The sequence below is a fragment of the Lissotriton vulgaris genome, chromosome 10 (assembly GCF_964263255.1).
Source record: "Lissotriton vulgaris chromosome 10, aLisVul1.2, whole genome shotgun sequence".
NCBI classification, from domain to species: Eukaryota; Metazoa; Chordata; class Amphibia; order Caudata; family Salamandridae; genus Lissotriton; species Lissotriton vulgaris.
In genome coordinates this window covers 848,474,942-848,547,030 of record NC_141698.1, presented here as the reverse complement: position 1 = coordinate 848,547,030, position 72,089 = coordinate 848,474,942, and positions in this window count along the sequence as shown.

Genomic DNA, 72,089 nt, shown 5'->3' with positions numbered 1-72,089 from the left:
CGGCCTGTTTCACCTATAAATGCCAAACTGCAAGGACAGCACAGAAAATAGATTACATTTTTACTGCAGCAATTGTTGAGGGTATGAACTTTTACTGTTCTGCCATTATGGGTTATTTCTTTGGCTACCAAACACTGTCTGCATATCTGACAATTACTGCACCGCACATTGACCATAGCGGTCGTGTACTCAAGTGTTCTTTGTCTCAATTTCTGTTAGTCTCTATAGGTATGGACTAGCTGGCTACGTAGATTCATGTTTTTCTTAAAAGCAAACAACGGCTTTTCCAGTTACAGCTATTCTTGGGGTTCAAAATGTTCCAATGCTCCAATGTTAACCACATTTTTAATCTTATTGCTAAGATGATTAAATTGGCTGAAAAACACTACTCTTGTTTGAACCTTCTTCTTTTTTGATTCATTCAATATGGCCTCACGATCAAAAAATGTAACTCTTTTAAAGGCATAGGATATAAGTTTCCTCAGATAACCTCTGTCCTTCAATTTGTTTTTTAGTACATCTGAATGGGCAAAAAAGTCCTCTAAATCTGTACGATTCCTCCTCAACCAGAGAAATTGACTAAAGGGAATATTATCTTTTTGAGATTTGGGGTGGAAGCTGGAATAGTGGAGCAATGTGTTTTTTGCCATATGTTTAGTAAATAATTCCACCGCCAATCTTCCCCCTACTGCTTTTATAGTAATATCGAGATAATTAACCCTTTCAGGGCTATAATGGGCAGTGAATTTCAAGTTTTTATCGGCCAAGACAACCGAGAAACTATGACAACAGTTCCATAGGACCGTCCAATATAAAAAATATGTCATCTATGAAACGATGCCACTCTACAACGTTTTCATAGAAAGGTGCCAAATCGTTGTATATATGGCGTTCCTCAAATTCCCCCACATACAGACAGGCCAGACTTGGGGCACAGGTTGCCCCCATGCTGGTCCCCTTCTTCTGGCAATACAATTGGTCCTCAAACAGAAAGATGTTATTAAATAGGGCCAATTTTGTGCATTGGACTATAAATTCCTTACTTTCTCCCTCAAGTATGATGTCATCAAGGATTCTCTCTATAACCTCAACTGTCACCTTCTGGGGTATGTTTGTGTAGAGAGACTCAATGTCCAGAGTGACTAGACACTGAGTTTCCCCCACAAACGGTTATTCTCCACCATAACTATAATATGCGAAGAATCCCTCACATAAGACTTAAGTTTTCTCACTAATGGCTTCAAAAAGAAGTCAATATACTTGCTAAATGGTTCAAGCAAGGAACCCAAACAACTAACGATAGGTCTCATGGGGGGGGGGGGGTCTACACTACTCTTGTGAATTTTGGGCAGCAAGTATAGGGCCGGGATCTTTGGGTTTTGATTATTCAAAAATCTGAACTCTTCCTCCAAGATCCAATTTTGTTCTTTGGCCTCTTGTAAAAAATCAACACATTTTTTAGTAAGTTTGACAAGCTCAGACTCACTGAATTTTTCATAATGTTCACTAACATTCAATAATTTGTAAATCTTATTGTCATAATCAGACTAATCAAAAACCACAACCCCACCGCCTTTATTGGCGAGTTTATTGGTAATAGAGGTATCAACTTAAGAGTACTGATGGTTATTCTTTCCTTTTCATTAAAGTTTTGGTTCTGATGATGATCATGTTTAATAATGTCATGGATCCCTATTTCCACTGCCTTTTCAAATATCTCTATATTACCACCCACCTGAGTTAGTGAGGGAGTAAAGTTGGATTTAGGTTTAAGTCCCGTCCTATTGTTGGATTCCCTAAGTGGTCTATTTTCAAAGAACCTTTTCAGTCTTATTTTTCTAAAAAAACATTCTCAAGTCTTTTTCTAACTGGAATTTATTCATCTTAGCAGTTGGTACAAAGCTAAACCCTTTTCCTAAAACCTCTATTTCTTTTGGGCTCAAATTCCTACTGGATAAATTAATAATGGGTATTTTATCTAGCGCCAGTACCTCTGACTCCTGGTCCTTATATATTCCTGAGGAGGTTGACCGCGAGTTGGTTGGGACCTCCATTTCATAAGTACACTCACACAGTGGTGCCTGCAGCATATGTACCATATAGGACACAGGAGATTCCGCTTTCTGCTTGGCAGCATCAAGTTTGGTTCAATGGTGCCTTCCCCCATACCGTATCTATGGTTCAGTTGGGTCCCTTGTTGATTTTGGAGTATTGCCTGTGTGGGGCAGAGTAATATATATATATAGCTGGTGATAGTTGGGTAAAGTTGCCGCCAAGTATCCCTTAAACCAAATATCTGCCCTATTTTTAATATTGCAGATCTGACTTTCCCCATTCTTGTGGTAGCTGCTCTGTTCATTGAGTAAATGGAGCAGTCCATGACACAAATAAAGTCCCCCATACCCAAGCAATCCCCTTGCCAATCCAGCAGTTCTATATTTAAGAAATCAAAAATCGTGGGATCGTCAACGTTGGGGCCATTTACTAAACCGAAAATATATTTCCTTCCCTTTACCTCTAATTGCACCAATGCCCATCTCCCCCGTTGATCAGCTAGAGTCTTTATGGTTCTTTACTCAAGCTTCTTATCCACTAAAATAGCTGTGCCCCTTATAGAGGTACTCTGTGTTGTACATACAGTTGTCTGATACCCCAAGTGTTTGAGAAGGCCATAGTCCCTATAAGTTAAGTGTATATTTGTTAGTAACACAATGTGAGGTCTGTACATTTTCAATTCTTTCCTAACAAGCTGTCTCTTAGTTCCATTATTCGGCCTGCCACGTTCCAGGCTATGTATATAATCTGCAGCATAATAGGTATAATTCATGCCTCCAAAGTTTTTATATATCAAAATCTTTCTGCCCCCCAATTGTTATGTCTATTCACTCTATTTTAATTTACTGCATTCCCTACTCCCATCTGATGCCTCCTTTCACAATGTTTCAATACACTCCTGCTGACATTTTTTTTACCCGCTCCCTCTATCCATCCACCCCTCTCTGCACATTCCCCCACCCTGTATCGTACAGGAGGAATCTACCCCTTTATACGCTGCTGATAAATAGACAGCTGCGGGTACACAGCACACCCCCATTAGCGCCCACACAACACTATAACCCTGTGCATTGATTAGCTAAGGAAAAGGAAGAAGGGTAAGAATGGAGAAAATAAACAATGAAAATGATGAAACATTCAAAAAGTTCATAGCGGTATTTGCTCTGAATATATAGATAACACAGTGCATTTGAAAGTCCAATCTACTAAATCTTCGTGGCTGCTGCCTCTGCCTGCCATTTATGTAATGCCTGCTTGGCCTCATGCTCAGTAAGAAAAAAGGGAGATTGTCCTCGTTGATGCCTTTTAAACGTGTAGGCTCTTATAAAAAGACTTGTGCAACTTCAGCTTTAAGCAGGTCTATAAGCTGCCTTAGTTTCCAGTGCCTATCCATAGTGGCTCTGCATAAATCAGATCTCACAAAAATAGATAAGGAATCCACACTTACAGGAGAGCTAGGGCGGGCTTTCAGATGTATAGCTTGCTTCAGTAAGAAATTACCAAATAAGATCAGCAGTGGTCGGGGTATCGTGACCCCTGCTTGTGCACACCCATTGGTAGTCTAGGCACATGTTGCAGCTGGCAATCCGAGTCCCAATCTGCAAGGTCAGGGCAGGCCTTTTGAAATAGCTGAACTATGAATGCATGGGGATCTGAGCACTCTTTACCCTCCAGAACACCGAATAATCTTAGATTATTATGGCACTGCTGATTCTTCATGTCTTCTATCTTTGACTGCAGGGCGCTTATGTGGACATTGTGATTCTGCACGGAGCTGACAATAAAAGTAGCTACTTCTTCAGTTTTTGGTACTCTTTGCTGTAGTTGCTATATGTCATTTGTTATTGTCCTTATCTTGATTGTCACATTGCTAAGTGCTTACTGTATACTAACATTATTCGCTCTGGCCTGTGCGTAGTGCTCTTGTGCTTCCAGTCTTTGATCTTGTAAGGCCTGCAGAATTACAGAAAGTGCTGGTTCACTGCTATCCTTTGTGTCTAGAGGATTTTGTTTGTCCACCGCCTCTTTGTTCCCAGTTATAGAAGCATCTATACCTGATGAGCTCTGTAATCCAGGGCTAGGTGTCTGGGCAGTGGGCATTATAGGCTCCAGGCTGGTCGTAGCTATGTATCTTATTCCGGTGTTACCTGTGAGTCCTGCACCTGAGATCCGCAATATTATTGACTTGACTTCCCCCATTCTCTTGCACCCACTTCTGGAAGGGGCTACCCTCTGAGCTGGCTTTACTACGCTCCATGCTGGCATTGTGTTGTTGTATTCCATAGATTTCTGAGGTTTTCTTCAAGACCCTTGTTGTTTTAGAACTTCCTTTCTTTTTTGCTGAGGATGAGTTCAGCAACTTCTTGGTCTGGCTCATCTGTCGATTTGTTATTTGCAGCTGGCGAGACCTGTGTAGATTGTTTCTTCATAGCCGTTATATAGTTATTAATCCCTTGAGCTACATATCTCTCCTTAGGCAATTCTTCCCTGCTCAGGGACAGCTGCGCAGAAGAATCAGCTCTAGGAATAAGTGTTCATTCGTACAGATCCACTGCCTGGTTATCTAGTTTACTAACTGCTGAGCTTTGCGCCTCCGGGTTAGTAACTCTCTCTGTTTGCCTGTCCCTGACAGTTAAATTAGTTCTGTTTGCTATAATGTTTCCGTTCTTAGTTGTTAAATCCGGCAGATTCATTGAATCCTCAGCATGTTGCATCCTGTAAACACGGTTTGTGTCTCCTTGACAAGCCAAGTCCTGTTCAAGTCTGCCTAACTCTGCCTTCTGGGACTCATTCTGACTCTCCCTCCCGTTTGCTTGAATGGATGGCATTGCCTCCAAAATTGCATCTGCTAATATATCCCCTGCAGATGGCTCCGATAATCTAAAAGCTGAAAGTGAATCTGCAGCCTTGCCCGAGTGTAATAGCTTCAACATGGGCTTACCCACTTTCGAGATCCCTAGGAGAGTGGCCGCCCCTCGGACTGCAGTTGATAGTTCCTCAGTACTGGTACCAGCCACAGAGCCCCCTCCTGTGTTTACCGGTGTGAGAGTTGCTCGCGGGCCTCTCACAACCGTCTTCGGAGGGGCCATGTCTCTGTCCAATGAGAAAACCCCCACATGGGTCAGTCTTAACCAGCCAATAGCCGATCCACACAACCTAGCGAACCAGCAGGCGGTCCAGGAGATGTGCAGCAGCTGTCAAGCTCTGGTCACTAACACAGTTGACATTTGTCCTCAGGTAGCGTAAAAGAAATTTTTCTGTTTTGCTGTTTCACCTTTTCTCTGTTTCTTTTAATTTCTTTTCCTCCGTCCTCCATCCCCTTGAGTCACAGCCAGCATCCTGTCTTCTGATCTCCCATTATCTGGTGTGCGGGAACCTTCCGTGTGCCTGCTCTCCACTGCGGTGTCAATCTGCCATCTAGGAATATCTGAATTCTTAAGACTTTTTCTTACTTAAAGGGCCTGATTATGAGTTGTTTGGTGCAGGACATCCAGAATTACCAAGGTTGGGATTGCTATTTCCTGCTAGTCATTCCTCACATTTACCTGTCTTTTGCTTGTTCTCGCTTTGAAAATGCATGTTCACAAAATATTTCTCCCCCAGCGCGCAAACAGCGTTGCGAACAGGCGAACGCGCAATTCCGTGTGTTCACTGAACTTTTGTGTGCTCATGGAGATTTTTTACTGTAACAGACACATATTTGCTTCCATTCACTATCTGCTTTGTGCAGATGGTAAATAAAGTTGGGTATCACTATGGCCCAGAGAGCCACAGAGGCAAGCAGGGCATAAGAGTGCTAGAGACTGATGTCAGGCAAGTGGAAACCTTCCATACTTTGTGTGTCACAGGAAAGCTTTGGGTGGGGGCTGAGCTGCGATTGTGTCTTCAGCACACTCTTGATTGGTCTTCATTTTACTAGCTGCCTTCTCAGGATGGTCAAATTAGACTGATGTTCCCATACATGGATTTACCTGAACTGATGAATCACTGTACCACTTCTGATCATGTAGAGTAGTATCCCACCTGGCAGGACTGGCTTCAGCTCTGGTGGCTCGCTGTACATTTTTTTTTTGGCGCAGCTCAAATGACCACCTGCCCCACGGATTCCCTCACTACCACACTTTAACAGTGATCCTCAAGTCTCCATAGCCACTATCTCACTCAGATGCATTTTATTAAGTTTATAGTGCCACTCATACCAGTGTGGGGTGTCAACACATGTTACATCACGCACATTACACAGAGACAATCAATAATATGTGTGTAAATCAGTGTATAGGAATGCTACATAAGATAAGGACTGCAATGAGAAGGAGGCACATGTCTTCCATACTGATAGACTGTATAGTTTAAGAGCGCTTGGTCTGGAGAAGCGCAAACTCAGAATTTAAAACATAACAGCATGGTTCGGGGTTACATTTAAAAAGATAAATTAATTTCTTTTGTTACCGAAATAAACCCTCTTTGCAATATTTGAATAATGAAAGACTGGGGAAAAAGCCATAAAGCTCTAATGTCAACCTTGCAGTTTGCATGCAGCTCTTTGAGGACAGTTAATAGCTCACTGGTCTATATTAGGACTTTACCTTATACACTGAAACAAAAGGATCTCTCTGAAAAAGAACTGACCTATTTGCATTTTATGCACTTTGTGATCCGCATGGTACATGTCTTTTTGCATCAGGCATAGTAACCCTCTGCGTTACTTTATGATGAGTGAAAACTTCCACTAGACAAAACTCTGATCTCACTCCAGGAAGAACATTATTACCAGAGTTATCTAGACATTTTTTATTGTTGTATGAAGCTTGCTGGTGGCGAGGAATGGTGCAGCAGGTGCTTTTCAAACTATAATATACTTGTAAACAAGCCGCCCCCCGAAGTCAACAACCGGTGAAGTGGCACCAGTCGCACACCCTTAGAGCCATCCCTGCCACTGGGGGATACCTCCAGGAGCTGTTCGTGTCTCAGCAGAGTGGTTATCTGGGGGGAGGGTGGACAGTGGACAAATAAAGGAGGCACAAAAAGAATAAAGAACTTACCTGTTGCATCCCCGTATCTCCGGTCCTCTCATGCGTCCTCACCAGCACAGGTTCTCAAAATCCCCTGCAGCCAATTCTAACACTACTTTTATGTTGCTGAAAGCATCATCAAGATTGGTCTGAGCACCAGGATTTGCACTCCAAGTACAACTGGGAGCCTGTGCTTGCTCTCTCCAACCCGGCAATGCAGCTGGGTTGGAGAGACTTCAGTGTGCATGACAATTTGGCAGGCCAGAGACGGCCTGCCAAACTGTCATGTGCACTGACAACAGTGGCCTGCTCACCACTCGTCCTCCATGGCCAGACCACCCCCAAGTCTCAGCTATTGTAAAAAAAAAAGATACACTTTTATTAGAATTTTATTTTTTAAGTTTTGATGCTGATGAGGGAGCGACGGTCCTCCACCATATAGGAGGAGCTGCCGCTGGATCCCTTGGCTATGATACATTTTAGAATAACAATGTTTTAAATCTGTTCCGGCTAAAATATCCCTATTTATTTATTCTTGTGATGCATGTAATTAATGTTTAGTCAATGTGCTATGTGTAATTAACATCTTGTTTTCCCAAAATTCAAACTTTTTGGCTGCAGGTCTCCACATTCCTCACCCTTGTAATTAATCAAAGTAATATAGTGTCATCTTATCCTAGGACAAAGGAAGTCGAATTTTGTACATTACCTTTGCTGCAGCCTTAAGGATCTCTGCCAAAGCCTGGTTTGATGTCCAAACTCCACATTTCAACATGTTATGCAATAAATTTTTCGTATTAATTTTAATCTAGTAGTGCTTCTACATAGCTCATGAGAGACTCCATATGGGCCTCATTAAATGTGGTACTGTATTCAATGGTTGGCCCATTCCTTTTCTCACTGCTTTATATATGTTTTAAGGTTTGCACTACTCGACTACAAATTCTCTGGATACTAAAATAAAAATATATAATTGGCCTCCATGCGATGGCAGTCGGACAAGGGTCCGACTGACATCAATTTGGGCTTGAGACCATCCAACAAGGAGTCGGCGCTCCCAAACGCCCAATTATGATACAACTGCCATGCAGGCGGTCATGAACATCTCTTTTTTCACTGAAGCTTGTGTTGTGGCCCAAAAAAAGGGACGCAGCACAAGCCGCAATGGAAAAAGGGATGTTTTTGAACATCCATGCACCGTGTACCTGGTGTGAGTGGTTGTTTGGGGGACATCACATGTACACCCCGGGCAACATAGCGGAGGCCCACAGAGGCCCTGCTAGGGACTAAGCATGAGCGAATTTTGCGGATCTCGCGTTCGCGAATTTTGCGGATTTGCGGATTCGCAATCCGCAAAATCCGCGAATTCCCGCGAATTTGCGGATTTTTTTTTTTTTTGTGTTCGCCCGTGTTTCTGCCAGTTCGCGAGGGTTTTGTACACTTTCGCAAATTGCGAACTTACCTGTCGGGTCGCAAGTTTCGCGAACTTGTTGTTTCTACGTGTCCAGCCTGTTTGGGACACTCTTCTTCATCACTGCCACTCTCTGTCACCACTGCCACTCTCTGACTACTCATGCCACCCTCTGGCCCACCCATGCCACCCTCTGTTTCATCACCACACCCTCTGGTTGTCCAGTGTACATTATTTTCGGCAAAGCAAAGCACACCTTCCCTGCCTCAAGTGACCTGAATTAATTTGGGGCTGATTAATGTGTCACAGAATATTTTTTTAGCTGGCACCTGCTTCCTTAGTGCGCCCTGATTAGTGATCTTTTGCACTTGCTAAGTGCTTTCATTGTTGCAAAATTAGTTACAACACCTGCCCTGCCCCAACTGACAATAATGAATTAGGGGCTGATTAATGGATTTTAACTTCCAGCCTGGCTCCTGCTTGTCTCCCTTAGCTGTAATTCAGGACCTTTGTGGCATATGTGTAACTATTCTGAGGTTCAGAGCAGGGTCACATAATAGTTTCAACTGGCAACTGAACTCTGGAGGGGCCCCTCAGGAAGCACTACAGGAAATGGCTACTAATGATGAGCCTGAACTTTTGAACCTGGTAAGTAGTTACTTTCAGTTTTGCTAAAATCGTATTTCTGCAATTTTGCACTTATTCGCGGGGCGCGAACTCACGCGAACTCACGCGAACAGTGCGAGCAGTGCGAGCAAAATCCGCTGCTCGCGGATTTGCGGATTTTGCGGGAGATTCGCACATCTCGCGGATTGCGGATTTCCCGAAAATCCGCAAAATCCGCGAGCGGAACGGATTTTCCGCCCATGCCTGCTAGGGACCTCCAAAGTCCCTTTCTGTCTGCCTTTACATGGCGGTCATCCCACCATGTAAAAGCGGAAGGGAAAGGGACATTGTAATCCCTACGGAGGAGCCTTCAGAGCCACCGCCCCCATTGTGGGGATTATGGTTTGACTCCCACCCAAAAGGCTCCTTGAGCCTGTCAGACGTGGCAGTCTTTCCCCCGCCCAAATTGCTCCAACCACCCGGGATTGTAACCCAGCAGTCAGACCAATACTCAGGATGTCGGGCGGACAACCACTGATGGCCTGTTGAATGGCAGTCTGGCCGACGTTGTAATTGGGCCCAAAGTCTTCTAGAAGAAATAGTGAGGAAGTAAACATGTGCAGCATCATTGAAGAACATAGTGCGACAACCAATATTGCTGTCACATATGTCATATATTATCAGTCAAGAAATTCCAAGTCAAGAATGCCTTTCCATAAATATTAATGTATATGTGTATAGCGCTTTATCATAACTATAAAGTAATACAGCGGTACAAAAGGGGGTGGTGAAAAAGGGGGTGGTGATGGACGGAGCATCTGAATCAATCAAACACTCATACCCAGTCAAAAGATCTGGGTTTAATCCATCACCGTTCTTTAGCCCACTCTGCCACCCCAGTTCAGACATGGCTATATGCAAATCAGTCTGACCCTGTGCCTCATGGGAACAGTCCAGCCCGAACTGCCAAGCCATGTCTTCCCTGGACCGGAAACAAGCTTCCGAGGACCGGTTTCTGGCATTCCAGCCGTCTTCAGCCCGGCTTGCTTGAATCCAGTGGCAAAGTGAGCAAGGGACTCACGTCTGAGCATACCCTGCCACACTTATGGCGGCCAAAAGCGGTACAAAAGGGGGTGGTGATGGATGGAGCATCTGAATCAATCAAACACTCACACCCAGTCAAAAGATCTGAGTTTAATCCATCACCGTTCTTTAGCCCACTCTGCCACCCCAGTTCAGACATGGCTATATGCAAATCAGTCTGACCCTGTGCCTCATGGGAACAGTCCAGCCCGAACTGCCAAGCCATGTCTTCCCTGGCCCGGAAACAAGCTTCCAAGGACCGGTTTCTGGCATTCCAGCCGTCTTCAGCCCGGCTTGCTTGAATCCAGTGGCAAAGTGAGCAAGGGACTCACGTCTGAGCATACCCTGCCACACTTGTGGCGTCCAAAAGTGGTACAAAAGGGGGTGGTGATGGACGGAGCATCTGAATCAATCAAACACTCACACCCAGTCAAAAGATCTGGGTTTAATCCATCACCGTTCTTTAACCCACTCTGCCACCCCAGTTCAGACATGGCTATATGGAAATCAGTCTGACCCTGTGCCCCAGAAACTGGTCCTCAGAAGCTTGTTTCCGGTCCAGGGAAGACATGGCTTGGCAGTTCGGGCTGGACTGTTCCCATGAGGCACAGGGTCAGACTGATTTGCATATAGTCATGTCTGAACTGGGGTGGCAGAGTGGGCTAAAGAACGGTGATGGATTTAACCCAGATCTTTTGACTGGGTGTGAGTGTTTGATTGATTCAGAGGCTCCGTCCATCACCACCCCCTTTTGTACTATAAAGTAATACAGAGCATGTCCCGCTGTTTTGTATGCTAGTCATATATTAACTTTGATACTTCTGGCATAACCCTTCATGCCACTTTAGTTCATTTCAAATATACTGAATACCAAACGCAGAATCCTAATCAAACAACATATTGACATGCCTTTTACAAGGCTGCTATTTTATTTTTTTCTCCAAATTTAAAATAACATCTGTGCCTACAAGCAATCTGCCTGACCCTTCTGTTTCACATCTAAAGTATTTTAAACAGCTTTACACAGCTGATTACTTATAAAAATGAACACGATTTCATAAACCATAACCATATAAATGCAAGTCTTTGCCTTGCCCGGTAGTAAAGTTTTCCAAGGCTGCTCAAATGTTCAAGGGTTTTTACAAGGTGACAGGGACGCATGTAATTTCTTCCTTTGCTGTGCACCTTCTTTTCCCGTATATAAAGCCCGAACGGATAAATAGGCTGTCCAGAAACCCTGTTTATTGGATGTTATTGCCATCTCTTGTCATACTGCCCTGACACACACACATGCACACACACACTCACGCACACACGGCCCTAGGAGATGAATGTGCCAGGATAAGTTATCTGGGGCTCATAAAATCTTTTTCAGAAGATTGAAATAAAGTCAGTGCTTGCAGAAGACAAATCAATTGTGACATTTCTGAATAGAGTGCGATGCATTTAATTAGCACAAGACATACTAGCAAATACTGAATTACCCAATAAATCACAGACTGTTGGAACCCATACAGAGTTGTCTCTGGAGATGTACAGCAAGTGATAATAGGAAGATCTGGGCATTTGTAGAGCCAATCCCCCCCAGTTTTAGCTCAACTTCGAAGCTAGAATTTGTGTACATGGCTCACTTTTCATAATTTGCAGAGACCACTGACTGCAGTTTGCTAAGAAATCTGCATAACCAAAATCATGGTCACTGTGAACTTAAGGCGAACTGTTGCAGTAAACTAGATTGACAGCTACAACCAGCTCGCCCTAAGCTCCACCACTCACTGTGAAGTCCAGCAGGGTACAGTGGCAGGATAAAGTATCAAAATGAAGGAAATCAACCGAGAGGTTAAATTCGTAGGCAGGTAGATCTGTGGTTTGGATTAGGTGACGGCTTACTGTAGTGGATAAGGTGACTGCTTCCTTAATTCAGTGCTGGATATGTAGGTCAGATACCTGGGAATTTCTGCACAGCGAGTGAATTATTTTCTCATGAAAGGAAATGGAAAGGGGCGACCACTCGGTCCCCCCGAACGTATGGTTGGGTGCCCCGATCCTCCCGGGAAACCATTTTGGGCGGGGGGCGTGTCTCGGCTGGTATGCCCGAAGCGGCATAGCCGGGGCGCGCCTTTTTCCCGCCCAAGAGGGGTTGTCCTAGACACCTACACCGATGACCATGCCCAGTAGGCGTCCCGGAGGAGGGTACACGCCCTCCCGCAGAAGAATAAATTGAGCAGGAATCCGAAGAAGCGCCCTCTTGTTCCTGTGCTCTGAAGGCTGCACCCACTCGTTGCTCGTGAGCCCTCGACGGAACAAGCAGCAATTTTGGGAACTTGTAATTCTTGTGTTTCTCTTTCAGTGACGTTGAAGCGAAGGATCCAGGACCGTGTGGATCGACTCGGAGCGGATAATCGAAACCATGTCCGGCAAGAAGGCAGGAAAGGGTTCCGAGACAGACAAAGTGCTATGCATGTTGGTGAACAGAATTGCGAGAATGGAACGGAACATCGGACAAGTCCCAGCGCTTGGTCGTGATTTGGCAGGCGTCAAGAAGCAACTGGCCACGATGAACAAGCCTGGTAACCCGAAGAAGGTAATAGGCCCGGCATTGCCGGGGGTCGTCCCCGAGGGTAGAGGGAAACGGGTCAAGAGGAGGGCGGTTGCAGGGGAGGTTCCGGTCCCTGAGGTGCCCCCGGTCATCCCTGCCATACCAGCTGATGACCCAGTACCAACCCCGGACGCGGGTCAACCGATTCCGGTTGTGATTACGCCCGCTAACGATGATGATATGCCTCCTGAATTGGCCACCCAGTTGGCCGCATGTCTAAATAAGAAGGCAGGGGGTGCTACGGCGCCCGGAGACACGGTCGAAGAGGCCAAATTACTAATCCAGCAGTTGCGGCAGTCGCGAGATGCCGCGAAGGCGAATCTCCCTCTTATTCCCCCACAGGTGACACCGGAAGGACCTTCAGCTGGTCTCGAGAAAACGGCGGGAACAAGGACCGTACCGGGTAAGCTCGCTTTGCCAGTGGCGGGGGAGGGCTCATTACCCTCAAGGCGAGAGAGGGTGGTTCAAAATATCCCGTTGGCCACGAAAGAATTGATATGGGCAGACAAGTATGTCAATATGTTTTCATTGTTGACTGACCATCGCGAGATGGAATATGCTAAAACACAGAAAGAATTGTGGCACCCGAGCGTGTGGCGCGCCAAGATGGCGGAGTTCAGGGTAGAGGAGACGATAACGAATTGGGCGAAGGCCTTTGCAATGTTTACTGCGATTATTGGTGAACGTAAGCCCGAGGTTTTGACCGAGCTGTCTTGTTATCAGGCACGTATAATGGATTTTTATGAAATGTATGAGGGGGACGAATGGAAAGGTTACGACATGAAATTTCGTAAAGTGAAAGAGTATGATTCCTCTCTGACATGGGATTGCCTCGACTCAATTTCTTGGCATAAGCAGCTCCTGCCTGGGACGGCAGGGACATCCTCGCCAGGTGGGAATGGGTCGGGAGTTTCCCGCCAAAAGCCTGCGGTGCCCTTTCGAGCGGGCACCGGTGGTGATCACCAGCTGAAAACCGGCGGGAATGGTGGAAAGCGGGGGGTCTGTTGGGGCTTCAATAGAGGCAACTGTAACAGACCGCAAGGTACATGTAGGTTCAAGCATGTGTGTGCGGGTTGTGGGAATTCCTCACACCCGGAGAGTTCATGCAGATCGAAAAATAGCGGGTCGGGAGGTAAAGGAGGGTCCAAGCAAGACTGAGGTGGATCATTGTGTACAATTGCCTACTCCCGTTGATCTTATGGCTATGACTCCTTGGTTAAACAAATACCCTGATTGTGTCTCTGCTGGGGTGTTGAGGAAGGGATTCTTATATGGCTTCCACATCCCGGCGGGGGATTTTCGAGGGGAACCTTTTTGTAAAAACCAGCTTTCGGCACAGCATAATACAGGTGTGGTGGAGAGAAAAATCGCTAGAGAAGTGAGCCTAGGCCGAGTGGCGGGGCCTTTTCAGCGCCCGCCAGTGGCGGGTTTCATCTGTTCCCCATTAGGGGTGGTCCCCAAGAAGGACCCGGGTGAGTTTAGGCTGATCCATAATCTGTCTGCTCCAAGGGGTTTCTCGGTAAATGATGCTATCGACCCAGAAGTTTGTTCGGTGCGGTACGCATCATTCGATGATGCCGTCACCATGTTAAATCGTCTGGGCCCCGGGGCGCTGATGGCGAAATCAGATATCGAATCAGTGTTCCGGTTGCTCCCGGTACACCCACAGGATCAGCGCTTGCTAGGTTTTGCGTTCCAGGGGAGTTATTACATGGACAAATGCATGCCGATGGGTTGCTCCATTTCTTGTGCCTATTTTGAAAAATTCAGCTGTTTTTTAGAGTGGGCATTCACCGAGGCCACAGGGCATGGGCATGTTATGCATTATCTAGATGACTTTCTGTTCTTGGGGGCAGCCGGCGACACGAAATGTGCGCAGGCGCTACAGGACTTTTGCATCCTCATGAGGGAGTTTGGAGTGCCATTGGCACCAGGTAAGACGGTTGGACCATCTACTTCACTGGAGTTTCTGGGAATTGAGCTCGATTCTGTGGAGGGATGTTTCCGTTTGCCAGTGGGAAAGGTAGCTAAATTTAGGGCTTCCCTGGAACTTTGCCTTAGTAAAGAGAAAGTGACCCTGCACCAGTTACAGCAAACGGTGGGTCAGCTTAACTTTGCCCTAAGAGTGATACCAATGGCCCGCCCCTTTTCACGCTCTATTGCACAAGCTATGGTTGGTCTCAAGGAAGGACACCACCGCACGAGACTGTCTGCAGAGGTTCGCCAGGATATGCGCATTTGGTTGGCATTTCTGGTGGACTTCAACGGTCGAGTGATGTGGAACAAGCCGCCAGCGTCTTCGGACGAGCTGGGTTTGTGGACTGACTCAGCGGGGAGCGTGGGATTTGGCGCCATCTTTGGTAACCGATGGTCGGCGCAAGCATGGCCGGCATGGTGGCATTACTGCGGTCTCACAGGTAACATAGGGTTCCTTGAGCTATTCCCTATTTTGGTTGCTCTGATGGCATGGCCGGACGAGTTCCGAGACCACTCTGTGATATTTTGGTCTGATAACATGACTGTTGTCGAATGCATTAACAATCAGGCAGCACGCTGCAAGTGGATCTTGAGATTGTTGAAGGAAGTTGTGCTGCTTTGCATGAGACTGAATGTACAGTTCAGGGCGAAACACGTGCCGGGTGTACTGAATCATGCGGCTGATGCACTCTCTCGTTCACATATGCAGGCGTTCAGGGGTTATCTACCTACAGCGGACCTAGCGGCGGCACCATTCCCCGAAGCACTCTGGCTAATCGGTGCCCCGGATTACCAGACCTCGTGGCAGCAAGCTTAGCCCCCAGGACGAGGAAGGCATACGAAGGAGCCTTTCGTTCCTATTGTGCATTTTTGGGTCCGACAGGGATTCAGAACTGGGGTCAGGAGGATTCCTTTTTAGGGTTCCTGGTAGCACTGCACAGAGAAGGCCGATCAGCGGCAACGGCCAATAGACACAGGGCGGCCATCTCATTCATGGCGCAAGCGCATGGCATCAAAGACCCAACAGGTTCCTTTTTGGCGGAAAAAGCCCTTCGCGGCTGGCAGCGCCTCGAGGGTCGCAAGCAAGACAAGAGGCGCCCGATTGGCTTAGAAAGATTGTCCCTACTCATGGAGAAACTAGTCACGACATGCTCCTCCCAATTTGAAGCAGTTCTGTTCCGGGCAGCTTTCGCATTAGCATTCAATGGGGCTATGCGGGCGAGCGAACTGGTCGCAAGGAATAAGAAAGATGTGAAGGGAGGCTTGTGCAGGGATCACATCCTAATGAGGGGTGATTCGATGGTAGTCACGATAGCTAGGTCCAAGACTGACCAGGGAGCTATGGGAAACAGTGTTGTTGTCCAGCGCGTGCGAGGGTCCCCCACGTGCCCGATAACGTGTATAGAGCAATACTTGGCACTGAGGGCGGATACATGGGGGGGGAGTTTGCTGAGGCACATCGATGGCACCCCACTGACGAGGTTTCAGTTCCAGAGGGTGCTAGCACTGACAATCGCTGCGGCGGGCATGGACCCGTGCGATTTTGGGACCCACTCCTTTAGGATAGGGGCTGCTAGTGAGGCTACAGCCAGGGGTCAGAGTGCAGAGGAAGTGAAACAGTTAGGACGATGGTCCTCGAATTGCTTCAAGAGGTATGTGCGATTGCACATGTTTTGAAGTCAAGTGACAGGCACTCACGCTTCTTGTCTTCTGTTTTGATTTACAGTTTCGCAAGCATGTCATGCGGGGCGGAATTTGCAGTCGACCCAGTACCAGGGGACCAGCGGTCATGGATCACCGTCTGAGGAGAGAGTGGTTTGGGTCGTGGGCCACTCATACGTGAGGCGGGCCGGCGACGTATTCAAAGCAGGTGAGGCGACTCGCGCAGCTGGGGAATACGGGTACAGAGTGGCCTTCCACGGAAGGGGCGGGCTCTGTATTGACCAATTCGAATCTTTTGTTGAGGGCCTCTTAGGGCGGCAGAGGTCACCGCCATCTGTAGTCATAGTACACCTGGGGGGCAATGACTTGGTGACACTGGGGAGACGAGTATTGCTCGAGCAAGTTTTGTCTTCCGTTAGCTGGTTGGCAAAAAGAATCCCGGGGTGCACGATTGCCTGGTCCCACATGATTCCCAGGAAGGTATGGCGGGGGGGCCTTTCAGTGTCAGCACTGAACCATTCGGTGAAGAAGGTTAATAACAAAATTGGTAGATTGTTTCGCTCTGCGCAGTTGCATAGCATTCCTCATGGATGTATTCGGGGTGATCACATGTATCTGAATGATGGGGTTCACCTGTCCCGGGAGGGGAATGTTTTACTCATAGGAGACTTCATAGCATGGCTAAGGGGTTTGAGGAAGCATGACCTTTAGGAGGAGTTGGGGGGGCCGGATAGCCGGTCAACTATCCGGCCTGTGGCGGTAAGGTCATGATCGGTGAGCAGTAATTTCAAGGTCCCTAGAGGGGGGCGCCACCCATATGGATGGGAGCGCCCGGGGGGAGGCGGCCATTGGCCCCTCCCACTGGGAGGCGGCACCCACTAAGGATGGGTCGCCTAAGGGGAGACGGCCATAGGCCCCTTCCAGGGGAGGAGGCGGCTATATGCCCCCCTACGAATTTCCCGGGGCCCGGTTTTCCGCGACGGCGGATATGATAAAGAGTGTGGTGATGGGGGGGGGGAGTCCACGCTGTCCTTCCTACAGATACCTCACACGGGAGCTCGGACGACCTTTAAGATGGCGTCGAGCGGAAAGGGGGGCCCCCACAAGACAAGGGAAATTAGAGTTGGCAAGGAGGGTACAGTCCTCTGCGCGGCCGCCACTCACACCGTGAGGGCGAGAGTTTTTGGTAGTAGGGATCTGACACCGGTTAAGACCTTGCCGTTGGCCCTTAATGCTAGGATGTACAATTTTAATTTAGAATGTATGCATTTGCAGGATGTGAGACTCGGCTAGGAAACCTTTGTATTAGAGATTTGTTAAGGTTAGCCAAAGAACATGTCTTCATCGAAATGTAATAAATGAAAATTGTACATGATTATGAAACTTTTATTTAATGTTTTAAATTTTGTTTCATATTTTAATAAATACGGCCGGGAGGGTGACTCCCTCCCGTCTTCCAAAAGTTCAGAACTGTGTCCGACTTCCCATCCTTGGGGATTGTGTTGGGAGGGGGTGATGGGCACGCCGGCCATATGGAAAGGGGCGACCACTCGGTCCCCCCGAACGTATGGTTGGGTGCCCCGATCCTCCCGGGAAACCATTTTGGGCGGGGGGCGTGTCTCGGCTGGTATGCCCGAAGCGGCGTAGCCGGGGCGCGCCTTTTTCCCGCCCAAGAGGGGTTGTCCTAGACACCTACACCGATGACCACGCCCAGTAGGCGTCCCGGGGGAGGGTACACGCCCTCCCGCAGAAGAATAAATTGAGCAGGAATCCGAAGAAGCGCCCTCTTGTTCCTGTGCTCTGAAGGCTGCACCCACTCGTTGCTCGTGAGCCCTCGACGGAACAAGCAGCAATTTTGACCCACCCACCAGCCCCTGATGGCAATGTTTGTTGTGTAATAAAGATTTGCTGAGTTAACCCCCCTTTTTCCTTTGTAGAAAAGTAAAGGAATGTTTTAGTTGAGGATATGACTTCTGTCTGTAGAATACCGTTTTTTCTTTTAGGAGTAAACAGTCTTGATGCAATTGAGTATGCGGAATGTCTTCCTTCCTTAGTAGGTAAACAACTGTCATATTTATTTTTGGTCGGGCGGTAAGGTCATGATCGGTGAGCAGTAATTTCAAGGTCCCTAGAGGGGGGCGCCACCCACTATGGATGGGAGCGCCTGGGGGGAGGCGGCCATTGGCCCCTCCCACTGGGAGGCGGCACCCACTAAGGATGGGTTGCCTAAGGGGAGACAGCCATAGGCCCCTTCCAGGGGAGGAGGCGGCTATATGCCCCCCCTACGAATTTCCCGGGGCCCGGTTATCCGCGACGGCGGATATGATAAAGAGTGTGGGGATGGGGGGGAGTCCACGCTGTCCTTCCTACAGATACCTCACACGGGAGCTCGGACGACCTTTAAGATGGCATCGAGCGGAAAGGGGGGCCCCCAACAAGACAAGGGAAATTAGAGTTGGCAAGGAGGGTACAGTCCTCTGCGCGGCCGCCACTCACACCATGAGGGCGAGAGTTTTTGGTAGTAGGGATCTGACACCGGTTAAGACCTTGCCGTTGGCCCTTAATGCTAGGATGTACAATTTTAATTTAGAATGTATGCATTTGCAGGATGTGAGACTCGGCTAGGAAACCTTTGTATTAGAGATTTGTTAAGGTTAGCAAAAGAACATGTCTTCATCGAAATGTAATAAATGAAAATTGTACATGATTATGAAACTTTTATTTAATGTTTTAAATTTTGTTTCATATTTTAATAAATACGGCCGGGAGGGTGACTCCCTCCCGCCTTCCAAAAGTTCAGAACTGTGTCCGACTTCCCATCCTTGGGGATTGTGTTGGAAGGGGGTGACGGGCATCCCGGCCATATGAGTGAGTGTTGTTTAAAGCTCTTGCGCCGAAGTATTACTCATTCCTTCAAATGTAGGCCCTGATTATAAGTGGAAAGTAGGCCATTCTGATATCTGTCCATTGGTACATCCCTGAAATTTTCCTCTGAACATACGGCAAATTCTGAAATATTCGTCATTCGCTATGGAAAACATCAAGTTCTGCATTTTCCTGGGGTATAAGGAATTTCCCACAAGTGGTACATTTCTGACCCAATTGAATTGGTATTTACCAGATGTATTAAATACTTCACGCTTCATAGCCCACTTTCAATCATCCCCTAAGCGTGTGTTACTCACAAGATTAGGCATAGGCATTTTCTGCATACCCCAGACACCTTGAACTTTGAAGTGTCCCTCGACTGCTGAGCTAATAACAGTTCCTGTCCCAGGATTTTGATGGTTTCCTTCACCAATGAGTTGGGCCGTGGTGTGTTAGTCGACTGTCCGGTGGCCGAACAGAGGACTGTGCACCACTGACGCCTCTGCTCATTAGTGTAACAACAGTTACAGGAACCTGTCCTGTCCTGCAACTTTGTATGTGCTTTCAAGATTAATGCTGACGTGGCCTGCAGGTACTTTAAGCATGCAATCTGATCAACATACCTCTCTGAGAGGGGTCCTATTGCTGTTCCAGGGTTGACCAGTAGTGCTTCCAATCTCTTGAGCCTGCCGAAGCAGCATAAAAGTAGCACACCACTCACGGTGCCCATTGGCGCTTGGTGACAGTGACCCCAGGACTGGGCGCTTACCTTTTGTTTCCCTTTGTCTGATCGAATTGGCAAACGAAATCAGAATCTATGCAAAGGGAGTAACTTATCATGTGTATTTTGTATTCTTGTAAGGAACCACCATAAATACAAGCCAGAATGGTAGGGGCGTTATTCATAATGTTTACATTAACATTCTGAGATGCACTGAGACACATACTATAAATCAAGATGTACAATCATGGTCATCAGGGGAGACTGTGTAAACACAAGAAGGTACTTGGAGAGATCCCAATACCTAGAGGGTTTCAGAGGAGTGTTACCAAGGTATATCCTCCCTAAGTAGTATATGAATCACAAAAAATACTCCGATTGGCCACATAGTGGTCAGTGGTGCTAGTTAACTAGCTGTGCCCGAAGTAGGGGAACAAAGAAAAGGGGGAGAAGACCTCTCTAGTGAAAGGTTGTACCTAACTCAACCATGAATGTGGGGGAAATCTTTTTTTTTGTTTTAATTACACTCACACACCCGAGTGGTGTCAAGCTTCATCATCGGGTTACCCCGACCCCTAAAAGTACGGGTGGGCTCAACCACAGTGTTGGGAGCTCTTTAAATAGATGAAACACAAGGGGGTTTAAAGATAAAATACCTCAGGCAGATCCCCGGTTACCCTTTATTCTTTGGTCTGTCTGGGTAATTAAACAATATATAAAAACAGGTCTTTTTTTGAGTGTTATGGTCCTAAGACCCTAGTGTCGACATGTTTCAGTCCGAAGCGGCCATAAAGGTCCTGGACTTTCTTCAGGGCAAGGCTGACCCCCCTATGTGTGGGAACTAAAGGGATGGGAGGTCCCTATCCTAGCAGTAAAGTGAGGGCGGAGTAGCTGCTCCTTGTGTTATGTTAAAAGTGTGTGTATGTCATCTGCCAGACTCCATCTGAAAAGAAAAACAGGGACAGACACCATATACCATAAACATCACAAACAAAATTGGTGTCTTGCTTTTAGCCCCAGTGGGGCATCGTGGATACCGCCTAGGTGAGCATGCCGGCAAACTTATGCATGCTTCTGTGTAGAGGTATCATCCCTTCACTGTGCCACTCAGACCATAACACTGACACATAATGGTATTACATGTGACAGGGATTCTGTGTAAGTGGTGAGTTTTCGCATACTAGCGTTATCAGCGTGAAAGTCTGATTAAGTAAAAAGAACATGCGCCACGTGAAAGAAATCTCGATTGCACCAGCTAGCGTATAGTCTTCAAATTATTTAAAAAATTCAGTGATCATAAACACACGGACACACACATCTCATGCATACTCCCTCTCATATCAGTAATACTTTACCCTATTTGGGGAAGTTGACTTCATCACACAGGACAGGGTTAACTATGCGGGTGGTCCTGGGGATGGTGTTAAAAAATGGTTGGACAAAACGATTTCTATTTTGTGAGCCAAATGTACTCGGGCCATCGTTAAGGTGACCCAAGATAGGTGAAAGGCACCGCTGTCAAAAACAGGGGGGTGCCGAGCGTCAGCGCGGAGTAACAAAACTTACTTCAGTTGAGCAGTCACCCAGCAGTCTACTATTAAGGTTCCGGTCCTCAGCTTGAGCTGCCAGAGTCGCCAGTCTCTGGCATAAATGTTGTGTTTGCGCGGTTAACAAACGTGACCGAAGGGTCCCGCTCCGACCTTCGACCTGCGGGGGAAGTGACGTACGGCGTCACTGCATGAGCATCGTCACTGGGAAATGTGCCTGGGGATTGATTTCAACATTTAAGCCTGGGACCGGCGACTCTGGCAGCTCAAAACCAAAGATAACATGCTTTATCTTTACACATCAGTTGGGACCCCCATACATCCCCCAACCATACTATCTTTATTTTAGCCCTGGGATAGAATGTAATCACCGTGTCCAATCACTTTGAACGGGACCTCCGTGGGGTAGGCATTCACACATCCATGTTACTTGCGCTCTCTGGGCATCAATATCCATAGTTCATATTCATATATTAATGCCCGTAACTTGTTGCTGGTCTAATACACATGCGCTACCATTTCAGTCTGAGTGCGACACTGTCACACGCGCCAGCTCACTTATGAGGTATCCTCCCATAAGGGAACTACCAATTAATTAATGCAAACTACAATCCCCAGGCACATTTCCCAGTGACGACGCTCATGCATTTACGTCGTACGTCACTTCCCCACAGGTCGGAGGTCGGGGCAGGACCCTATGGTCACGTCTGTTAACCACGCAAGCACAACATTTAAGCCCGGGACCTGCGACTCTGGCAGCTCAAGCCGAGGACCGGAACCTTAATAGGTAGACTGCTGGTTGACTGCTCAATTGAAGTAAGTTTTGTTACTCCGCGCTGACGCTCGGCGCCCCCCTGTATTTGACAGCGGTGCCGTTCACCTATCTTGGGTCACCTTATCGATGGCCCGAATACATTTGGCTCACGAAATAGAAATCGTTTTGTCCAACCATTTTTTAACACCAACCCCAGGACCACCCGCATAGTTAACCCGGTCCTGTGTGATGAAGTCAACTTCCCCAAATCGGGTTAAGTATTACTGATATGAGAGGGAGTATGCATGAGTTGTGTGCGTCCGTGTGTTTATGATCACGGAATTTTAAAAATAATTTGAAGACTATACTCTAGCTGGTGCAATCGAGATTTCTTTCACATGGCGCATGTTGTTTTTACTTAATCAGACTTTCACGCTGATAACGCTAGTATGAAAGAACTTGCCACTTACACAGAATGCCTGTCACATATAATACCAATATATTTCAGTACTATGGTCTGAGTGGCAGAGTGAAGGGGTGATACCTCTACACAGAAGCATGCATAAGTTTTCACGCATGCTCACCTAGGTGGTATCCACGACGCCCGACTGGGGCTAAAAGCACGTCAGCAATTTTGTTTGTCATGTTTATGTTATATGGTGTCTGTCCCTGTTTTTCTATTCATATGGAGTCTGGCAGATGACATACACACACTTTTAACATAACACAAGGAGCAGCTACTCCGCCCTCACTGTACTGCTAGAATAGGGACCTCCCTTCCCTTTGGTTCCCACACATAGGGGGTCAGCCTTGCCCTTTATGTCCACTTCGGACTGAAACATGTCGACACTAGGGTTTTGGGACCATAACACTCCAACAAAGACCCATATTTATATATTTTTTAATTACCCAGACAGACCCAAGAATAAAGGGAAACCGGGCTTCTGCCTGAGGTATTTTATCTTTAAACCACCCTGTCTTTCATCTATTTAAAGAGCTCCCAACACTGTGGTTGAGCCCACCCTGACTTTTAGGGTCTGGGTGACCAGATGATGAAGCATGACACCACTAGGGTGTGTGAGGGTAATTAAAACAAAAGTAGTTTTTCCCCACATTCATGGTTGGGTTAGGTACAACCTTTCACTAGAGAGTTCTTCCTCTCCTTTTCTTTGTTCCCCTACTTCGAGCACAGTTAGTTAACTAGCACCACTGACCACTACTTGGTCAATTTGTGTATTTTTTGTGATTTACATCAGGGAAGACTGTCAGAGACCAGGATGGCTGACCAGACCATTCACTTTGGGGTGTACTTGATCCAGGCCTCCCAGTGGAGGGATAGAGAGTGCCAAGTGACAATATCATATTCTCGAAACTTACACTCTTAGATTACCATTGAGCTGTTTTGAGTTTTTGTTGGGATAGATAGAAGATGTCTTGCATTGAATGATCCTTTCTTTTCCACCATGCAATTAAGGAGCTTGATGTCTAGTTATATTTACCTAAGTTTTCCGTATATTTATTTTCGCTTGTTTTTTCACTGAACATATTTGTAAATAAACCTTTAGTTTATACGTTTCATTTTTCTTTTGCTTTAGAAGTCTACCATTTTCTATTGTATGATTTTTGAATTCTACTACAGATCCCGGCAAGTTCTTAGATAGTGGTAGTCAGTTGAAGGTTTTAAACTCTCATTTTCAGGTGGTTGTCCTGGTGTCTAGGTTGTCATTGCATTGATTAGCCTTGAAACATCTCTCATGTTCCTAGAGTGTGCGGAAGGACCAATGGACTAACAAACATGGCGCTAATGCAGTGAAATCCCAGGCACTGGACATTTTGCTTTGTCGTCCTCAAAGATTCAGTTTTGGTCCATAGCAAAAGATCCAGCTTTAAATGGTTTCTGAGATTCCTCTGGGTTTGAAACTACAAAAATTACATTTTAGCTACCTAAATTAGCACTCCAGTAGTACTACTTTACCTAATCACAAACGCTACTCACAAACCTCTATTCTTACTTGAGGAGTTGTTTGCCATGAGTGTAGAGAACGTAGCAAGTGGAGTTCAACATTTTAGGTGGAAATGTGGGAGGGGGCAAGGGAGAGTGGGAAATAAAAGGGGACTATCTTCTATTGTATTGGACATAAAATAAATTTTAAGGAGGGGCTTAGGGAAGCATGTGCAAATACTAAAAGGGTAAGACAGTTGCTATTCACCAGTTGCACTTACATCTACTCCAACAGGCTCAAATCTTGCCTAGCTAAGTCTTTAAGGTAGTGAAGCATCACATGATGCAAATAACAGGTACAGCAACCCACTCTCATATAAATCAGCAGAAACAGAGTTTAACACTAACACAACATAGGGAAAATAGGAGCATAATAAAAAAACATTTTAATTATACATATATTTAACAATTAATATTTTTATTTGTACATTCAAAAACACAATATTAGATTTAGCTACCAGTAATAGAGAACACTTAGTTTAACAATGCTTTAATCACATTTACCATACATGCAAGCACAAGGAAGAGAGGAAGTCAATAGTCTGCATTCTACCACACCAGTGAATTAGTTAAAAGACAACATTAACCTATCATATAGATGCTGTCTACATATGAATGCAAGACACTGACCAACAAAATTAATTTTGCCATGTTGGTAAATATATTTTTTGCCTTATCCTTCATTTTGAGGAAAAATTATTTTAGGACAAGAGAGAGAATTTACAGGATCAGCATTTTCAAGATGCCCAGTGAAGCAGTTATTCCACAGTTTTCACCTGATCTGTGACCTAGTTGTAGACTGAAAACGGGAGCTCCATTCACCTACATCCTGCTTCCAGACGATCCCTGCACATATCAAAATATGGTATCACACCATTTGTTGGCCACAAGATCATTCCAGAGGGTACGTGAGGACACCATTGGTGTCTCACAAGCAATCTAATCATGCTGCTTGCAACGTGTAGTGAGATACATCACAGAGCCAAGTACACCAGTTGTCTCCATGTCTACTCATTGGGGAAAAGCTACAGTTGGCAAGGCAAAATCAGTAATTTCATCAGTGATGTCACTGACATGTCATCAGAGATGTAATATGTGAGGTCATAAGCAATACATTGCAGGTACATGAGTTACAGTTAGCTCAGCTAACTATAACTGCTGAATTTCTCTTGTTGTGTATGAGTGAAATGTCAGCCTAACTACCACGTCCTTGTAACCTTTGTTTTTTTTCAGTGATTTTCTAAGGTTTTCTAAATAGCAATGGTGTTTTAAGAGTGGTGGGTAAAGGGGCGGGGCCTCTGACCAGCTCTCAGCAAACCCGCTGTGTAGGGACAACAGAAAGTTGTCCCTACGAAGACTTCTTGGACCCCAGGGTCCCTTAGCATCCAAGAGAATGCCATTCCCCAACCAGCATTTGCAGAGTAGTGGAAAAAGGGGGCATGGTTTCTGAAGACCTCTTAGCAAACTCACTGTGTGGGTTAGTAGAGAGAACAGGAGGGTTAGTTGGCCCCCAACGACCCTCAATAGCCAAGGTGACATCATACGCCAACTAGTAGTGTGCCAGGAGGAGTGTTTGCATGGTGGTGGAGAAAGTACGTCCTTGATGATTGCACAGCTTGATTCTATGAGCGTAATTGCCCCGGACAAACCGCGAATAACAGGTGTTTTTGACAAAGTGTAAAACACGTATATAGACATATTTTACATACAGTTTCAGTGTAGCTATTTAGTAAGATACTAATTTACCTTTCCTTTTTATTCATGTGTCGAAATAAATACATCAAAACTGCATGTTCCTTCTTCACAGCAACACAAGAGATCGCAATGACATCAGTAGTCACAAATGCAAATGACAAAATGTAAAACAGATATATAGACATATTTTACACAATGTTTGAGTCTAGTTGTTTAGTAACATATTGGTTTAGCTTTATTTTATCAACATATTTCCAAAAAAACAACAGTTTCAAAAAATAACGTTCAACGTCTGAATTCATGAACACAACAAACAATCAAACATCAAACTATCCATTGGTACCCAAAATCATGGGGAATCACAAACTACTGAAAAACTAGTGCAATGCAAAATGAGTGACAAGACCCTCTCTAGAGGGATGAACTAAAAATAATCATTTGGGACGACGTCCAACTTAAATTATCTTAAAAGATATAATAGGAAACGTCTCCATCTGGAGATCTACTAGAGGGAATCTGGAGGACCATCTACATCAGTGGCAGCAGCAACAATACCCCGCCAGAAAGTTCCTTCAGAGGTGCAGACTACTATAACAGATATGGCTCCAGTTTTGTCAAGAATGGTGATGTATTGCATTGACTACTATCATTATGAGTGCTGGTGAGCAGAGAGTTACAGCTCTTCGCAATACTGCAAAATATCATACATGCTAATGTATTCTCCCCTTTTATATTTTTTGCACATTTCTCAGTGCACATTTTTCGAATTCCTCCTGTTCCCAGTTGCCATTATTGTATTTCGGGCGTTCGTCCACCCTTAATCTCTGGCTTGGCTTCACAGGAGATGAGGCAGCAATGAATGATGTCACACTTGCGATGTCTTTTTATATACCGCCCTGATAGGCGTTTACCAACAGTGCATTATGGTCTTTAGAGTTCACATAATTTGAATGACATGCTGAGTAGGTGCTACAATGTTCTCCATAGTTCAATTTACATACCCAGCGAGTTGCTGTGAACGTGTGAGGTCGTTGCTCTGTAGATCTTGTAGATGTGTGTAGATCTTGGAATTACTGAGTAGGTGTGTTGTAACTGGTATTGGTATCTCCATTGTTTTGAAAATGTTAGTTTCTATTTTTGAGTGTGTGTACCAAGTGTTATATTAGGGTGAGAGGCGGTCTGCCACTTTATCACAAGGATGATGTCATCAGTGATGTCATTTGAGATGTCATCAGTGATGTCACTGACCATGTCATGAGTGATGTAATATGTGACGTCATCAGCAGTGCATTGCGGGCACGCAAGTTATAGTTAGCTGAACTAACTATACCGGGGGAATTTCAATGGTTTTGTACGAGTGAAATGTCCAACTAACTATAACGCCCCTGAAACCTATGGTTTTTTTCAGTGAATTTCTAAGGTTTTTTAAATGCTAATTCCTAACTATAACGTGCCTGAAAACGATGTTTTTTGTAGTGAATTTCAAAGGTTTTTTAAATGCTATTTTGTAACTATAACATGCCTGAAACTTATGGTTTTTTCTATGAATTTCTAAGGTTTTTTTAATGCTAGTTTCTACCAATGCCTACAGAGGTACGACATGTGAAGAAAGAAGAAAAACCCCACAGAAAGAAGCAAAAGAAATGCAGAAAGAAGCAACAGAAGTCCTCAAAGACGAAAAAAAGTACAGGAAGAGTGAAGATGTGCAAAAAGAACAAACAGAGGAGCAGAAAGAGGCCTTGTTGTAAAATCATCCTGTACCTTCAACTTTTTCAGATGGGTACTGGTGGTAACTGACTGTGACTAACCAGTCCTAGAGCCAGTGCTATGCTAAAAGACACTTAGAATACAGTTAAAACACCAACATACACTAGGGAACACAATGCGTTGGGGTACCCCTATAATTAGCATGACCTCCTCTGTAAGCCCCTAGTATGTAATAGGGTAGGGGGATTAAGACTACCACTTAAAACGCAACATGGGGCACGTTTGCACACTGTTGAAGGAAGGGGGTGGGACTGAGGTGACATGTGTGCAAACATGCCCTGTGGCATGTTTTAAGCCCTTCGCTGCTAGGCCTTTTCCTCTCCTGCGCTAAGCCTTTTTTTGGCTATTTGGGGTAGTGTGCGCTTAGGCCCCTGTAACTTTTTGACCACATAAGGTATCCACGCCAATTTTGCGCCCTATTCTTCCAACATAATGAGGATTCTAAAGGTATCCAGGGTTTGTAGATTCCCTTGGAGGGGTCCCAATAATTAGTCAAAATACAGTAAAATGTTTTTTTTTCAGAAAAATGGGAAAAACGAGCTACAAATGAAAGCCTGTGGGGTTTTCCCTGCAAACGTTTTCAAAAAAGGGTTTGTGGGGCTGAAATCCACATTTTCCAAACTTTTAGGGAATGACAGTCTTTTGTCAGAGAACCAACATTTTTTACACAGTTTTGGCATTTTTTTGGGACATAGCCTATTTTTGCTATTTTTAGTGCTTTTAATCTCCTTCCAGTTAATGGTAAAAATGAGTATGAAAGCAATAATGGATCCTGAAAAGCTATACATTTAAAAAAGTAGACATAATTCTGAATTCAGAAAGGGGTCATTTGTGTAGATCCATCAAGGTTTTTTTTATAGAAACTAACAGTTAAATATTAGAAAATTGAAAATTAGTTGAAAAAAACAGCCTTTTATGTCAACGTTTTCACCTGTAACTTCTTGTAATTACGACAGCTCTTTGAAAGCAATATACCGTTACATCCGCTGGACCTACCTAGTTGTGGGGATATATAGGACTTGTAGGTTCACCAAGAAGCAGACGAACCCAGAGTTAAAATCTGAGTAGCTATTTGCAATGGCTTTTTATTATGTACCGGGTATACAGCAATTATTGTGCGAAAATGGATACATGGAAAAATCAGTATGACAGACACCTATGTATTTCTGAAATGGGTACAAATTATAGAGTACATATTTGCACGTTTTCAAAATTGGGAATACTCATACTAGCATGAGAATTATTGGTCATTTCTCAAAATGACTTCTTTTTTACACAATGTCTTTCATTTGGAAGGCAAAAATGCATCAAACCTCAATAGGTAATAACAGTTGCTTTACAAATCTGAATTACCCTAAGTCTTCTGAGAAAAATAGTACCTCACTTGTCTTGGTCGGCCTAGTGCCCACAACAGGATACGGCGCAAAACCCAACGTGAACACACCACATTTTCACAATGAAAATTTACCCTTTTTTTACGAAGTGTGTAGCTGTCGTTTTTGAAACCTAGCTCTGCCGGCACCTAGGGAAACCTAGCAAACCCATACATTTTTGATAACTGGACACCCAGGAGGGGTGATACGACTGCCTGCCACCATGTTCTGTTACCCAGAATCCCTTGCAAACCTAAAAAAATATCAAGAAAGCCACATTTTCCCCACATTTCTGTGGTGGACAGTTTTGAAATCTGTGTGGATCCACACATTTCTACTCACCCTGTGTTCCCCAAAGTCTTACGAGAAAAACTGTACCTCACTTGTGTGGGTTGGCCTAGTGCCCACGACAGGAAACAGCGCAAAACGCAACGTGGTCACACCTCAATTTCGCAGTGAAAAATGACCCTTTTTTTGGCAAAGTGCATAGCTGTAGATTTTGAACCCTAGCTCTGCCGGCACCTAGAATTATGTAGTAAATCAATAGGATGACGCAGGTCCAGATAACCAGGTGTTTTCCGATGAAGTACAGCTTAACATCTACAAGAGAGCAACCAGGTAACACAACCAGTCAGCTCCCAACCGTCGCTAACATTCCCCATGACCTAACACAATTCTCATATAAACATTCTATATTCTAGAATACTACAATACTACACACCTCCCCCTTTTGAAAAACAAAAACAACAACAAAAATGATAATAAACAAGCAAAAGAAATTAAAAACAGACAAAATCCTTGAGCTTGATAGGAGCATGCTTAGTATGTGAACTTTTACTAGTAACGTCCATTTCTTGATCAATATTGGCATCATCAACATTACCAAAATTTGTATTGTGACTAACAGGAACAATTTCACTATCAACATTCTTTTGAGGTTCCAAGTAATCAAAAGCTTCATGAAAACCTGAGAAACCAGAGGTATTATCAACATACTTATCAGAAGAAAATCTTGAAATATTGACTTTAATAGGTTGTAACTTAGAGTTAGTTAAAGTAGAATCATTAGATGCCTGTAAATTACAAACAGCTATTCGTCTAAAATTCCAAATTTTACCACCCTCCACTCTGACTGCTTTACTAAAAATCTCTGTAATTCTTACAGGATCAGACCATTTGGCTTGTCTTTTGTTGACCTGTCCACCAAACTTCACACAAACAAAATCACCTACTCTTAATCTAGACACATTGGACTCTCTTTTACTGTTATCTTGTATCATTTTCTCTTGATATTTGTTAACCCTCACTCATACTTCATCAAAGTCTATTTTAGAATCATAAGCATTCTTGGTTTTCAACCACCATGGCATAAGTTTGGATCCGGGTCTCCTGCCACGTAACATTTCAAAAGGAGAAAGACCAGTTACAGAATTGGGAGAGGTACAATATGTTAATAAAGTAGCTTGCAAAACCTTCCTCCACTTAAGTCCACTCCTCATAGCCAATTGGCAAGACTCTTTCACTACTCTATTGAACCTCTCAGTTTGACCATTAGCTTGTGGAAAATAATTAGAAACTCTTTTATGTACAATATTGCAATCCAAAATAAAAGATTCAAACTCCTTACTCACAAATTGTGGCCCATTGTCGGAGATGATTTCTTCAGGTAAACCCTCTCTAGCACACACTTCCTCCAAAAATTCAATTACATTTCCAGCACAGACTTTTTCCACAATCTTTAATTTGGGCCATTTCGAAAAATAGTCAATCAATACTAACACAAATATTCCTTGCCTGATAGATAATTAAATGGTCCAATAATGTCAATGCCTAATTTCCTCCAAGGCCCTTGAGCAAATTCAATAATTCAATAGGAGTAACTCCAACAGATAGTGCTTTTGCAGATTTATCACTTAGGGAACAAGGAGAACAATTCCTGACCCATCTATCCACCATACCATATATCCCTGGCCACCAAAAAAACTCCCTAATTCTTCTCTTCGTGGTAGACATTTCCAAGTGACCTTTGTGGGACAACTTGCAAATAAGTTCTCTAAGATTCCTAGGAGGAATAATCTTGTCAGATCTCATTACCATACTCTGGTTTAACATAAGTTCACCCTTCACCTTCCAAAAAGAGGCCAATTCATCACTCAATTTCCTTTCTTCAGGCCATCCTTTTTTTTTAAATACTTGGACTTCTTTCAAAATGTCATCATGTTCCATCGCTTCAGACCATTTGGACTCAGAAATATGATTTGAGAATTCTTCTCCACAAATTAGATTGACATCTTCCATAGTAAACGCAACATCGCATTCTTCATTGACAGAAGAATCAACAACTTCTTTAACAGGCAAACGTGACATGCAATCAGCATGAACATTGGACCGACCAGGAACATAAATTACATGACACCTAAATTCCTGCAATTTGGCCGCGAGCCATGCTAAACGAGCTGTAAGCGTCCTGCCCCCTCCGGCTGACAACATATAACCAAGGGGTTTATGTTCTGTTCTCAATCAAAATGTTGTACCCCATAGAAATTGGCGAAATTGTTGAGCCGCCCAAGTACATGCAAGTAATTATTTTTCGATAGTGGAATAATTACATTCAGAGTCACGGAGAGACCTAGAGGGATAGGACAAAACATACTCACCTTCTTTGTCTTTTTGCATTAACAAAGCACCAAGGCCGACATTGCTAGCATCAACACAAACTATGCATTCATTACCCACATTGAATGGTCTTAAAAATGGAGCATCTGAAATTTTGTTCTTTAAAAAATCAAAAGAGTCTTGTTGGTCTTTACCCCACACAAATGTCACATTTTTATTTAACATAATACATAATGGGTGAAAAATAGTAGAATAATCTTAACAAACTTTCCATAAATTCCGTTAAACCTAAAAAGGACTAGAGCTGTTCTTTAGAAGTAGGAATGGGTGCCATAGTAATACTCTTTATGTGATTGACTTTAGGTTTGATTCCCTCAGATGAAATTTCATGGCCTAAATATTCTACTTTGAGCTGTCTAAATTTGCATTTAGCAAATTTCAGCGTTAAACCTTTCATCTGGATTTTCTGTAGAACAGACTCTAAGTTCTTATCATGTTCCATGCAATCCTTCCCAAATATTAAAATGTCGTCTTGAAAGGCGATCGCTCCTTTGAAATCTTCTAACAACTCTTTCATAAGACGTTGAAACACAGAAGCTGCACTTGCTAATCCGAAAGGCATTCGTGATAACTGTAACATACCCTCAGGAGTAACAATAGCAGTGAGTTTTTTAGACTCTTCATGCAATTCAACCTGATGATAAGCACTTGCTAAATCAACAGTGGAAAAAACAGAAGTATTGGCTAAGGTGGAAATTAGCTCATGAATATTTGGAAGAGGATGCCTGTCTACCCAAATTTCCGTATTTAAACTGCGAAGATCCACACATAAGCGAAGCTCACCAGTGCTCTTAAGCGAAAAAACAATGGGAGAAACCCAATGGGATGATTCAATAGGTTCAATAATTTGTTTTGAAACCAAATCCTTTAGCATTTCTTTTAGTTTGGATCTATACTTTAATGGGACATTTCTAACTTTGTGCCTGTTGGGAATAGCATTATCATTTAAAATAATGTTATGTTGAAAACCAACATACTTTCCTAGAGTATGGGGTATTTACTTTTTATATTCGTGACATATAGTTAATTGCTAATTTTTTGTTCGCTTTGGAAACAAACAGTATTTATGTCCTCCAAATTTCGATATGGACTACAAATGGGCCCTATACTGACAGGAGAAGATGCATTTAGGTCAAGTTGTATTCCCAACTCAAGTTGGTGGGGCCAACCAAGAATTGAAACACCCCTAGATGCCACATACACTTTACCATTGATCACTCTTCCCATAAATTCAATTTCTGCCCAAAAATATCCTTCCAGCTCTATCCTGTGACCCGAATACCCTCCTGGTTGTATGTCAGGGAGAGATAGTTTACAATCACCCCAAGCCTCTTTAAAGAGTTTGTTCCCAATGATAGTGTACCATGAACATGAATCTACCATTAACTGAGCAGATTTGCTATTTATGTTGATGATGCATGACGGAAATTTCTTACATTCAGACTCATCCACAGAAAAAATACAATTTAAACTATGTAAAGCTTCTTCTTCTTTTTGTGAAATGTAATTAACTCTCTGAAAAGAACGGCATGCACTACTGAAATGACCCTTTTTCTTGCACTTCTTGCAAACTTTATCCCAAGCAGGACATCCTCTGTAATTACCCACAGGGTTGGAACTACCACATCTATAACAAATAATGGCATTCTTTTTTAAAAAAAAGTCCTATTATCTACATGTTTTCTTTCCATTTCTTTTTTAACGAAACTCTTCTTAGGATCATTAGTTTTGTCTTTTACCTAAGAAACTTCAGGTTCCATGGTTTGCACTTTAGTAGATTGATTCCTTATTTTAGACACAAACAATTAAGACTGTTCAATCCCCTTTGAAATATTGATAACTGCACTTGTCTGACATGTCTAAAATAGTTTTAAAAATAAATTGGGATGAAAATAATAATAATAGACAATACCTTGTGTCCTGGGTGGAAAAGAAACAAAACACAATTTTTTTTAAATAGGGCCTTTGAGTAGTCGCAGGAAAAGAAACAACTCGACTGCAAGTTCTGGCCCTTTAGGTAATACTCTTGTGAATTGCCAAAAAGAGAATCCAAAATGGCCGCACATAGTAGGTGAGGTCAAAGCTGCAATCCCAAGGTGCAACGAGCAAAACTGCAATCCCAAAGTGCAATGCACAGAAGAACAGGAAGAATTCTGGCACCGAACGTTTTGAGAAGAAATGGTGCACGCACGCAGTTTAAAAAAATGCAACGGAGCAATGCCACACCGCTCGACAATGGGGTCGACAACTATGACAAAAGTAAGTTGAAGAACTTAAAATTTCACGCTAGTGTCTGCGATAGGAAACGGCGCAAAACGCAACGTGGTTGCACTTCAATTTCACGGTGAAAAATGACCCTTTTTTTTTTGCAAAGTGCCTAGCTGTTGTTTTTTAACCCTAGCTCTGCCGGCACCTAGGGAAACCTGGTTAACCTATACATTTTCAGAAACTAGGCACCCAGGGGAATTCAGGATAGGGTGACTTGACTGCCTCCTACCAGGTTCTGTTACCCAGAAACCCTTGCAAACCTAAGAAATTGTCCAAAAAAACCACATTTTCTCCACATTTCTGTTGTGAAAAGTTCTGGAATAAGTGTGTATCCACATATTTCCTTCCACTCCGCGTTTCCCAAAGTCTTGCAAGAAAAATGGTACCCCACTTGTGTGGGTCGGCTAAGTGCCTGCAACAGGAAACAGCGCAAAACTCAACGTGGTCGCACCTCAATTTCGCAGTGAAAAACGACCCTTTTTTGGCAAAGTGCCTAGCTTTAGTTTTTGAACCGTAGCTCGGCCGGCACGTAGAGAAACCTAGCAAACCTATACATTTTTGAAAACTAGGCACATTGGGGAATCCAGGATGGGGTGACTTGACTGCCTCCCACCAGGTTCTGTTACCCAAAATCCCTTGCAAACCTAAAACATTGTCAAAAGAAACACATTTTCCCAACATTTCTGTGGTGGAAAGTTCTGGAATCTGCGTGGATCCACAAATTTCCTCCCATACAGCATTCCCCCAGGTTTTCTGATAAAAATGGTACCTCAATTGCGTGGATGGGTCACGGACCCGTGACAGGCAAGATTACCTATTACAAACCAACCTGGTTTTGCAAAGGAGGTCACATGAGTTTTTGGCGCGGGGCTCGCCGGCCATCAAGGGAACCCTACCTAACCCACACATTTTTGGAAACTAGACACCCGGGGGAGTCCGGCGGGGTATAGCTTGCATGGGTCCCCCATCATTCTCCTGCCCAGAATCCACTGCAAACCTCAAATTTTGCTGAAAAATTCACTTTTTTCTCACATTTCTGTGTGGTAAAGTTCTGGAATCTGCGTGGATCCACAAATTTCCTCCCACCCAGCATTCTCCTAAGGCCTCCCGATAAAAATGGTACCTCACTTGTGTGGGTAGGCATAGTGGCTGCAACAGGAAATGACCCAAATCGTACTGGAGACTTCAAAATTACCTAAATGTTAAAAATGTTAAATGTCGTATACTTGTAAAGCGCACAGCAGCCCCAGCAAAGGGGCGTCCCGGCGCTGTATACCACTGGGGAACCCATCCTGGCTTTCCCTGTGAGATGGTCCCTCCTGGGCATCTCCAAGGTGAAGATAAGCATCCCCGGCGCTGATGGGCCCGTTGGTAGAGATTAAGCAAGCTATTGCCCAGAGTTGCTGAGTGGGACCCATGGTTGGAGTAGGCACTGAGGCGAGAATTATCGAGTCCGCTGACCATGGCCCAAGACCCTGCCGCGTCGGGAATCGAACCCTGGTCTTGGGCTGACCTCTGCTTCCGGGTCTGCCGCCTCTAACCAGTGAGCCACACCACTCCACCTATAGCAAAACCACCTGGTTTTGGGGGGGGGGGCACCTGAGATTTTGGCCCCGGGATCAGCGGCCATCTTGGGAAAGTACGAAACCCAAACAATTTTTAAAACTAGACACCCGGAGGAGTCCAATGAGGTGTGACTTGCATGGATCCCCCAAAGCTTTCCTACCTAGAATGCCATGCAAACCTCAAATTTAGCTGAAAACAAACACATTTTCCACACATTTGTGTGTGGAATCACCGTGCCGGCACAAATTTCCAACTTCACAGCATTCCCCTTAGTGTCCCAAGTAAAATTATACCTCACTTTTGTGGGTGTCCAAAGCAGAACTGGCTAAAAACATATTTTTTAAAAAGAATTGCGCTTAGAATTCTCAGTGCTATACTCTAAATCCCTATGTTTTGGGCTCTTCCTAGTCACAGGCCTTTGGCCCACCCACACAAGTGAGGTATCATTTTACTCGGGAGAACAAGGGGAACACTGGGTGGTAGGACATTTGTGCCGGAAAGGTGATCCCACGCAAAAATGTATGGAAAAAGTGTTTTTTTTAGCTAAATTTGAGGTTTGCAGGCATTTCTGGGTAGGAAAACGTTGGGGGACCCACGCATGCCATACCTCGCTGGACTCCCTCGGGTGTCTAGTTTCCGAAATGTTTGGGTTTGGTAGTTTCCCAAGATGGCCGCCGAGCCCGGGGACAAAAGCCCAGGTGACCCCCCCTTGCAAAACCAGATTGTTTTGTGTTAGGTAATTTTGATGTCGCCTCAATAGGTTTTTGGCCCTTGCTTGTCGCGGGCACTAGGTCTACCCACACAGGTGAGGTACCATTTTTCTCAGGAGGCTTTGGGGAACATGGGGTGTGTGGAAGTTTGTGGATCCACGCAAATTCCAGAACTTACCAACACAGAAATGTGTTTTTTGGGACACATTTTTAGGTTTGCAAGGGATTCTGGGTAACAGAACCTGGTGAGAGACAGTCAAGTCACCCCATTCTGGATTTTCCTGTGTGTCTAGTTTTCAAAAATGTATAGGTTTGCTAGGTTTGGGCCCTAGCGCAGGTGCAAGTCCACTAGACGCCAGGGAGTTTTTTGGGCAAATTTTAATTAGGGTGGGGTCTGCTCAAAACGGGCATGCCAATGCCACACCCTAATAAAAATTTGCCCAAAAAATCCCTAGGTTCTAGTGAGCTTTTTGCCACCCCCGGGGGGGCAGATTGGGGGCTACTGCCCCATATGCCCCCCAGGGGGGCAGGAAGGCTGTAATTTTTGCAGGGGTGGGGGTAGGAGCATGGGCATGCCCGTTTTGGGAAGCCCATCCAAATTCAAATTTGCCCCCAAAAAATCCATGTCATCTAGTGGGCTTTTTGCCCCCCCCCCCGGCGGGGAAGATTGGGGGGTAATGCCCCCATCTGCCCCCCAGGGGGGACAGAAAGTCCAGTAGACACCCAGAAGTTTTTTGGGCAAATTTTAATTAGGGTGGGGTCTGCCCAAAACAGGCATTCCAATGACCCCACCCTAAACAAATTTGCCAAAGAAAATCCATGGTGTCTAGTGGGCTTTTTGCCCCCCCCGGGGGGCAGATTGGGGGCTACTGCCCCATATGCCTCCCAGGGGGGGCAGGAAAGCCGTAATTGTTGCGGTGGAGGGGGTGGGGGAATGGGCATGCCCGTTTTGGGCAGCCCCACCCTATTTAAAATTTGCCCCCCAAAACTCCTTGGTGTCTAGTGGGCTTTTTGCCCCCCGGCGAGGTAGATTGTGGGATAATGCCCCCATCTGCCCCCCCCCCAGGTGGGGCAGAAAGTCCACTAGATGCCAGGGAGTTTTTTTTAGCAAATTTTAATTATGGTGGGGTCTGCCCAAAACGAGCATGCCAATGTCCCCACCCTAATAAAAATGTGCCCCGAAAAATACCTGGTGTCTAGTGGGGTCATGGGCATGCCCGTTTTGGGCAGCCCTACCCTATTTCAAATCTGCCCTAAAAAAGATCCCTGGCGTCTAGTGGGCTTTTTGCCCCACCTGGCGGGGCAGATTGGGGGCTAATGCCTCCATCTGTCCCCCAGGGGGGGGCAGAAAGTCCACCAGACACCAGGAAGTTTTTTGGGCAAATTTTAATTAGGGTGGGGGGTGCCCAAAACAGGCATGATAATGCCCCCACCCTAATAAAAATTTGCCCAAAAAATCCCTGGGCTCTACTGGGCTTTTTGGCCCCCCCGGGGGGCAGATTGGGGGGTAATGCCCCCATCTGCCCCCCAGGAGGGACAGAAAGTCCAGTAGACACCCAGAAGTTTTTGGGGCAAATTTTAATTAGGGTGGGGTCTGCCCAAAATGGGCATGCCACTGACCCCACCCGGGGGGGGCAGAAAGGCTGTAATTTTTGTGTGGGAGGGGTGGGGGCATTGACATGCCCATTTTGGGCAGCCCCCACCCTAAAAATAATTGCACACAAAAAAAATCCCTTGTGTCAAGTGGGCTTTTTGCCCCTCTGGGGTGCAGATTTGGGGCTACTGCCCCCATCTGTCCCCCAGGGGGGGCAGAAAGGCTGTAATGGTGGCAGGGGTGAGGGCATTGGCGTGCCCGTTTCGGGAAGCCCCCACCCTAAAAAAAGGGCCCCCAAAAACATCCCTGGTGTAACTTGCTGTTTCCCTCTGAGGCGGAAGCCGGAGGACCTTGTGCTCTCTTGCACCTTTAATATTGAAAAACGAGTGATTTTGCCAATTGTTTTTAAAACGGTATAAATATTTTAATTGGAGCGTTTTTAACCTCCCTGACATCCCTATAGCGAGATCAACTCGCTGGGCACACCCTTTTTCAAAGCGCCGATCCACTGAGGCGCTGGGAACACTGAAAGACAGCTTTGGCAGCCATCTTTGATTGGGCAGGCTCGCCGGAGAGCTCGACGCCCCTCCCGCCCTCCCAGGGTATTTAAGAGTGCATTATTCGGCTCCGCGAGGTATAACTTGCTGTTTCCCTCTGAGGCGGAAGCCGGAGGACCTTGTGCTCTCTTGCACCTTTAATATTGAAAAACGAGTGATTTTGCCAATTGTTTTTAAAACGGTATAAATATTTTAATTGGAGCGTTTTTAACCTCCCTGACATCCCTATAGCGAGATCAACTCGCTGGGCACACCCTTTTTCAAAGCGCCGATCCACTGAGGCGCTGGGAACACTGAAAGACAGCTTTGGCAGCCATCTTTGATTGGGCAGGCTCGCCGGAGAGCTCGACGCCCCTCCCGCCCTCCCAGGGCATTTAAGAGTGCATTATTCGGCTCCGCGAGGTATAACTTGCTGTTTCCCTCTGAGGCGGAAGCCGGAGGACCTTGTGCTCTCTTGCACCTTTAATATTGAAAAACGAGTGATTTTGCCAATTGTTTTTAAAACGGTATAAATATTTTAATTGGAGCGTTTTTAACCTCCCTGACATCCCTATAGCGAGATCAACTCGCTGGGCACACCCTTTTTCAAAGCGCCGATCCACTGAGGCGCTGGGAACACTGAAAGACAGCTTTGGCAGCCATCTTTGATTGGGCAGGCTCGCCGGAGAGCTCGACGCCCCTCCCACCCTCCTCCCGCCCAGCCCGAAGTATGTATAAAAATCACAGTATCACCCGTCCGCGCAGCGGGCGGGCGCAGCGGGCGCGCCGGCGGCGCGCCGGAGGCGCGCCAGAGGCAAGCCCGTCTGCGCCCGTCTGCGCCGGACACGCGCCTAGCGCCAGACCCCCTGTGTCATGCCATATCGAAAGAATTACATACACCGCTGATGAAATCCGCAAGCTGAATCCCGGACCACTGCCGATTTGCAGTCTATATACTCCTGAGAATCTTGAAGATCAAGCCACCATCAGCTGTAGGAGCTGCAAAACTACTATTCCCCTCATTAACAACAAAGTTAAACACCTGATCGACGCTACCACCACGCATCCCACGATATTCATCGCCCTTATTAATGCTCGCTCCCTGGCTAAGCATAGGCAGGATATTGCTGATTTAATTACAGATCACGCAATAGACATCCTTTTTATAACCGAAACCTGGATGGATGATACATCCGAGCCCGACCTTCAGGTAGCTGTACCGGAAGGTTATAAGGTGCATAGGCAGGACAGACAGGGGAGAAAAAGAGGAGGTGGCCTGGCTATCATCACACGGGTCATCTTCCCAGTTAGACTCTCCCCGGTACCATCGTCGGCATGCGAGGCGCTGCACTTTGCCATTAAATTGAACGCGTCGCACAATGTTAAGGGAGTGCTTATCTACAGGCCACCAGGACCTCGCTCAGAATTTCTTTCCACTTTTTCCTCCTGGTTGGAACCCTTAGCCATTGAGGATTCCTTTATGGCATTAGGAGACTTAAATTTCCATCTGGACAGGACAGATGAGGCGGATACACTAACGTTACTAGGAGATTGTAACACACTGGGCTTAACCCAGTACATAAAAGCCCCAACACACGATGCAGGACATATCCTGGACGCTATTTTTTCTAACATCAGTGATCTGGAGGTATCTAAAATCTTGCCGCTCACATGGACAGATCACCATGTTATTTTCTGTCATTTACCGTTCAAACGACCCAAACCGGAAAAACAGGTCCATTATCAAAACAAATTCAGAGTATGGAAGGACATCGATGACGAAACCTTTAAGACGTCCCTGTCCAACACCTGTCCGAATATCCAGTCTGACCCCACCGAAGCAGTGGAGCAGTACCATAACTGGGTAGACAAGGCGGTAGACATGCTCGCTCCTTTAAAAACTATATCAAAAAACAGAAAGGTGCCCTCAGCGCCGTGGTATTCAAAAACCCTTAGACTGCAAAAACAGATCTGTAGAAATAAGGAAAGAACCTGGCGTAAAACATATGATAACTTAAGCAAAGCTCAGTATAAAGATGAACTCATCATCTATAAAAAAATGATTCAGGAGGTAAAAAAGGACTACTTCGAGCAGCAAATTGAGCAATCAAAAAACTCGAGTCGACAACTGTTTGAAGTAGTTAAGACTCTGGCAGGGAAGGTGGTAGATCTGAATCCTCCACACACTCAGGAATTCTGCAATAATTTAGCAGATTACTTTTTCTCAAAAGTAAACGATATATATGCAGAATTCTCGGTCATTCCATCAAACACCAGCACTTATCCTAAATCATCAAAAAATAGTATGGACTGTTCGTTTTCCCAATTTAGGGATATGACGGAACAGGAAATAGGAGATATTATGAGACTGGTTAAAACAGGTTCAGCCTTAGATCCTTGCCCCCCTAAAATTTTTATTCCAGTAACTGATGTGGTGAGCAAAGTCATAACCCCCATCTGTAACGCAATGTTCCAATCCGGGATCTTTCCGGATAAGTTAAAAAACACTTTGCTGAAACCCTTATTGAAAAAAACTGGTCTTGATAAAACAATTCTCAAAAACTACAGACCCATTGCTAGCCTACCCTACTTGGCTAAAATTGTGGAAAGAGCAATGAATGTTCAACTAGCCGAATATATTGAGCAAAACAGTCTCCTGGACGAATCGCAGTTTGGATTCCGGAAACTTCATGGGACGGAGACTGCCCTCATTAAGGCCGCCGATGATATCAGAGCCATTAGGGACCAAGGAGGGACAGCTATACTGGTCCTACTGGATCTCTCGGCGGCCTTCGACACGGTCAATCATACCGTTCTGATTGACCGTGTCGAGGAGATGGGCATTTGCTCAAAGGCCAAAGAGCTTCTGGCATCATTCCTGTCCAATAGAACTCAGGCAGTAACATTGGGCGCATTTCAATCCCCTCAGCTCGCCCTCCCATGTGGCGTCCCGCAAGGCTCATCCCTAAGTCCGACACTCTTTAACATCTATGTGTCGGACTTAGCAAGGGTGATTAAGAACCACCGGATGAGCCTTACCTCCTACGCCGACGACACCCAACTGGTGATCGCTATTAAGAACAACGGTGAGGAGGTTGCCGCCAGATTCCAAGAAGGCATGCTTGCCATCAAGGAATGGATGTCGGAAAACTGCCTGCGCCTCAACTCGGAGAAAACCGAGGTAGTGATCTTTGGAAATTTATCACCACAGTGGTCCACTCTTTGGTGGCCGACACCCCTCGGAGCCCCTCCAGAACCAGTAAAAAAGGTCAGGAACTTAGGCATTATATTTGACGACAATCTTAATTTTTCCAACCATGCCAACCAGGTTGCGTCGTCTGCTTTCTACAAGCTTAAGATAATTAAAAAAATCCTGCCCTATCTTCCGGAGAGTGCTAGGAAAACAGTGGTGAGCTCCTTAGTTCTCTCTTCACTCGACTACTGTAATGGACTGTTTGTAAACGCCCAGGCAAGGGTGGTGGCCAAACTCCAGCTTATACAAAATGCGGCCGCAAGGCTACTAGCTGGCATTCCTAAGTTTCAGTCCACCAGGCATGCGATTAGAAATCTCCACTGGCTAACAGTGAGAAATCGCATCAGATTCAAGACCCTGTGTCTCACCTACAAAGCTCTCAAGGGTCTTGGACCAGCCTTTCTCAAACGAAAACTTCAATACTATTCACCAAAAAGATCCTTACGCTCCGAACATAGTCACCTACTGGTAGTACCTCGCACCAGGACGGTAACATGGGGCGACAGAAGTTTTACCAATGCTGCAACCAAAATCTGGAACATGCTCCCAAAGGAAATAAAACTGGTACCATCGTTATTTCAGTTTAGAAAACTGGTAAAAACTTGGTTATTTGACCAATAATCCGCTCAGAAACAATACGTTTGAAGAAAGATACCACCTTATTCTGGGATTTTCAGCAAAATTATAGCGCCAAGACACCCACGGGTAAACGCCGCGCTTTATAAATTTTTAAAATAAATAAATAAATAAATAAAATAGTGGGCTTTCTGCCCACCAGGGGGCAGCTGGGGGCTACTGCCCCATCTGCCCCCCAGGGGGCAGATAGACTGAATAATGTTAATATGCGTGGAGTGAAGGCCCTTGCCCAAGGGGCCGCTTCCCCCTCCCTGGTGTTTAGTAGGTGGATCCCTGCTTGGGGATCGCCTCTTGGGGATCGCCCTCCTGGGTCAGGGTACCATTGGAAAGGGGAGATTCTCCCCTTCCCAATGATACCTCTCCCGTCTTTCTACGTGCTCTGGGGGCTGAGATTACCCCCTGAGCATGTAGAAAGTAAAACTGAAATGAGCCTAAAGGCTCATTTCAGTTTCGGTTTGTGTTCAATGACGACAGCTCGACGTGCGCGCTGATCGTCATTAAACAGAAACCAGGGAGGGGGCCTCGGGAGCTAGGGAAGCTCTTCCCAAGGTCACAGGGAAGAAAAGTAAATCCCTCTGCTGTCTGCAGCAGAGGGATTTCATGCCCCAGGCATCATGGCGGAATGGTTCTGTCATGAGCACAGGGGCACCGATGCTCATGAAGGAACCATTGCGTCATGAGCATCGAAGGGGTTAAGTTGTGGGATTAAGTCCCGTTGAATCCTGAGGGTCCCTGGGGTCCAACTAGCCCACTACGTACCTCCAGTAAATGCCACAGAGCTGCGTTGCACCGAGGTGTAAAATAGGGCACGGCCTGGACCACCTCTCTGCAACGCAGCGCAGTAGCAGTTACTGAAAGCACCTGGTGGGTGAGTTGGCCCCCAGGGGCCCACAGAATTGAAGGGGAATTATTTCCCCAACTTAAAATGTGCCACAGGGCATGTTTGCACACGTCACCTCAGGCCCGTCCCCTCCCTTCCCCATTGTGTAAACACGCCCTATGGCCATTGTAAGTAGGGAGATTAAGTCCCCTGAATACTGAGAGTCCCTAGGGTCAAACTAGCCCACTAGGTACCTCCAGTAAGCGCTGTTGCAGAAAGGTGTAAAAAGTGGCACGGCCTGAACCACCTCTCTGCAACGCAGCGCAGTGGCACATACTGGAAGCACCTGGTGGGCTTTTTGGCCCCCAGGGGCCCTCAGGATTGAAGGGGAATTATTTCCCCAACTTAAAACACACCAAAGGGCATATTTGCACACGTCACATCAGGCCCCGTCCCCTCTCTTACCCATTGTGTAAATGTGCCCTGTGGCCATTTTAGGTTGGGAAATGATGTCCACTTGAATCCTGAGGGTCCCTGGGGTCAAATTAGCACACTAGGTACCTCCAGTAAGCGCCACAGAGCTGCGTTGCAGAGAGGTGTAAAAAGTGGCATGGCCTCTGAACACCTCTCCGCAATGCTGCTCCCTGGCGCATACTGGAAGGTACCTGGTGGCCTTTTTGACCCTCAGGGACCCTCAGTATTGATGGGGAATTATTTCCCCAATGTACAACCTGCCAGGGTGCACGTTTGCACAATGCTAAAGGAAGGGGGTGGGGCCTGAGATTATATGTCGGCAAACACGCCCTGTGGCGTGTTTTAAGTTGGGGAATTAATTCCTCTTCAATCCTGAGGGTATCTGGGGTACAACTAGCCCACTTGGTACCTCCAGTATGCGCCAGAGAGCTGCGTTACGGAGAGGTGTTCGGAGGCCATGCCCCTTTTTCCAACACTCTGCAACGCTGCTCCATGGTGCTTACTGGAGGCACCTGGTGGACTAGTTGGCCTCCAGGGACCCTCAGGATTGAAGAGGAATTAATTCCCCAACTTAAAACACGCCACTGAGCGTGTTTGCACACATGTCACCTCAAGCCCCGCCCCCTCCCTTCACCACTGTGCAAATGCGCCCTGTGGTGTGTTTTAAGTTGGGGGATTAACTCCCCTTTTTTTTTAATGAAAATGGAGGGAGGCTGCGTGGCCCCCTCCTGAGGCCATTTATGGCCCTGGGGACCCCATCCCCCCCCCGGGCCAGCCTTTTCTTTTTTAAATGTTCTTTTTTTTTAAATCGTGGTGAGGGGTTGCACAGCCCCCCTTCTGGGCCACTTATGGTCCGGGAGACCCCAACCCCCAGGGCCAGCCCTCTCCGGTGCGGACGGTGGGAGTGTCCCCAATCCCCCCACATCCCCCCGGCTACCCCCCTCGTGTGGGAGCCGGCATTGCTTTTCCACTTGGGGAACTGCTACAATACAGCTCCCTGTGTGGAAAAGCAATCTGCTTTGGTATTTGGAAGAGAGGGCAGGATTCCCTGCTCTGTCTTCCAAATACCATAGCAAACTACAGTGTCCCGGGGGTGGGCACCCCAGGACACTGCAGGAGCCGGCCCTGGGGTTGGCGGTCCCCAGGGCCATGACATGGCTCCAGGACGGGGGCCATGCGGCCCCACTCCCTGCATCTACAAAGCCCCAGGGGCTTGATGGCATGAGAGGTGGCAACAGAGAACTCATTCTCAGGCAACAAGAGTCCAGATATATCATTGACTTAGGAACCAGTTACCCAGGGGGGCATAACAATGATGAGGAAATTGCAGTACACTTACATATGGTAAAATCAATGTAGGTTAAGATATGACGATTGTAACTGTCATGAAGGATTAGATAGTATATATATATATATATATATGATAATCAATTTTTGATGCAAGTCTAGTCCTGTGTTTCTAATATGATGTGTATTTATATTTTTACAGGAGGAAAGAAAGGGGCATTTGGATCCAACCTGGGACCTCCTGGGTACCCTACCCATTACTTCAATGAATCTGTTCATTCGACGTCCACTGCTAGATAGATAATAATTTTATCTTTTTTGTACATTTTTTGTATAGATTTTGGTTTGTTTATATCACTATTCACATTCAGCGTCTATGAGACAAGCAACGTTGTACCCACTATGGGGCCATTAATTTCTGTAAATATGAAATGCAAGTTTACAGTGTGCACTGCACTGCATATTAGAGATAAAGACCTTGCTCCATGCTATGTACCCAGCAATCTTGCCATTATCAATACCAACCCACTCGGGTGATGTAGTTTAGAAATGGCATAACTGCAATTGTTACCCACTTGGGACATGAAAGTTCAAAAAGCGCATGCGGTTAACTGCATTACGCATTTGCGCTGCAGAACAAAGTATTCTTATGTTTTGCCTTTTTTTTCTCCTAATATTAAGATCACTGGACTATGTACATTACGCGCTTGAGATCAATGTATTTACTATATGTCTTTCAGGCTAACAGGATAATTTTTACAGTTTTTTACCGTTTCAAGATGGCTCTCAGGCAATGTGAAGCACAGACCTTTGTTTATGTTGACAAGTTGGACAACAGGCTTTAGTCCTTCCATTATGTTGTATGTTTACTTATGACGCTATGTATGCACTTTTCAATTTGTGTGAGCAAGACCGCTTGATAGTTGAAATGCATCACGTTGGTGGATTTATGAAGTAATAAATCCTCCTTTGATATTGCTTTCCTTGTGATTTATTCCTAAGAGCGAGCGTGCTACGCCTTTGTCTTTACTTAATTAATTGTAGTGGCTCCGCCAGTGTGCGCGCCACCTCCCACGGGTTTCTTGATGCCCGGAAGGAGAGTCTGCTTGGTCTAAAATATATATATATATATATAGATAGATAGATGTAGATGTAGATGTAGATATAGATAGATAATTTATATATGTGTGTGTGTGTATACATCTCTATATATATATCACATCTGTGTTCCAGTTGATATCTGATATTACGTTTCCCTTCATTTCCCCACCCCTTTCAATGTCCAACAACACTGTCTTAAAAGAGATACAGTGTCCAAACATATGTACCCAAGTGATAATTTAGCACACTTTATCTAGCCTCAAGTTGAGCTTCAGATTTTTCGAACATGGGTTGAGGGGGTACCGAGTACTCCCCATAAGTGGTATGCAAGATTCTTCTAGCCTGTTGTGTTTTCCACACCATCGAAAGGCAGTGGTATTTACATGTAGACCTTTACCCCTGCACTACAGCTGCTTTCAGGTGATCCTCCATTTCACCGGATCAGCAATTTTTTGCTGATTCATCACACTAGCTGGACATTTCCTTCCCCCCTTCTGACATCTATCAATATATACGTGTAGGAATAGAAACTGATGGCCATGTACACAGCGATTTCAAGCCAACATCAAGATTGTGTCCATCCTTAACCCCTGGTAACAAAGTAGATACATTCTATGATCTGGTGACGGAGGACCTGGAGGGACTGGAAAACATAAAACATACAAACAGGACAGAACATTTAACTAAAAAGGAACTGGAGGGGATTGATAGATAACAACACCATTGAAATTAAACCAACTTACAACGGTAGAAATATAGGAATTCAGAACAAACCTGACTATATGCAAGAGACATTTCTCCAGCTCAAAAATAACATGAAGTATCATAAATTAACAGTAATTTGACATTAGAGCTCAATAGAATATTGAGACAATCGCACAATGATGGTCTGTTTAGTGATGAAGAGCTAGCTTTCCCTGGTATTGAAAGTCCAGTAATCCAGATGATTTATTTCCTGAAAGTGTATAAAATGCTCACAAAAGCACCAGGGAAACCTATCATAACTAGTTGGGGGTCATTAGGTGAAAAGATCTCAACTTATACAGATTGCATCTTGGCTCCGATTATAACAATCCTGAATTCCTACATAAAGGACACAGTGGACTTTCTCAGAATTGTAGCTACCATGGGGTGGCTCGAAGGATACCTGCTAGAGACAGTCACTATATATGTCCATCAGCTATGATTTGGGGTGAGGAGCAATTAACTATTTTCTGAAACTAAGAAATATTAAAGAACTTGACCATTCTACAATGCTGTTGGGAATGATGGAGATGTGTCTCAGAAACAATGTATTCCTCCTGAATCATCAGATGTACTCACAAACTTGAGGAACAGCAATGGAAGTTTCCTTCTCTCCAAGCTACGCCAACCTTACCATGGAACAAATTCCAAGCACTATAAATGCCACAGACTTGTTATAAATGAGAGAATCATCTGTGACACAAGTCATGAGGTGTATGTGCTAGTACTGTGTCATAAGATACGTTGGCAACATGATATGCTCATTGGAAAAACATATATTAAAGCTTGTGAGTACTCTGAAAAATAAAGATCAGAACTTTGCTCAAGCCAAACATGATGCACAACAGACTGGGGTAGCATGTGCTACTGTGGGATAGCATGCATACAGAAGGAAAAGAGAGGTGGAGACAGAGTCAAGAAATTAGGACAGCTGTGGTCACATATCATTATTTGATTAAGGACGAAGGTCCCACATGGACTTAATGCTGATGAGGAACCGTATAGACATCCGTGAATATGTATTTATTGGTCTCCTAGATGGTAATAAATTGTATTATTAGGTGTATGATTTTTTTGTTCTCTTCCTTTTCTTTACTCCTTAATGCAATATTATGGTGAGCAAAAACCAGACACATTGATTTAGACTGGATAAACTAATTTTACATATTGGAAGATGTGTAGTGTCTGAAATGTGTTGAGACATGTTAAAGTGTAGATAACACCATCCCTATGAACATTAATTAGGTGAAAAGGCACTGAGCCACAATAGTACCTAGTGTATGAGCACACCGAGTTGATAAAACATGGAAATGAACACAGTGGGTCAGATGGATTACATTGTGTATGTCACAAAATGATACTGTTGCCCAAAGCCATAAGTAAATTGTAGACCGTGCTGTCATCTAGTAGCACTCATACACAGTAAGGCTACAACCAATCTAGGATGAACCGGATTGATGAGTACACTTTAAAAACCACAAATGCGACTATTTCCCTAAAACGCTGCATCAGTTATGTAACATGGATATACTTTATGTATAACAATGAATTACGTTATAAGCAGCGAATTATAGAACATAGAGAAGACTATTGATGTGTTATGAGCCAGTTGTAGACCAAGATAACAAAAGCAAAATGTATGTCTCCATGCTTTCAGCCACTGCACACTCTGTGGTCATTAATGAAGCAATGGTGGCACGCTAGAACAAATCTTACCATCTTTAGAAAGGCTGAGTGCAAGCATGGCGGAATAACAGTAGAATGAAATGTCATAACAATGCTTCCATATAGGTAATATATTTTTGTGAAAAGCAATTCACGTTGGTTAAGGTTGGATTTTATTTTCTGAATATATGCAATTGTTGTTAGGGACTACAGTTCCAATAATGCCTCTTAACCCCTTCCGTAACCGCCGCGGTTAAGGCGTTAACTGCCACAATGAGTTGCTGTGTATGAAATGTATTTAAAAATGGAATCACATACCGTTAGTAAGACTTGTAGTCGAAAAGTGTGGGTGTGGGCCTGAGATGTGGTTGTTTGCTTTAAATACAGTGCCTGGAATTGAAATTCCCTGGAGTGTTCGAATTTGAATAAGAATATAAGAATGTATGTATGTTTGTAAATATATATACTTACACACACCACAATATATTTTACCTACTGGCAGTTGCCAGTAGGTATATAGTTAGGACCTAGAAAAAGATTTTTTTTGACTATGTCTATAAAAGTCTATAAAAGTGAGCCAGTGATTCTACTTGTGCATGGAAAGTTTCAGAGTGATCCGTCAAGAGGGGGCTGAGAAAAAGGGGTGGGGCAAAGAAAGTGAGTTTACCATATTAATTCAAGTAGGGATTTTGAAAAGGACTACGACCTAAACCACTGGATGGAATTACACCAAAATTGGCAGAAAGCTAGCTATTGGACCAGAAAGAGTGCTTTCTATTATTTGGTGTAAATCTGTCAAGTACTTTTAGAGTTATTAAAAGAAATCCAAATTTGGATATCTATGCTCCATAAACCGTCCTGATCTCATGCTGAGATCGATTGACTGCTAACACTTCAGCCTGAAAATGTTGAGAAAATACCAGAAAAAACTTTAAACAAAAAGAAAATGGGACAGGGTAGGAATATCCTGACCCCTTATCTCTGTTCCTGGGATCCCAGAGGCAAAAGAGCACAATTTATATTAAAAATTGCTGCAAAATTGTGACACAGCCGTAAATATGCGCCAAAAAAATCAAGCACGGTCCAATGCACTTGTTTATATTATAGCTTCCGGGTGCGCTAGGTCCTGGGGGCATGCAGGTATTTAAAAATAAAAGGAGGGGGCACACAGGCCCTAGCCATGTGGACCCCCTCCTACTACTCCTAAGAGCCCTGGAGATTACCTCCTCAGGTGTTTTTTCTAACAATGGATGTAAGGCTGCAGGTGGGCCCCTTCCTGGGGCTTTGATAAGCATCGGGGCCACCACCTCCCTGAGGCAAAATTGAATAGTATCCCTGGGGGCCATGCAGACCTCCTGAGCCCTGGGAATTGTAACCTCTGCAAGCAAAGTACAAAATGTAAACTTGGAGGCAGGCTGCATAGCCCATTTCTCAGGCCATATACGGCCCCAGGGACCACCACCTCCCCGGGGCCGGCCTGTGCACAACAAAGGAGGGGGTCTGTGCAGCCTCCCTCCTGGAGCCATTTATGGCCCTAGGGATGCCACGCCCAGGGCCGGCTCACTATGTCTCAGGGTACCCAGCCTTGGGATATAGCTGTTTGCTCTGAGTTGGCGGGAGCTTTGACAGCTCGCACCAAATCAGAGCAAACACTAACCCAGCTTCCAGAAGCTGTCAAACTGCTCCCGCTTGCTGGGAGTGAAGTTTTCATCTGATTCCCAACCCGCTGTCAAGTAATCAGTGAACCATACAAAACAATTGTTCTCACACACAGGGATCTGCCTGTTTAGCAGCTCCCTGTGTGTGAGAGCAATGCCAGAACCTGCTGAAGGTGGGGGGAGACAGAAGGGAATGTGAAGGCATTCAGGTTCCCCCTGTGGTCCCCAAAGCAGCTGACTGGGTGGGCTACAGGACCCACAGAATTTCAAGGCGACACCAAAGGTTGAAGCCCCTGGGTCCAATATTGGTCCAGGTGATGGGGGCCCTGTGACCCGCTCCTCTATTGACTTGTGGCCGGGCACCAAGGTATGGGATCCTTGGTGCCACTATGGCCTGGGGAGGAGAGGCATGCTGTCCCCTGTCCCACTGTATTATGGCCAGGCAGCTGGGGATGGGGAGCCTGAGGCTGGAAGTGGCCCAAGGAGGGGGGCAGCCCTGCCCTTCTAATAATTTGGAGGGCCTGCCCGCCCACCATAGTAGTATGCAAAGGTCTTCCTGCCATTTGCCAGGATGATGGACAGCTTACCAAAAGGCCCCCCATTCCTTTTCCGTAGAATATTTAGACATCTCATCCAAATAAACAAGCACTTACTTGATAGAGCTAAGAGAAAGCACCCTGGCTTGGTGAAGATTTACCTGTTTGTAGTCGTGTTGTCCTCTCTATAGAAGGATTCATGTTATCACAGCATTGTGGATAAAGACACACAAAGAACAATCTCTTTACCAAAACACACATGAGGTCACTGGAGATATTTACTTGTGGTCAATTACACAGGTAGTGTACAAAATGCACTGGATATTTACCCAATGAGGTAGCAGTTTCTAATGAACCAGAAGAAAGTATTCCCCTTGAGTAGATATGTTTTGCAAAACTGTGGACTCAAGTTGGATAAAGGGGCAGGTGCAGTTCTGTTGTGGCCCAATAACTCACTGATATACCCACACAGATACTTAGATACTTACTCACACACTCAGGCACTCACATACCCACTGACATACACACTCAGATACTGATATACCCACTCACAGGCCTACTCAGACACTCACACACCTACTCTCAGACCTACTCAGATACTCTCACACTCCCTCATAAACCCACTCAGACACTTGTGCACCCACTCACAGATGCACTCAGGTAATTTCACACCCACTCACAAACCCACTCATGAACCCACTCACAGAACCACTCAGATACCCTCAGGCCCTCATGCACCCACTCAGAGACCAACTCAGACATGTATGTACACTCAGAGACCCACTCAGACACTCATGCACCCACTTACAGAACCATGCATACTCTCTCATACCTACTCACAGACATACTCAGATACTCTCACACTGATTCATAGACCCACTCAGAGACTCTCCCACCTGCTCACGGGCCCACTTAGACATTTATGCACCCACTCACAGAATGACTCAGACACTCACAAACCCACTCACAGAAAAACTCACATATCTACTCCCAGACCTACAAACACACTGCCTCACTAACCCAGTCAGATACTCTTATACCTGTTCACATAACCACTTAGACACTCATGCACCCACTTACAGAACCACTCATACTCTCTCATACCCACTTACAGACATACTCAGAGACTCAAACTGACCCACAGACCCACTCAGAGACTCTCACACCTGCTCACAGACCTACTTAGATACTTTTGCACCCACTCACAGACCTGCTCAGACACCCATATACGCACTCACAGACCCCCTTAAACTCTTACATACCCACTCACAAACCTACTCAGACACACACACCTTCTCAGAGACTCACATACTCATTCACAAACCCACACATCCACTCATTAATCTACTCACAGACCCATACAGTCACTTACACACCCACTCACAGACCCATACAGACACTCACACACCCAGTCACAGACCTTCACAGTCACTCACACACCCATTCATAAACCCATAGCGCCATTTTCAAACCCAGTCACAGACCCACACAGGCACTCACACACCTACTCACAGACTCACACAGGCACTCAGACACCCACCCACAGTCCCATACAGTCACTCACACAACCTCTCACAGACCCATGCAGTCACTCACACACCTACTCACAGACCCATACAGCCACTCATCCACCCACTCACTGACCTATACAGCCACTCACACATCCATTCTCCAAGTTTACAGGTTACAGTTAGGACATTCACTGAAAAACAAACCTTAGAAATTCATTGAAAAAAGCAAAGGTTAGAGGGATGTTATAGTTAGGCTATAAATTCAGAAGTTATAGTTAACTGAGCTAACTATAAATTATGCCCCCACAATGCACTGCTTATGACCTTACATATTACATCTCTCATGACATAGCCAGTGACATCACTGATAACATCTCAAATGACATCACTGATGATATCATCCACAGAACCACTCTCCCATAAAATGACTCATACACCCATACCTATTCCCACATAACCACTCATATACCCAGTGACAGACCCATACAAGCACTCACACACCCACTCACTGATCCATAGAGCCACTCACACATCCACTCACCCATACATCCACTTACACAACCACTAAATCACCCATACAGCTACACACTGGGCACGCGCAGTGGGCTTCGCGGCCGGTGCGCCAAAGGGAAGCCCGTCTGCCCGCGTCCGTGCCCGACCAGCACCGGGGCCAGGAATTCAGCTGGTTCTGATAAAGATTCACCCTCCTACACCTCAGAGCAGCTAAAAAGTTCGATGGGCACATCCCAGAGTAAGTGCCTACATCATATGTTACCTGATAGCAATGTTATTCACTGTCCTCATTGTTCATTCAATTTCCGCACAAGGTTTAGGCCTCTCACATTCATAAATCACAATACGAGGCTTAAAATGTTTTTACTTAACTGTCGATCTATGCCAAAGCATGCCCTAAAAATTACGTACTACTTGAGGAAGAAAGCCCGGAGGTGCTATTTTTAACAGAAACCTGGCTTAACAATGAGGCTAATTTCAGTATTGCTCAAGCCCTCCTATCTGGCTATGTTATTCAGAGGCCGGACTGGGGCACAGGAAGGGGTGGTGGCTTAGCGATTATTCATAAAACTGATTTTGATTGTCGCACCACAGCAAGCCCGCTAACAGATTGTGAAAGCCTTGCCGTTGCAACTCGTATTTCCCAAGTCTGTACATTCTAATCTATCGACCCCCAGTACCCCTCAATCAATTTAATAATGCACTCCTTGAGACAGCAGCCAATCTGGCTAGTGCCAGTGCTAACTTCATGCTACTAGGAGACCTAAACCTCCATTTTGAGGACATCTTACAAACAGATGTATGGGATTTAACTGACGGTCTAGGTGTGTTCCAACTCATTCAAAAAGTATATGGCCCCACCCACACCAAAGGCCACTTACTGGACCCCATCTTCTCCAATTTGGAGAATCCCTCAGCCGGAGACCCCATTAGGCTGCCATGGTCTGACCATTTTTTAATTCCTTTCACCTGTGTTCTGCAAGCTACTTCCAAAGCAACCATGGGAAATAGGGTATACTAACGTACATGGTCCAAATTACCAATTAAGTCATTGATAACGGTTCTGTAAAATTCCAGACCCAGCTCTGATCCTGATCCTGATCCTGTCAAAGCGTATAACACATTTAACAACTGGGTGGAATCATCACTGAATACTGTCCTTCCAAATAAAATGACATACAACAAGGTAGGAACCAAGCAAAACCTGTGGTACTCCCTCAAACTCAGTGAATTTAGAAAGATTTGTAAGAGAGCTGAAAGGAAATGGAGGAAGGATTTTTCAGCCAATCATAAACTAATCTATAGAGAGGCCATAAAAACCTATAAATCTGAAATACAATCTGCCCAAACTCTGTTCTACGTAGAGAAAATGTTGGCAGCTGCTTATTCTCCACGTGACATTTTTCGCATAGCCAAGGGATTGCTTACCATCCCCTCTCCTTCCATTGTCTCTGAAAACACTTTAGCTCACTGTAATGCCATGGCAGAATTCTTCTCCAGAAAAATCCAAACCATATATTCCTCTTTCTCTCAAATAACAGCTCAATCAGATATTGGAGCTCAGGAGAACCTGGAAAAAGTGAGAGCTGGCATAATGGAAAAAATCCCTCCACTTAACCCGTCAACTTTGCTAGAGATAATGAGCAAACTGAAATCTGGTTCCCACAATTTACCCTGCCCCTCCCAATATCTTAAATTTGGCTTCTAAAACCCTATCTCCAGTAATCCTCAACTTGATTAATGGCTCTTTTTCCTCAGGGATCGTCTCCCCACTGTGGAAACGGGCTATGGTTAAAGCCCTTCTAAAAAACACAACTCTGAAACCAGAAGTGTGGAGCAAATATTGCCCTATCTCCTTGCTGCCAGCGATCAGTAAGATTGCTGAGAAACATGTGAACTCGGTACTGTCTTCCTTCTTGGAGAATAATAATTGTCTTCCACTCCTCCCAGGTGGGTTTCAGACCTCAACAGGGCCCTGAGACGGCTCTCCTGGTGGTAGTGTAAGAAGCTAGAAAAATCTTAGACGCTGGAGGCTATGCAGCCATTTTTCTTTTGGACCTGAGTGAGACCTTCAACACGGTCAATCATCAGCTGTTGATAAAAAGGCTAAGTGAGGTGGGAATTGCCGGGGCCATGCTTAACTGGCTGCAGTCGTTCTTAGAAGATCGATTCTTTGAAGTTTTTGAAGACAGAATTTCCTCTAACAGCAACACAAACGTCCCTATATTCTATAAAAAGGAGGGACAAAAAAACTATCCATGGACCCAGTGTCAGTGCTACAGTAAGGATACTGGAATGGCAATAGTTCTGTAGTGGCTACCAGATGCAATTTACACAAAGTAGCACTCAGATTTGCACAAAAAAGGTTTTCACACAGGATATATATCAGATCCAACACTTAGATAAGAAAATTTAAAAACTGTTTTTTTGATCCATGGATTGATCAATATACATTAAAATCAGTTTGTTAGGACAACTGCCTGATAATACCTCCCGAGTGGGTTACAATCTATTACATACATATAAAAACACTATTTTTTTTAAAAAGTCGGCGCAGCGTTTCGGTGATCTTTATTTGTTTCACCTTCTTCAGGACAAAAAAAGAGTTTCATGGATCTAAATACAAAAAGGGTCATATCAGATCTCGAATCGTAATCATGCCAAATCCGCATAAGGTATAATCTCAACATTTTACTCTATGCCATTTCTAAATCTTATCTTTATAGAATATAGGGACTTTTGTGTTGTTGTTAGGTTTGTACCCTGTCCCTTTGTTTTCACATTGGGTAACTCCCTTTTTTTGTGGGAATTTCCTCTAAGCCTATACCTCTTAACAGTGGGGTTCCCCAGGGGTCCTCCCTGAGCCCCACACTTTTTTACGTGTATTTGAGGCCTTAGGCAGAGGTGGTGCTACCTTTTGGAATTCAGATCGTCACCTATGCTGATGACAGCCAGTTGGTTGTTTCTTTCAACCAACGGGACTCTACCAGCACTGGTCTCGCCCTCTGTCTGGACAAAGTATCAAGATGGATGGAAGACTCATTTTTGAAACTTAATGGGTCAAAAACTGAGCTTATGCTCCTAGGGAATAAATAAATGGCAAATATTGGACTACTTTTGCCTAGTTCTCGAGGTCGGAAACCCCCTTCAAATCAAAAGTCTGGGAGTTTGGCTCAACCGGAACCTTGATTTTAAAGAGCAGGGGCATAAAGAAGCAGCAAGTTGCTATGGGACCCTGCAAATGATCCATAAAGTGCTCCCACTACTTCCTTTCCCTGCAAGAAGATTTTTAGTCCAGGCCCTCATCCTGTCCCGTCTTGACTATGCTAATGTCCTATACCTCAGAGCCCCCTGCGCCTAGATGAGGAAGCTACAAATTGTTCAAAACTGTGCAACGTGCATGCTTATGAACATAGGCTCCTGCTCCTCGGCTAAACCAGCTTTACCATTCCTACACTGGCTTCCTATTCATGAGTGTATTCAGTTCAAACAATTATGCATAGAACACATCGCACTCAGGTAAGGGATCCTTTTGCTATCCAGTCCCTTGTCAAACTATTCTGCCCAAATAGGGTCTGAGGAAACCAAACACCTACTGTCAATAACAAGAATAAAGAGAGCATGCAGGGGTGGCCGCCTCTTCACTTATAAAATGATTAAATTCTGGAATAATCTGCCCCTGCAGATCCGTGCCCAAACTAACTACCTTATTTTCCGGAGACACATTTAGGCACTTTAGAAATACTGTTTCATTCCTTCATTCATTCATTTCATTTCATTCATTCATTCACCCACTCAATCACCAATACAGCCACTTACACGTGATTTGATTTGATTTGAAGTTTTGCAAAGCACTCGAATGCCCATGGGCATCTTGTCGCTGCTTTCCAGTCAGAGTCCAGATTGCTACTGATGATAGGAGTAGTTGTTACTTAGTTGATAAAAAGCCAGTTTTTCAGGGATTTTTTAAAAGACATAAATTATGCCTAGCCATAAAAACTTCTTTGTCAGTTCCTCTGCCAAAGAAAGGGAAAGAGCCATGATGGTTTGATTCTGCCTGCTCATTAGCAAACAGGGAACTTCGTAGGGCATTAGCAACTAAGCCAAGGTGCTTAGTAGAGGTACAGGCAGCTAGGAAATATTATAAACTTAAGACAGCTGAAAGGAAGGTTGCATTACTGGCAGAACAGTGGGAGTCGCTGGTCGGAAGCGCAAATTTGAAGGGCAGCGGCCCCTTCTGGTCAGCTGTCAGAAAAATGTGAGACATGAGCAAACAACTAACCACAATTAGCTGTAGTATAACCAGCAGTGTATGGGAGGTCCATTTCTCCAAAATATATGCTGCACCACCTGTGGAAACAACTAGCTTCACCTCTGGACAGCCCTGTGGCCTACACATTGACCTCCATGAGGTAGAAGTAGCCATCAGAGAGAGCCTTGGCAACAAGGCTCCTGTTCCCGATGGACTCCCCATAGATGTTATTAAGCATAGTCCGGACCTATGGGCACCAATTCTTCTTAATGTTTTTAATAGTTTGTCAACAGTACCCATGCCCGGTGACATCGAGGGAACATGGCGGCAGTAGGCTAACTGCCGCGGTACTCCGCTCTAAGCCCTAGCGGAGCGTATGTGCATTTTTGGCATTGAAAAGAATGAGGACTTCTCCATAAGACTCTCGTAACTCTCGTAACGTTAGGGGAGTTATTAAATTGCTCGAATTGCTAAACTCAAGAGAAAAAAAACCTTCTATCTGATGAAAAGTTTGCTCCGGGCCGTTTGCGTGGTCTCTCTTCCTTCTATATGTGTGTACAGAGCGGCGTGTTCCAGCTTGCTTCGGCGTCCGTCGGATCTCTATCATACAGGTCCCTAGCAGGTCAGCCATCACAGCAGACGCCGTCGGTGTTGTGGACGTGGCATCGAGCTGCCCTGGAGCTCCGTCGTGGGAGGCAATTGCGGTCCCTTCGCAGAGACCTTTGCTCCTCTGTGGTTCCTGCGGGGAAGGTGATTGAAACTGAGCAGGAGGATATAGCGGTAGCAGCAGCAGCCGCTTTTGGATTTGCAACGGCCGCAGCAGCAACATATGACCCGCCGATATCTGCAGCTTCTGCAGCTCCCGCAACAAAGAAGGTGAAGGGGAGGCAAGGAGGGGGGGAGGCAGCTGACAGCAAGTGCTTGAAGGTACTTGAAGAGGGGTCACTTGACCCAGGGTTGGGGTCAGGTCCGGGCCCGGGTCCTAGTGTAAGGCAGAGAGAGAGCAGTTTGGTTAAAACCCCACGATCTTCTACCCTTAGAAGTTACTGTTTGAACCAAGTCGAGATTCCCCCAAACTTGCATCCAGCAATTACTAACAAGGGCCGTAGAGGGAATAAAGCTAATAAACATCAAAACCTGACTCAAAATAGGGGAGGTAAGACTTACAGGAAGAAGGGGGACACGAGTGGGCCCCCTGTCCTGGAAACTAGGCTGGAGTCTGGGGGAGTGACCCAGGATACTATTCCAGTGGGTCCTGAGCTGATTAAGTCAACCAGTATAAACGCCAGTATTAACGCCAGTAAAACGCCTTCTAAAACTTCCTCCTACCTCTCCTCTGAGGCGAAACCCAAACGTGCGAAAAAATCCAAGTCAGCAAAAACAGTTCTAGATTCCAGCTCTAAGATAACGCCTTCACTGCGATCCTATTTTAAGGCCATTCCTCAGGTCTTGGATTTGGCGCAGAGTTATCCCCCTGCAGTCTGTGCCTCTCCAGGTATATCCCCGACCACAGCGATATCTGGTTGTTTGGTTTCTTTGGACTCTAGACCTCAAAACATGGAGGAGGAGGCTCGCAATGAAGTTCAACCTGGGGAGGAGGGAGGTGTACCCACTGACACTGTATCGATAGAGGTTAACTCAGCTCTCTCGTCTACAAAAACATCAGCAGAGCAGGGCATTGAAAATAATATCAGTCTTAGTGGTTCTCTAGTGCTTTGTGAGGCTTCCACAACTCCTGTGGTACTAATCAGTTCTGCTGAAGCAGAAGTCTGTAGCTTCCTGGGTGAGCGCACATGTCTGGAGGTTGATACCTGGCCCGAGTCAGAAGATTTAGGGAGTCAACATCTAGAGGCCCACTTAAATGTAAACCAGAACATCCTACTGCAAGCTGCTCATAGCCCCCTCCTATCTCTGACATCCCCTCTAGACTCCCCGCCTTTGCCACCAATATACCCCCAGATCTCTCACTCTCTTCGATATTACCTATGTTTGCTAATTTATCAGCTGACATCAAACGGGAGTTTGAGGAGTCATCAAAAATCCAGAGAGAGATCAGGGCATACTGTGAGTCGTTAGACAGCAAGATAGATGGTCTTTTTTCAAGAACTGGAGTGTTGGAAGAAACAACGGCTGGGATGTCTCTTGAATTGGAAAATGCTAAGGAGGATATAGTTAAACTAAAAAGAGAGGACACCGCTCTGGCTGATAGAATGGAGGTCCTGGAAAACAATGCGAGGCGTTGTAACATCCGCATTCTAAATGTACCTGAAGGAAGCGAAGCATCTGACATCAAGTCCTATATCATTCAACTCCTAAAAAAATCTCTTAATCTATCCCACTCTGAAGAGGAATTGAATGTAGACATCCAGCGGATACATACGGACCCCTTCAGGCGAAATCTACAGAGGACGAAGCCCCGGAAGATACTAGTTAACTTTCATACTTTCCTATTGAAGGATCATATCCTCAACTTAGCCCTCAAACAAAAATCCCTCTCTGGAGGGGATTTTACTTTTCAAATAAGATCCGACCTTTCAAGGGCCACCCTGGATAGGCAGTGGGAACTGGGCAGGAGAATGAAGGCCTTCAGGAATTTGGGTGCATCAGTACAGTTGAGCTTTCCTGCAGCTTTGAAGATTATGTTTAATAATAAAATGTTCAACATCCGCTCAGTTCAGGCTGCAGATGAGCTTTTGATGACTATTGGTGTGCCCAAGGGGGCCACTTTTTCTGCATTTAGGTAAAGAGCATAGAGTCTGTATGATTATAACCTCACCCCGATCTCTCCCAGCTTTCTGTTTCTCTTTCTCCTATGGTTCCAAAAAGGAAAAAAAAAAATATATATATATAGATAACTTTAATTTAAAAAAAATTAAAAAATTGTAATAAGAAGCACATACAAAAAAATAAAAAATAATAAAAACCCTTAAAAATATTAAAATCTTTAGCAGAGCTACAATACAACACTAATTTTAATAAGATGTGAAAAATTACAAACTTACACATCTCGTACCTTGAGGAATTTATCCTGATTTCGAGTGTAGCCACAATAGATTAAACTATTGGCAGTCTTATCCAGTCCTCAACATTATAATTAAAACGCTTCATGGGGGCTTAGAATGGGTCAGGGGTACCACAAACCGGACGTGTTCCGGTTAGACATACAAGGGTTCCTCAAGGGGGAGGGCGGGGTTCACTTGGGTGAGGGTTAGGGTAAAAAAGCATAAAATGTTTCTCATTTCCGAATTGGTTGTTGACAAACCTATTTCTATTTTTAAAAAATGGACAGATTTTGTATCTCAGACATATACTAAGGGTTGTATGCTTGTAATGTCTAGCCTCACTAGTCATACTAGCCATGAGTACTATTAAGATTCTCTCCTGGAATATTAATGGCCTGCGCACCAAACCTTGATCAAATAGGATTCTACAATATCTACGTGATTTTGATGCGCAGGTCATTATACTTCAGGAGACACATCTGGTTGAGGCTGAACTACTTGATTTGGTAAATAAAAACAGATGGATAGATCTGTCTGTCTCCACTTCTCAAACAGCCAATACTAGAGGGGTCACCATTCTTTTAAAAAAAAACATCACCACTAGACTCATAGCGCAGAAAGTAGACCCCACAGGTAGGTGGGCTATCGTGACTGTGGTGATAGGTGGCTCACGCTTTACGATAGCTGGGTACTATGGGCCTAATCGAGACAACCCCTCTGCCTTTGAATCACTATTCTCTGAACTTTTGCACTTCCCAGAACCTGTCATAATAGCAGGAGATTTTAATATCGTACTTGACCCCTTGTTAGACAAGACCACTTCTAGTTGGCAACATACCTTGTCTAAATCTAGAGCTTTTTTACTTAAAGCTATGTCTCAATACGGAATTATAGACATTTGGAGGATAAGGTCGGGGCAGAAAACCGTTTTTTCTTTCCGAAATTTCAAATATCATCTCCGATCCAGGATTGACTTCTTTCTAGTAAGTAGAGCTTTGCTTAATTCAGTCAAAAGTGTCACTTACCTACCATTCCATCTGTCGGACCACTCCGCAGTCCTCTTAGATCTTGAAGGCCTGATTCAATCTCCGATCAGGTCATGGTCTATTGATAGGTCCCTTCTTACATCTCCAGATGATCTGGAGTATATTAGAGCAGAAGGGCAAGAATTTTTTCAAGTTAACATCGGTTCTGCGAGCTCTAGCTCTGTACGGGACGCCTTTAAGTGTTCCTTGCGAGGGGTTATCAAGAACAAAACCACTTTCTGAAGGAGGTAGTACACCCAAGAAGTTGCATCTATAGAGGCTAACCTGTTACTAGCCCAAACTGAACTAGAAGCTTCCAGCAATGCTCCTGATTTTATCACACTGGCTATACAGGAGGAGCTGCTGAAACTTAAAGGGCAACTGGCTTCAGTACTTAATCAGCGCATCCTCCAAAAGTGGGAAGCAAGCAAACTAGCCCATTTTGAATTCGGAGAAGGGGCGGGTAAACTTCTAGCCTGGAAGTCTAGAACTGATCGGACTCGTAACAATATAGGGTCTACTAGAGGGGTCACCATTCGGTTCTGTATCTTCGGATCTAGAAATAGGATCAGCCTTTAAAGACTTTTTTCAGACTATTTACCAGGAGGACAATAACATCTCCTTTGAAAATATAAAGGAGTGGCTGAATTGCATTTCACTACCATCACTGTCCTCAGAACAAAGCGCCTTTTTAGACCAGGCTGTAACGGAAGAAGAGGTAGTGACTGTTATACATAGCAGCAAAGGCGGTAAGGCGGAGGGACCTGATGGCTTGCCCGCCGAGATATATAAGCACCTTGCGGGGGATATTGCTCCTTTCCTAGATGTATTATTTAATCAAGTTCTGCTGGAGGGAGTCTTACCGCCCATATCTTGGAATAATGCATCGATCACACTCATCCTGAAACCAGGCAAGGTCTCTACTGACTGCGGCTCCTACCGTCCCATTTCAATACTCAACGCTGATTATAAGATCTTCACATCCCTCTTGGCTAAGAGGCTGGGTCAGGTCGCTCCCTCAGTCCTACATTCGAACCAAAAGGGCTTTGTTAAGGGTCGCCAGCTCTTAGAGCTGACGTACGACCTGATAGGAGCAACTGATATGGCAACTAGCTCCTCAATACCCTTGGCAATTCTCATGCTGGATGCCACCAAGGCCTTCGACAGGGTCAGCTGGTTGTACCTGTCGGGGGCCTTGGAAAAATTTGGCGTAGCCGGGCTTTCCGCAGAGCGGTGGAACTTCTATACCACAATCCACCTGCTTCGGTCTTGGTTAATGGCGGTTTGTCGGAACCATTCACTATTACAAGGGGCACACGACGGGGTCGCCCTCTATCTCCCCTCCTTTTCGATCTCTATATTGAGCCGTTTGCTCCAAAAATTCGGGAGGACAACAACATCATGCCTTATAAATATAGAGACTGGGAAAAAAAGGTGTCCCTGTATGCCGACGATATTATGATCATGACTTCAGATATCAGCACCGGATTTCCGGCAGCCACAAATCTAGCATTGGAATTTGGTAAAATCTCAGGGTATGAGGTCAATGCCACCAAGACCGAAGTTATGGCATGGAACAGCGTAGCAACAGGGCTTTCTGTGCAACTCTGCAGCAACATGAGATATCTAGGCTTAAGAATCGTTAATGATATCAACCTGATCGCCTCTACTAACTTTTCCTTAGTTGCTAAAGAGTGTAGGAAGTTAATGGGATCTTGGGGACATCTCCCACTGACAGTCCTGGGTCGTGCAAATTTAGTCAAAATGTCCATTTTACCTAAGTTGACTTTTATTTTTAATAGTATACCACTATATTTTGACACATCACTAATTGCAAAGATGTAGAGTGATATCTCTTCATTTATCTGGAAGAACAAAAGTGTAAGAATAGCCTGAAAGAAATTAATGCGCCGTAGGGAGAAGGGTGGTTTGGCCGGCCCTGACCTTCAGATTTACGCGTGGGCCTTTCAGATGACACACGCCCGAATGTTGCTAAAAACTCCATCAGACCAAGGCATAGGGTTGATGTTTACAGCATTACTACAGTGTGAAGGACTGGGGCAGTCGGGTTTTCTTTTTAAGTTTGGAGACCCCAAATTTTTCAAGAAGGTCAAACTCAAAGTGTTGCAGGGCCTAGCAAGAACTTGGTACAATCTCAGAGTTGTCACTAAACTAGGATACCATTCGAACAGATCTCCTATATGGGATCTCCCTGCTCCCCCTGGTTGGGTAAACGATGTCCTGGTAATTTCACTAATAGACGCCGGAATTTCAACATTGGGTGACTTGTTCGTGGAAGGGGTAATGCTTTCCTGGGAACATCTAGTGAGCAAGGTGGGCCCCAATCTCTCCAGATTGAAGGTTTTGCAAACTTCAAGCTGGGCACAAGCGCAGTCAGCTGGGGCTCCCCGTCGTCCCAACATGCCCCTAGGAGGAAGCAGCCAACTGGAATCTTCTTTACTTGATAAAACACCGGCACCCAAGGAGGTTTCCTTTTTGTACAACCTAATCTTGGAGGAGATCGATGGGGAATTCCATCTTCCAGACCTGTTATGGGGCTCCTTGTTGCCTTCTTCTGTGGAAATTAGCAATATTAATGTACATAAGCGGCGTTCATTTGCCCCTCCCTGTAGGCACCATGAATACCGTGAAACGTTGACCGCATCATTCCGCCAGTGAAAGCCCGTGCCCATATGTACATGACAGCCATTTTAGGCACCATGGCCTTTTTGCCCGCTCATTGGAATCCCCGGCTTCCCTCCTGCGCACATTTGAACACCCCCCTCCACTCTCACATGCATAGACCATAAAACCCTCTCCCTCTGCGCGACCCTGCTCTGAAAAGTAACCCTCCTGCTTGACCCACGCACCCCCCCCCATTTCCTCTTGAAGAAGCATCCCTCGCCTCAGCTGACATAACCCCCCCAGCTGTACCTGACTGCCCCCGCTCTCTCATGTACGGGTCATAAGATCTCTGTGCGACTCTGTCCCTGGGAATCACACCCCGTGCCTGACCATCACCTCCCTTCTTCCCATGAATACCCCTCCCTTGATGACCCCTCCACTGAGCCCGATTGTCCGCACGGACCACTGGTCATCTCCTTCGCCTGAGGATACAGTTTGTTGCCCACCACTGTATGCACTCGCCCCTCTTCAAAAGAGCTACTATTGATCATGACCTCCCCACCCCTCCGAGAATCGATCAGGCGCACACATTCCAAAGGAATCAGCGGAGCACTCAGCTGAGTGATAGCCCCCTCCCATTGTATGGGGTGAGGACCTCTACTGTAGCCACGTGTTGGATTGCGCCAGAGCGGGGAGGGGTCGGGGATGTCTTTTCCTTGCTTCACAATGTCATTATTGTAATAAGGAATGTTTGTGATGTATAAAAGGCGATGTCTCAGAGAACTTGTTAGAGCACCTCCCGAAAGACACTGTGTTTCGTGTCCGAAATGACAGGCTCTCCTCATGAGAAATAAAACTCTGTTCTTGTGTTCCTGCTTCCAGCGCCCGTCTCTTCATTTGGTAACTATTCAGAATGGGAACTAAGAGGCGTCTCGCGCCAGCAGCCTAGCCTGGGCATCGGTTGTAAATTGGGCTAACTTTCCACAATTGGCGTCCCAACGCGGGGCCCACCAGTGACATAGGGTCCAGTAAGAGAGGTCCAGACGATGGGGTGAACATCTAAAAAATTGGAGTATACCTGCCTTGAGAGGGCCCTCGTCCGGCTGCCGATTGAATGAACTTCACCGATTCTGAACGGACCTCTCTCGAGTGACCTATTGTCCTGGCTGGAAGCCCACAGGAATGCTGCATGGAGTAAGAGAACGATCGGGCGCTGGAAAGGGAAGACGAAGAACTGTCCACATGGTCCGGTCCGGGTAAGATTAAGTAGGGCGTTTTTCACGCCTGATTGGTAGGATGGCTTTACCCATCTGATTGATTGATTGATTGATTGTATTGGAATCGGTATTTAAATACTGATATTGTTCGCTTATTGGTTCATTTAGCTTTGGTTGCTACTTGAAATATTGGTTCTCTTCTTGAGACGAGACATTCTCTGTTTGCAAACAGCGGCGAATAGGAACGTTCGTCTCTCTTTGCAGATAGAGAAGGGTAGGTAATGCAGACTTTTGTCCCCGTTGTAATCCGTCATGCCTACCTTTCTCCCCACTGATTGTTTGATATCGATTTATATCGATTGTTGCTCTTTGAGATCTTCCCTGTCTACAAACAGAGACGAATAGGAATATTCCGTCTCCCTTTGCAGAGAGCGAAGGACAGGTAATGCAGACGTCTGTCCCCGTTGTAATCCGTCATGCCTGTTTTTCTCCCCACTGATTGATTGATTGACTGGACATTTATTGTTCAAGGAATAGTTCGTTTGAGGTATTTTCTGTTTGCAAATAACGTGGAATAGAAATATTCTGTCTAGTCTTTGCAAGTAGTAAAGGGTAGGTAATGCAGACTTTTGTCCCCGTTGTAATCCGTCATGCCTACCCACTCCCCACTGATTGATAATCTAGTTCCACCCGGACCATTTATTGGAGGTAGATCATCCGGCTCAACCGCAGGGTATCCCTGATAAAAGGACATATAAAATATGAAGTGATCACCGAATCCTGTTAACAGAAACTTTAGCATGAAACACACACTAGAAAAGGAAGGAAAAAGAAGTCGAGCTAAGTCAGTAGCCCACTGATGAGTTTCCGACTTCACTAAAAATAAGAAACATTAGAAATAGTCCGTAATAAGAAATATAAAATGGCGAAAGAAGCCAAGCTTGACGCCAAGACAGCCACGAGGTAGCTAGGCCCCGCCGCCCCCTCGCTATCCAAAGCATGTCTGTCCCACCGCCCGCCACGCCCAAATAACGGTAACATGAAATAGATACAAATCAGCAAGATACCTACCCCCATTCCGGAAGCTCCCGAAGTGCAACAGGTCCGCGGTTACGCCCATCCGGAAGGCGAGGCCTCAACACGTGCAGAGCAGGGCCCGGCTGGCCGCCATCGGAAGGGGAGGCTGTGGGGCGGACGGCCCGAAAGTTGTAATGGTCTCCCCTTTCTCTTCTTTTGGCTGCCCTGCGGGCCACGGGGGGGGGATGTCTTGCCTCTGCCACCGACCTCCCCCCCCCCTCTCTATCGCCTGCTCCGGCCATCAGAAAAACAAAACCGGAGCCGAGGTCAGCAGCGCCCTTCTGCGACAACACTGGAGGGTTGACAGGCAGCGCCCTGCTTCGACAACACTGGAGGGTTGCACACGGCGGCACTACTTCTTTCTTTTATGATGGCCCTGACAACGGAGGGGGGGGGGGGTGTCTTGCACATGCCACCGACCCCCCCCCTCCCCCTCGCATCGCCTGGTCTGGCCGCTACGAAAAGTCCAGAGAAAACGGTGCCCTGCAGGCCGCGGGGGGGGGATGTCTTGCTGCCTCCGACCCCCCCCCCTCTCTTCATTGCCTGGTACGGCCATCCCAAAGTGCTGGAGCCGAGAAACGGCGTGGGGTCGCTGGAAGGGGGAAGCGGCGCGAACGAGCCTCCCCCACCTCCCCAGGTGGAGGCTTCCAGCGACACCCCAACGCTTCGATCAACAGGGTCCCAATCAAAAAACGGCTTTTGGCCCAGGACTGGTGCACGTCCTGTGCTCTTCTCCTCGACCTTGAAGATTCTAGAAGAGCCGGGGGGGGGCCGACCCCTCCACGGGCGCCCTGCCCCCGTCCCCCGATGGAAACCACGAGACGTCGGCGCACTCCAGCCGGCGCCAGCCTCAGTTTTGAAATGACTAAAATCCTGCAAAAATACAGATTTGTTCAGTTCCGGTGGAACACAAGAGTGACCCGGTAGGAAAGATTGTTGCCTCCCTCCCCACTTTTGAATGATGGTTCATATCGCCAGTCTGTTACCCTATTGCGAAAAACTCTTTGAACTGCCAAAAGAGGTTCTGGTCCAACCACGAGTCAGTGGAGACAATCTGACTGTACTGGGACCTGCCTGACCTCGCCCAAAATGGCGCCGATACAAATGAAACTTTCAGCTCTTTGTTGTACCCTGATTGCTCAAGCCTTGATGTTCTGAGATATGTATGTAGTTTTTGGACAATGAAAGTAGATAAGATGGATATTGATAATGTGTTCAGAAAAGGAAGTGATATAAGATGGATATTGATTATGCGTTGGGACAATGAACTGGTATAGGGTGGGTACCAATTATGTGTTAAAGCAATGAATTGATATGAAATAGGTACTAATTGAGCATTCGGACAATGAATTGATATTAAGTTTTAACGCACCATGGTTATTGAAAGATTGACTTTTCGACATTTATGATGCTTACTCCCAATGAATTTCGATACAATGTTATTGCACTTGCCGCACTTTATATTATGAAATGAATGGCCACCGACTTCGTCCCTCTCACGCCCAGCTCCAGTTTGCTCTGTGGCCGGCCCACTGGGTTGTAGGCTCGTATTTGTGCGCCAACATTTTTATTAAAGGTTTTTGAAAAAGCAAGTACAACTGTAGCGATTGCATTAATGAGTTTCGAATGTGTTACTACTGTCTCCGATATAAGCGAAAGGTAAGCAGCTTTATTAAGGTTGAAGGTTAAAAAAAAAACAATACTTAAGCCGTTACGTTGTATGCCACAGGCAGCAGGAAAAACGTTTTAGATGCCCTTAAGCAATACTGAAGAAACGCCACCTGACCACCACCCTCGCACATGATCTAAAAGACCACGCTCGAGTGATTCATGCGGATACGCAGAACACCAATGATTATGTTTCTAACACTACTAGTCCCTCTGGGATTAAACACCGAGATGGTAGAGAATGCACCGTGTGGAGATAGGTCGAGTATGTGGTAAGTAAAAACATTTTCGGATTTGTGCGCGCTGATGTGTTTTGAATGTTGCCCCCACCCCCCTTCTTTCTCCTCCCATCTGCAGGTCACGTCGGAACATCTGCTGAAGTATGGAGGAGTGATGACCGAATGACCGACGGAAGGGGAAGTAGGGAATTGGAGCATAGTGCTTATACATGACGTGCTTTGTAAGATGTAACACCCCCTTACTTAGACATGACTGTTCCTCCCTCAGAACCTAGTGATTGGGAGGATGGACTGACGTAGATATTCGACGGGTTAGTACGATATGACAGACTATGACTCGAACCAGCACGCCAGATAATGCAACTATGACGTTTAACTAGATAGGGAAAGGACAAGGAAAGTTCCGGGGTAAGGTTTACCTAAGCACCGCCCGTCTGGAAGACTAGGAATGTTGTTAATGTTTAAAAAAAAACGTGTACCACCTCCTTCTCGCACCCTTATAGATATAGCTAAGCTGTCCGACTGTTCTCCCGATTAATGCCCTCCGTTGCCTCAGCCTGGAGAACCTTTTCGCCAAAAGGGAGAAAAGGAAAAATGATTCAAAGATCCCACCGTGAGCAGTAACCCGGCCAGGTTAATTCCTGACCAACTGACCGAGGTGTAAGTATTAGTAACCGAGAACACTCGCAAAGATGGCAAACGAGAGGAAAAGGAGGAAAAAGGTAAAAAGAGCTCAGAACGTAGATAAATAGGATACTAAAGATGCGCAGAAAGAGATCTTTTTGGCCAATAACTGTTCTATGTTTTGTCGTGAATTTTTTGTATGTAACACACGTACTGTCTTCCCTTGTCTGAGTTTGTGTGTATGTAATGTATGGGTTTATGTCTTCCCTCTGTTTGCGTTTCCGTGTTACCTGACCCCTGCCGTTCTGTGTTGTGAGCGCACTAAATGACCTATTACCGTACACGTCTCTCTCTTTCTCTCTCCCTCTCTATCTCTCTCTCTCTCTCTCTCTCTCTACCTTTCTACATGTCATACGTGTACCGAATGGCTCGTTTAGAATGCGGACGACTCTCACTCTCTATGAGAGCCCCCCCCCCCTATTGCCTCTTCCTTTTTGTGGTAAAATTGTGCCCCGCCGGCACCAGCCTAATTGGATACTTATTGAACGCGAAGGTGTTCAGCAAAATTGACAGAAACTAAAATGATTGTAACTCGCCATATTACTACCTCTCCTTTCTGCAAAATGAAAGAACTTGAATTGGCTAAGAAGGAAGGGACAGGTAAGACGGCTGATGTCCCCTAATCTGGCCCTTTTATAGGGGGACTATATGTCAATGGCATCCTATTTTCCAGTTCGTTAGAGATACAAGCCCCAATGTCCAGATTGATCCCCAATGCCCAGATTGACCCACCCCTCTGCACTCAAGCGCGAATGTCCAAAGCGTCCCCGCCTCTCCCTGACCCCTGCTCCATATCAGCTGTCCTCGAAGTATAACTGATGACCTTGATTAACTGTCGCTCCTCGATGAAAGCCTGTTTTCCCTCCCCCTCTCTCGATGATAGCACCCCTGCCCTGTTTTTGAAAGGGTTAGCCGGAATGAACGATAAATAGACTTGGCACAAACACAGTAGGAATGCCGACATATATACTTCATGGTGGTAGGGTTCTGACTGTGACCGATGAACGTAACCCCCAAATGCGTAGGATTGAGGGCAGAATTCAAATGCATAAATGTCTTCTCCTGACAGTTCTCTAAAACTTGTTTTGTACCCATTCAAAGATATACGATCATCGGAGGAGAAGGGTCGGACGTGACGTACAGCCTGGCTGCAGATCTTGAGACACATGTGACCTCGACCAAAGGTGGAGCTGCAGAGCAACAAGATACGGGACGAGACAGCAATCTCAAACGTGGAAAATGAAAGGTTGAAGGGCTGCCCTGAAGCCCTCTGTCTGCTAACCCACGTGTGCCTGAAGTCTTCGCCCCCTTTTTGGGCCCGATTGATGGGCCTGCCTGCTCGTTTCCCTTTGCTCCCTTGGTCCCTTGATGTGTCCAAGAAAAGACCTGACCCCACTCCGCCCTCTCTTCCCTCGACTATCCAACACCCCCTCTTTTCCACATGACTTTTTGACTCAGACAAGAAGAACAGCATTCAGATGGAAATGGGGTTTGCCACAGAAGGAAAAAGGAAATACAGGTGCCGAGCATAAGGCACCCTTAAAGAATTGGTTAGGGAACAGGACTGTGGTCTAACAGCAGAGGACTGACCGCACCCTGCAACGCGTAAGGTTAGATCCGAGCGGGACCTATAGCTCCACCGCCGGTGCTCAACAGCGCCAACGAAAGAAAACGGACTAGAGCCTACCAGTGATGGCTCACTGCTAAAAAGACACTGTGACAAAGACACCCATCAATTTGACTAAATTACTTGTGCCGAACTGAATTCCACCCTCAACCACTTTGTATTGCTTTCAAAATGTTTTTCGGTCACTTTTAAAAGCTGTACATTGATGCCACCGAAGAGAAAGTCAGGACATTTATACTATGTAGTATGCTGAGCTCTAGGCTTGTATAAGTAACCCAACAACTGTGAATTCATATGTGCTGCATTCCACCAACCGCGTCGATTGTGCCATGGTTATATGCAATTCGCTGGTATTTGACAAACGCCATCTCATCGACCCCACATGTATTATATGTACGCCCATTAGTTAGGAAATGAACTCACTTATGTTAAAAGCGGCGACTGTGGAAATTAGCAATATTAATGTACATAAGCGGCGTTCATTTGCCTTCTCCCATCCCCCTCCCTGTAGGCACCATGAATACCGTGCAACGTTGACCGCATCATTCCGCCAGTAAAAGCCCGTGCCCATATGTACATGACAGCCATTTTAGGCACCATGGCCTTTTTGCCCGCTCATTGGAATCCCCGGCTTCCCTCCTGCGCACATTTGAACACCCCCCCCACTCTCACATGCATAGACCATAAAACCCTCTCCCTCTGCGCGACCCTGCTCTGAAAAGTAACCCTCCTGCTTGACCCACGCACCCCCCCCCATTTCCTCTTGAAGAAGCATCCCTCGCCTCAGCTGACATAACCCCCCCCAGCTGTACCTGACTGCCCCCGCTCTCTCATGTACGGGTCATAAGATCTCTCTCTCTGTGCGACTCTGTCCCTGGGAATCACACCCCGTGCCTGACCATCACCTCCCTTCTTCCCATGAATACCCCTCCCTTGATGACCCCTCCACTGAGCCCGATTGTACGCACGGACCACTGGTCATCTCCTTCGCCTGAGGATACAGTTTGTTGCCCACCACTGTATGCACTCGCCCCTCTTCAAAAGAGCTACTATTGATCATGACCTCCCCACCCCTCCGAGAATCGATCAGGCGCACACATTCCAAAGGAATCAGCGGAGCACTCAGCTGAGTGATAGCCCCCTCCCATTGTATGGGGTGAGGACCTCTACTGTAGCCACGTGTTGGATTGCGCCAGCGCTGGGAGGGGTCGGGGATGTCTTTTCCTTGCTTCACAATGTCATTATTGTAATAAGGAATGTTTGTGATGTATAAAAGGCGATGTCTCAGAGAACTTGTTAGAGCACCTCCCGAAAGACACTGTGTTTCGTGTCCGAAATGACAGGCTCTACTCATGAGAAATAAAACTCTGTTCTTGTGTTCCTGCTTCCAGCGCCCGTCTCTTTATTTGGTAACTATTCAGAATGGGAACTAAGAGGCGTCTTGCGCCAGCAGCCTAGCCTGGGCATCGGTTGTAAATTGGGCTAACTTTCCACACTTCGAATTTGAGTGATTTATGGCTAACCTCCTGCAATGTTCTCTGGGACATAGTCAAACCAGCTTGGCTCCGTAGGAACCACTTGTATACCCTTCACAGGGCCTACTACTCCCCCCAGAGACTGTCTAAATTTTCAACAGGGGAACCGGTGGCGTGTGCCCGGTGCGGCCTAGTGGCGGCCTCGGATCCACACATGTTCTATGACTGTCCACACTTAACGTCTTATTGGGATTCAATAGGCAACAAACTAACATCTTCGATAGGTTCCACAGTGGTTATAGATCTCCGGCTAGTAATCTTTGGTGTAGTAGACCAGAGGAAGTGCTGCTAATAACCTTTTGTTCTATTCTATATTGGTGGCCCGACGAGAAATCTGCAAGCGGTGGAAAGAGGCTTCTCCTCCGTCGTTACATGACTGGTGTTCCTCCATGCTACAAATATAAAAAATGGATCTTGCCAGGGCCGGGAAACCAGACAAAAGAGCTTTTTGGCAGATA